Below are 62,638 nucleotides of genomic sequence, written 5' to 3' on the forward strand. Positions count from 1 at the left end.
AGCCTGATCTGCCCATGCATGACTGGATTATGGTCCTTGAAATTGTTAAAATTGCTATATTGCCGCTTGGGAACATAAGTCTCCATTTATTCATCTTCCTTTTGTTGCTCATACATACATGCTTTGATTTGAAAATGATCAAACTAACTAAGCCAGTAGAGCACAGGCCCTCATGGGCCTCTTGTTTTTAGTTTAGTTTAATTTCTGGTTTTGGAGTCGGTCAAACATTGGAAAAAATAAAAATAAAATGTGTTTTTTTTGGGGTCGACTTGTATTTTTTTTTCTGGTTTTGGGTGAAACATTTTTATTTTATTTATTTTTCTTGGACTTTTGTCATATTTTTTCTTTATTTTAATTTGTTCGATTTTGTAATTTCAAACATTTTGAAAATTTGCATTGATTGGCAAAGCATATGACAACGAGACATTTAATTACTTGGATACTAAGCAGACAAGCGCCAGGCACCCGCAGGCGGTGCTCTTGTTTTGACTCGGAATGTTATAAATTAGTTCCTACTGTGACAATAACTTCAATTTAATTTCTCCTAACATCGTAATTTCACCATGAGTCTGAAACACTGGAATTGTGAAGCAGAAATTAAGTAGTTCTTTTATAAAGCATTTCCATTTTGTGTAGGACTGAAGCTCCATGGCATTCTGGAACTCCTACAACAACATACTAAAGAGGCCAACAGTTACTTGAGTGAAGATTGCAACCCCACAGCACATGACGTTGGGTCTTTTTTATACCAGAATTCTCCACAGATGCTGACCAAAAAGCTACAGAAGAGATGATAATATACAATTGTAATAAATTTCTGAAGAAAATAGAAAGTAAGTATAAATGTATGTTGCATGATCATGAAAATTGGTCCTTTAACTTTTTATATGGCCGACACCATTGACCTGGTTCAAGCCAAGTCAGAAATCGATTTACAGCTAGCAGTCCAGCTTCCTCTGTCAAATCTTTGAATAGAAAATATTTATCATAGAAGGTATCAATTTAGGTAAAAAAAGTCGAAATTGTTCAAACTCAGTTCACATTAACTCGGGGCAATGATTCCATTCAAAATTCTATTTCCATATGACTGTGTCATGTCAAAAAGTACTGAAATTATCCAACTGAGACTTTTCCTGGAGATAAAAAACAACATATTGGCCAGACATACAAGAATAAGACGGAAGAAGTGAGATGGCCGTGTTATAAGCGGACCGCCTTACAAACAAGTAGATCCATTAATAATATTAAACAACATTTAAAATCACCTAAAAACGTTGACATGATTCTCCCTTAAATTCAAATTACAACTTTAAAATACTCTCTTGAAGCATATTGTATAAAATTTGATATATATTGCTACTTGTATCATATTGCAACACTAATAATTATTGCATTAGTCATTCACGTCGGTCATCAATTAAAGTATATCCCTAATTTATTTTCAGAGAGTAAAATAATAACGCCATGGTTAGATGTGAATGATGGAAACCAGCCCGACGTGACTCTCAACATGGGCCACGTGTTGCAGTCACTCCTCGGATGCACTAGACTACCTGTCAATTTGAGTTTTGGAACAATTCAATTTGACCACATTTCGAGACACCTACCAAAAGTAAACACCTGTGCTCCATCGATTTTGTTTACAAAGACAAAAGAACTGGAAAATTATGAAACATTTGAAGAAATTTTGCTGTATATCATTGTTGGATCTTACGGGTTTGGGACAGCATAACAATATTCACGTAAAGTTATATAGTGACACCTTTAGTTTTACTTATCCAAAACCATAAAAACTTTTTGCTGTGCAAATTTTGTTACTGGACAAGTTACTGTCAAGCAGAGACATTTCAAAATTACTTGGCACGTTTTGAACAATCAAAAACTAGAAATATAAAACATTGTGAATAACTTAAGTGTATTGTTGATTAATGTGTTGACACTCCTTCCACTAATGTTCTACACTTTATTGAGTTTAAAATTCATTGAATTTAAGAAAATAACAATAGATCAATCTGTTTATCAAAGATCGGATACAATTGGCAAATAGTGTAGGCCCAGATCATATGGCTCAGGTAAAATAATGTTTTTAAACAGTCGTACAGGTACATCCACTGACCATCAATATTTTGTAATGACATCCAATGTTTAATAAACATGAATGCAACTCTAGATACTATTTTGGTACATACAATTACATTGCCTTGCATATGGCTTCCTGAAAGAATTATCCACTGAGAGGACCCTTTGGTGAAATTAAAAATAATCGGTAGTTTTACTTTCACTATCGATTGTCTCTGATGTGGGCATTTGCGATCAACTATCGATTATAATCGATCATCGGGACGACACTAGATCAGACAACTTCAGTGCACAAGGAGGTAGCATAGGAGCTTCCTAAGCTTCATCAAAACATCACAAGGATGATAATTCAATGTCTTTAAAACATTTATAGACTGTAAACCTGTAATTGTCAAACCTCTGATTAGTGCATGTATACTAGATCCTAATAGGCTGAAAATTAATAGCTTAAGCAATTGTTGTACAATGTCAGTAAAGCAGGTTCTTCTGGAGACTGGCTCTTTTGTAGTTGTTTTATGAATCACCCTGTAAGTCTGTGATATGTGTACAAATGTCCATGAAAGTCTGAACTTCATATGGTGTGTCAACATGCTGTTCGGCCATTTCTCTTATTTCCTTGAATGCTTCTAGTTCTAGCTGAAGCAGAGTAGGTACCTCAATATCACTTTCTTCACATACTGGCTCTGGGCAATTAAAATCGACTCCATAAAACATCAAGTCCTGAAATGATATTACATAATGACTACATACTATTAAATTACTATACTCAACAAAAGGAGATTGACAAAGAGTGGTGTTGTAAGGGGTTTGAAAACTATAGACGATAAAAAGATTCCTTGCTGTAGCTTTGAAACATTTAATTGCTTCATAATAAATGTCTTCAAATGTAATATTTTAAGAAAAAAAACTTCAAACTTACAACCAAATGTGCCATGTGCTAAACTGACATGTGGTTATTTAGAGAAAGACAAAATTAAAGGAGAAGCACAAAGCATATAAGGTACAAGACAGAGTTGACAGTCCAATAAGGGATTTCAAACCTATCTGCAACAGGACAGCAGTTCGATATTTCTAGTCTCCTCTGAATCAGGTGCCAACCCCAAGGACATAATTTAATGGATCTTTGTACAAGAAAACCTTAAAGAACACCATATGAGGCTACAATCCAAATATCTAAGCTCAATGTATTTTCATGGATCGGGAGGATGTTGGTTCAAACCCCAGCCGCGACAAACTTATTGTGAAACACTACACATATGCCCCCAGTTCCACATTAACCAATATATATTTGACCTTTGACCTTTATAATGACCTTGACCTTCTCATATGACCATTCAAATTGTACAGCTGGTAAACATAAATATCAAGTTTGAAGTCTTTATCTGTACTAGTTCAAAAGATATTGCCAAATCAATATGTTTGACAGTTGACCTTAATGAATGACCTTGAACTTCTCATATGACAATTCAGAATTTGCAGCTCCTTCAGCTAAACATAAATATCAATATCTGTACTAGTTCAAAAGATGTTCCAACAGTTACTTTGACAAATATATTTGACCTTGAATAATGACATTGACCTTTATATGTAACCAATCAAAATGTGCAGCTTAATGAGATCCATATGCATGCTTATTATGAAGTCTCTATCTGTACTAGTTCAAAAGTAAAGGCCAATGCTAAAATTGGTAATTTTACCTTTATATATTTGAACAATGACCTTGAAATTGACATGTTTGCACTCAAAATGAAAAACATATGCATGACACATATTAAGTCTCTACCTGTATTATTTCAAATGTTATGGCCAATGTTAAAGTTGGACACAAACAAAACAACCAACACACAGACAGGGCAAAAGCAATATGCCCACAGATATCGATCTGGGGGCACAAAAATTAAAATCAGAAGCTAAAGCTCTGCAATGAAAGATTAGTACTGTGGCTGGTAGAACGAGTGTCGGCTTATATCTTGCCATGTGCCTTCTGCAGGAATGTTCCAGTGAGGCAGCACTTGTCTCATGCAGACACTGTCTGCAACTACATTTATGTTGGTTGGACATAAAATCCACTAAAACACTTTACCATTCCAGAAGATTTTTTATTGTTTTTTCTTATCAAAGGCTTATGAAAAACTATTGGCCCAAGGGCAATAATTAAAAGATTATATTAAAGGACCACTAGACAATTAGTCATCTAACCACTGTTCGATCCAGTTTTACTCATTTACTCCTCAATGCAACTAAAGGCTGTATTATGAAACATTTCTCGAGCCTTCCATGACTTTACTTTACCTCAAGATACAGTCCTTAACCGCAGTTCTGTCATGTAAACATAAACAATACCCAACACAAAACTTCTAGGTCTCGCATATTAATAGGCACACTTTTATCGGTAACTTACTGTATCTTGAGGTAAGGTTGAGTCGAGGAACATTTTAGAATATACCAATTAATGCATATCACTCATGGTGAGGTGTTAAGTGATTGACATCAGGCGCAATGGCTGTCTCAAATCGCCATGGAAAAATTTGATATCTATGTTGGAACTTTACTGACCTACTATTGCAGGGGCAATTCAAATTTTAACACCTAATATTAAGATACTTCCCAAAATTATGTATTTAAGGGTATATACTAACTTCTTGTGAAGGATGATCATCACTGTCTTCTATTTGTCCCATTATCCATAACTGCATAGGTGTCATGTTGCGTTCAGTTCGAAGGGGACGCCTGGAGACAGCATGAACAAAACGGTCAACAGAGGTCTATATCCTGTTCAGGTACACAATGTGAAGGGCAAGCAGGTGAACTTCATTGTCAACATTTAATATTCCCTCCTGCTCCATATAACGAAAGAGTTCGTAGTAAGTTTTTGTACATCCATCCCACAATTCTCTCCAAAAGCGTTCTATAAAAGATAGTTAAGAAGTAGTTCAACTAAATGCCTGTTGGCAATATGTTGAGCCTGTTGTCAGGGGAGTAAAATTGACATAATTTGTACGCAGTCATATCTAAACACATACAAAAGTTGTCAGAGAAGTGACACAAATCCACACAGCATTGGTCTTGAATGCAGCAGTCTCCACAGGGTGAACATCTGTACCAAGTTACATGTATTTAAAAATCCTATAATGAATGACAAAGTGTAACAGCCGGCGGCATTTTACCCACACTCGACCTTTGACCTCTTAAGTGTAATATTGACATCTTAGCTAGGGCACAGGTTTTGTATATGACAAGCTGTCTCCACATGGTTAACATCTGTACAGTTTTTAGCTCTACTGGCCTTTCCAGAGAGCTTATGTCGTCACGTGGTGTCTGTTGTGCGTCCGTAAACAATTGTTTTTTTATGCTCTGAAGTCTTTTATTATGATCTAATTTCAATCAAACTGATACAGCAGTTAGATATCCATAAGAGCTCGGTTTCTTTTGAAAACCAGCAGATCTGCCCATGCATGATTGGATTATGGCCCTTGAATTAGTCAAAAATACTACAAAACAGCTTGTTTATGCACTAAATTCTACATTTCTTTTCTGATCTTCACCAAACTTATACAGTAGATAAATATGCATATGAAATCAGTTCCTTTAGAAAACCATCCAGATTCGCTTATGAACAACTGGATTATCTCCCTTGAACTTGTCGAAATTGCTATAAAACAGCTTGTTTACGCCATTAAATTAAGCCTTCATTTCAAATATGATCTTCACCAAACTTATACAGAAGTTAGATTTGCAAATGAGTTCAGTTGCTTTCGAAAACCATCCAGATTGGCTTATGAATGACTGGATTATCTCCCTTAAAATTGTTGAAATTGCTTTAAAACAGCTTGTTTATGCAAAATCAGATCTTCACCAAACTTGTACAGTTATTAGATATCTATGAAAAGGACAAAACGAACAAAGACAGTAGAGCACAGGCCCTCATTGGCCTCTTGTTTTAATATCCCATCATCAATAGCTAACAGACGTGACCTTGACGTTCAACAGGTCAAGCCCAAACTCCCATTATGTACAATAAGACATTGATATTGATCATTCCTTACAGGTGAAGAGTACCTCAGCCATGATAAATGTCTATGTCACACACAAGAATGTCAAGGAGACAATATGTAAAAACTAAAGCTATATCAAGAAGAAAGAGTATTTTGCATCCATTTGCATACATTTGTAGCTTGTAACACGTTCCATCAATCACACAATAGCCAGATTACTTATTCATTTTTGAGTCTAAATTGTTGGATTCATAAAAAAGCCAAACTATCAAACTGGGCACTTTTACATGACATTATGAATAGAACATGTGAATGTTATGATCGAGAAACGGCAAGTTACCCTTTAATAAATAAATTAATCTTCAACAGCAGAAATAATTTGACCTCGAAGCCTTGAAAAGTTAACAAATAGAACTCAAGATAAGCCCGTGTATCTTAACCGTTTCTCAATTTGTTTTGGTACAGTTTCTCAACTGACCAGTCACTAGAATGGTATTTTCAAGACGATTTGAATAAATGATCACAATGCATGCATAGGGTTTGGTTAGGAAAAACTGATTTAGCTTGTTCAATACGCACCTTATCACGTGCCTTGAAAACAAAACAAAACATCATTTTCCAAACACGATAATAATGCCTTTGAAGTTTAATTCATTTATCTACGGATAACTAACCCTTCCGTGATCATAACACTAACATGTTTTAGGCATAATGTCACGTAAAAATGTTCAATTTGGTAATTTTGCATTTTTTATGAATACGACTACATGTATTTTGACTCAAAAATGAAAAAAGCGAGCTGGCTATTGTGACTCCTTAATGCTTTGAAATAAACATTTGTGTGTGTGGACATATAAATTTCTCACTGCTGAGGTACCCTGAACCTTAACTTTTAAGAAATTTGGTAGGGTTTTGAAGGAGGTACAACTTGCACAATAATTGATTACAGACATAATCTTGACCTTGAATAGAGCTAGTGCAATTGCCACTTATGCACAGCTACACATAGGTATAGATCATGATTCTATCAATCACCTTGATAGAGTAAAAATGCCTCATGTTATGACTGACCTTTGATTATGAACGCTTCGTCCAGTTATGTGACTCCCTCGGTTCAAGCCCCGGCGCGCCAGCATGAATTCGGCAATTCTAAGATTTTCTAGACCTTTGTCTGTCCTCACTCTCTCAGGTATGCCAAACCTGTCCACACCTGACATAAAGGCTGCAAATGCAGTGTCTGCAGTATTATCTGAAGCCACCTTTATGTACATTGGGAGTCTAGAATAGCCGTCGATCCCACCATGAAAAATGAATCTCCACCTGCAAGTTCAAGCAAATTTCATTGACAAACAAATGAAATGTAAGCTATTCAAGAAGAGGCGAGTCCGAGGAGATGATTAAGGGTAACTTGCAAAGCACAGGGCATGGATGTTAAAGCATACGAGGAAAAAAAAGGAAAATGAAAGATAAAAAATGTTTGGGCAATACTAGATGATAAAGTGTAGTTTTGAGTTACATCAAGGTCAGAGGTCAAGGTCGATGTCACACAGAGATGAAAGTTGTATGTATCATGTCACAATTCAAAGATGTATCTATACACCAGGTTTGGTAATCCTAGATGATAAAAGTGCAGGAGACATGCCCTGGACAAGCTTTTTCTAAGATCGATGTCAGATGTCCGGGTCACAGAGACCTAAAAGTGGCATGTGACACTCTCCAATCCGAAGATATATCTATGCACCAGGTTTTGTAATTTTAGATGATATGCTCTGGACAAGCTTTTTGTCTGAAATCAAGGTCTGAGGACAAGGTCAGAGACCTAAAAGTGGTATGTGACTCCCCAATCGTAAGATGTGTCTATACACCAGGTTTGGTATTCCTAGATGATAAAGTGTAGGAGATATGCTCCGGACAAGTTTTTTCTAATATCAAAGTCAGAGGTCAAGGTCACATATCTATATTTGGTACACGACACACCCTCTATTTTAGGTGTATGTACTTAACAAATTTGATTTACATAAGGGTTACAGCATTGGACATATGGCCCGGACAAATTTTGCTGGATGGAAGGACGGACTGACGGATAGGGTGAATTTCTAGAGTCGGTGGGGGACTAACTAGTTAAAATGTAGCTTGTTTGTTAAAAGGGTTAATGTTGTATTGATATGGATAATGGCAGGCAAATTAGGTGTACAGTCATTGAGTACTGCATTAGGAAACTGACTCAAAATAGATTGTAAAGCAAGTGACTTATAATCAATGCGCTACCAGGATTTATAGTTGGATCCTAGATGACCCATATTTTCAACAATTATGACAAATGGCAAAGACTGAACATGAATGTGCTGTGATAGTAAACTATCACTAAATCCCCCATCCCGCCACTTTGGCCCCAGAGGTCCGCAGAACCATACAAGAGGAGATAGCTAGCCGGAATGAAGGACAAACAGATAACAATATACCCACGTATTCTTTGAAAAGGGTGGGGGAAAATGAATAAGAAGTGTGTACATTAAAATTCTAAGCATAAGAATGTAAGATTTGATCCAAATTGAACAAAATGCAACTCAGACTTATGGGACATGATTCTTATGATGCTGACATTTATAGCACTTGAAGAAATAGATGGGTGCTCCAAGAAAATAGCTTCAACATAATAAAATTAAAGACACTAACTTTACCATACTTGTAACAGAAGTTTCAAGTTGAAACAGAGGTATACTTCTGTCAAATGCAAATCAGAGTAATGGGACACAGACAATATAAAACTTTTTTTTTAATTTCAAGTCAATAGTTATGATCATCTTTAAAGGGTGCATCACACAGAGTGGTCCCATATGACTTTGACAGTAAAAACTGGGCAAAATTATCATTCAAACTTGATCTTTACCTTATAAGCTTGTGATTTGAATCAACATGACACAAGGCTCTTGGGGCTCTCACAGAATAGGATCGTCTCCGAATTCTATATGTCCTACAGAGAACATTTCTCATCAAAACTCCTAGCGGATCAACAGTTCTCATGATCCTTCTCACCCGTGCTTCTGTGACCTTTATGCCTTCTGACATTAGATGACCTCTTATACTTCTATACCCGACTGATGGAAATTCTGTAACTTTCTGGTTCACAATTTTTGTAAGGTCCTCATCACTAATCTCACTGTATGATTGTCTTATTGAAAGTCCAAACTCTTTCATACGGTTAACAACTGTCTTTTCACTAACCATAAGCATAGATGCTATTTGCTTAATAGTAAAAGCGTTCTCTATAAAGAATACTAATGTCTCTTCTGTAATATTGTATTTAGGTCTTCCTCTGCCAGAGAAACTTGCATGTGTGGTGTCTGGGGGGGCATTTAACTTGGAAACCATGATCTTGCTGGGTGCTTGTTGACAGCTGCAGTGATGCATTCCTACACAAATTCATACAGTCAGTCAAATCTTCATGGTATGATAGTTCTGATAGGAATGTCAATATCAAGTTGATTTCATATTCTACATTGTCCAGCCTATAATTTTCAACATTATTAGCCACTTGAAGAATTCTGTCTCGAATAGCAGATTTGATTTCCGGCACAACAGACTGCATTTAGCACTTGTATGATCTGTAAACTACACAACAGATAAGGCCTGTAAATATGAAAATTTGTTCATGCTCAAGTCAATCGTATGATCAAACTTCAAAAGATTAAAACAGTAAAATGCTTAATGTTTTACTGATTTTCAATATTCCAACTCATTTTAGCTCAAGTTAGGCTCTTCCCATCTTTAATTTAGACAAGAGACATAGTGGTCCTACATCGCTCAACTTATTAAAGGGTTACAAAAGAACCATTGCAAATAATCTTTGTGAAATAGCCACCTCAGGACCGCTAAGACACACAAGGACATGCAAAGACACCTCAACTTTAAGGGAAAGCTACTTTAAAGCACTGTACTAGGTATTAAGCAGTTAAGAACTAAAAAAAAATATCACATAAAATCATTTTTACCGGTTAAAATCGTTTTTGTTTGTAATAATTACAAAAATGTAGAAAGGGCTCAAAGTCTCAACCAAATGTTCCCCTTTGTCTTTACTGGTTTAGAATGTCTATTTCTATGTTATTAACCTTGCCGGTAGAAAAGTAGAGTAGAAATTGATCTTATTAACCCTACCCTGGCCCTAAATCCTAGTGGTTATTTAGGTTTGTCGTCAACCAATTAACTGTTAGTGTTTCTTATGAAACAGTACCTCTCATGGCACTCATAATATGCATGGACTATTTAACACTATTAAAACACGTTATTTAGATTTTGACGGACTAAAACATTATAATTGATGTCTTTCAGTACATATTTTAAAGCTTTGAAATAGATTACCCACTACTGTTAGTGTCTTTGTGTCCTAGCTTGTGTGTCTTGGCGGTATTTACCAATAATAGTTGAGCTAAATTTTGCCCCCTCCATTTGTGATTTCTTGGTTAGATATTTAATCATTTTTCCAGTAATGCATATATACCTGGTGATGATTGAACCCGTGACACTAGAAATCCTGCTCTCTACCGCTAACTGAGCTAGCTGGGGACCTCAGAGTAAACAGTGGCTCAGTTAGTAACGGCATGAATTTACATAATTTCAAAGACTTCTCTGCCCCTAAACCAGCCCTTTTTACGATTTTTGATATTTCATGTTGCTGGTGTAGGGTCAGAGGAATTTCTATAGTGAAAATGTGGGACTCTCCTCCCCCTCGCAGGAGAGGAACTTTAAACGACTATATCTTTGTAAAACATCATTTAATAAACATTTTAACACTATGCATCTGTTATCTAGATATTATTGAACCTATCTGAACAGAAAAAAATGTTTTGTACACCTCAGATATGTTGTGGTAAAGGTTACAGCAAATATGTATGGCATAAGTACATTTATACATGAGGCAATTGATTTGTCAGATAACTCTGAATTGGATTGCCTCTAACTAAGACCTAATGGTTTAAAAAACAAAAGTTAAAGTTCAGATAGGTTAATAAATATATTGATAATATATTTGTAACATTGAAATATTAATCCAATGCATGGTTACAGAGATATATTGATTTAAGTTCCTCTCCTGCGAGGGGGAGCAAAGTCCCACATTTTCACTATAGAAATTCCTCTGACCCTACACCAGCCACATAAAATATCAAAAATCGTAAAAAGAGCTGGTTTAGGGGCAGAGTAGGCTCAGATTAGGTAAGGGGGGCCAGTCTTGCAAGTTAGACGTGGGTTCAAATCATTGTCCTACACTAGGTATATCTCCATAAAAGTACAATTTACGTCTAAACAGAACTTTATACCGATCGGTTAGTGCAAAACTAAAATTGATTATAAGATTTGCACTGACCAGACAATGTCGATTTCCCTTGAACATTGTAGAACGATTTTGCTTCTTCAGATTTTTAAATTTATATAGAAACTGTGAGATAAATAGTCATTGTTCCAGTTTGCGATGAGTCATTTAACGTGTACAACCCAATTTGTAAAACATTAAAACTTTCGCACAAGTTGCAAGTAAAACATTAAAACTTTCTCACAAGTTGCAAGTCCAATGTATCCGGATTGACGTATCCGAATTGCATGCTTGCGGTCGACAAATATAAACTTCTATTTGGATAAATATATACTCCTGATTAAGACGTAGGAATGTTGCGGCTTGTTTAATGTAATTTTTCAATGTACAATGTATGTTTATTGATATTTACCTCATACGACGTGTATATAATATGTGTTGTTTTGTTATCGTCGTTGTTCATCGTATTATCTGGGGCTGTAGGAATCGGGTAATGTTTATCCATGCACCGTCTCGTCACGGAAAATCCCGAAGTTATGAAGATGCTTGACAGAGTGACCTCCCGTTTATAGCAATTTGCGCTAGAATTTTGTTTTTTTATTACTGGTTCCCTTCCATATCTCGAATAACACAATGCACAATGCTTTGTGCGTTATGAGTGCTTGTATTGCAAAAATCAGAACATTGAATTTGTGTATTTCTAATTGATATAAGGTAGAAGTGCAATTTTAACATTAGAATCTACATGTTGAAGGAAAGTTTGATTATGCTGCATGCAGAAGTAATGAAGCAACACAATGAACTCGCTCAATTACATGTACGAATAAGACGGTTATTATTTACACGCAAAAGCATGCATAAACATCTTGGTAATAATAATAGAATATCGATTTACCATTTGAGACTATGCAGTTGTCACTAGTATGAATACACATGTCACTAGTATGAATACACATGTTAGCAGTCATGATAGAATATAAATTTACCATAATATTAATGTAATTTACATACAAGAATAATGCATGTACATGAATTGATTTTTTACTTAAATACCCTTCCATATAAATATATCGAAAACATTGTGATCAAGGTAAATTTATGCCGCGTTTTTCTGTTATTTTAATGTTTAAAAATTAAATGATTTTGTCGTGTACACAGAATGTATTTTAAAATGTATCTTGCCCCGTTTGTTTAAGTTTATGGTGTAAATTGCCTTTTTTCGGATTATTGTTGTGTGTACTGAAGTTAATTGCCTGGTATCCTTTGTATAATCACAGTAGCCGAACATGGTAAGTTGCTAACACAGGTACAATACGGGGACAATCCCAATAGCCGAACATGGTAAGTTGCTAACACAGGTACAATACGTGGACAATCCTAGTAGCCGAACATGGTAAGCTAACACAGGTACAATACGAGGACAATCCCAGTAGCCGAACATGGTAATTTGCTAACACAGGTACAATACCTGGACAATCCCGGTAGCCGAACATGGTAATTTGCTAACACAGGTACAATACTTGGACAATCCCAGTAGCCGAACATGGTAAGTTGCTAACACAGGTACAATACCTGGACAATCCCAGTAGCCGAACATGGTAAGTTGCTAACACAGGTACAATACGTGGACAATCCCAGTAGCCGAACATGGTAAGTTGCTAACACAGGTACAATACTTGGAAAATCACAGTAGCCGAACATGGTAATTTGCTAACACAGGTACAATACTTGGACAATCCCAGTAGCCGAACATTGTAATTTGCTAACACAGGTACAATACTTGGACAATCACAGTAGCCGAACATGGTAATTTGCTAACATAGGTACAATACGAGGACAATCCCAGTAGCCGAACATGGTAAGTTGTTAGCACAGGTACAATACGAGGACAATCCCAGTAGCAGAACATGGTATGTTGCTAACACAGGTACAATACGTGGACCATCCCAGTTGCCGAACATGGTAAGTTGCTAACATAGGTACAATACGTGGACAATTCCAGTAGCCGAACATGGTAAGTTGCTAACACAGGTACAATACGTGGACAATCCCAGTAGCCAAACATGATAAGTTGCTAACATAGGTACAATACGTGGACAATCCCAGTAGCCGAACATGGTAAGTTGCTAACACAGGTACAATACGTGGACAATCCCAGTAGCCGAACATGGTAAGTTGCTAACACAGGTACAATACGGGGACAATCACAGTAGCCGAACATGGTAATTTGCTAACATAGGTACAAAACTTGGACAATCACAGTAGCCGAACATGGTAATTTGCTAGCATAGATACAATACGAGGACAATCCCAGTAGCACAACATGGTAAGTTGCTAGCACAGGTACAATACGAGGACAATCCCAGTAGCAGAACATGGTATGTTGCTAACACAGGTACAATACGTGGACAATCCCAGTTGCCGAACATGGTAAGTTGCTAACACAGGTACAATACGTGGACAATTCCAGTAGCCGAACATGGTAAGTTGCTAACACAGGTACAATACGTGGACAATCCCAGTAGCCGAACATGATTAGTTGCTAACATAGGTACAATACGTGGACAATCCCAGTAGCATCACATGGTAAGTTGCTAACACAGGTACAATACTAGGACAATCCCAGTAGCCGAACATGGTAAGTTGCTAACACAGGTACAATACGGGTACAATCCCAGTAGCCGAACATGGTAAGTTGCTAACACAGGTACAATACGGGTACAATCCCAGTAGCCGAACATGGTAAGTTGCTAACACAGGTACAATACTTGGACAATCCCAGTAGCCGAACATGGTAAGTTGCTAACACAGGTACAATACGTGGACAATCCCAGTAGCCGAACATGGTAAGTTGCTAACACAGGTACAATACGGGGACAATCACAGTAGCCGAACATGGTAACTTGCTAACACAGGTACAATACGTGGACAATTCCAGTAGCCGAACATGGTAAGTTGCTAACACAGGTACAATACTTGGACAATCCCAGAAGCATCACATGGTAAGTTGCTAACACAGGTACAATACGTGGAAAATCACAGTAGCAGAACATGGTAGGTTGCTAACACAGGTACAATACGTGGACAAACACAGTAGCCGAACATGGTAAGTTGCTAACACAGGTACAATACTTGGACAATCACAGTAGCAGAACACGATAAGTTGCTAACACAGGTACAATACGTGGACAATCACAGTAGCTGAACACGGTAAGTTGCTAACACAGGTACAATACGTGGGCAATCACAGTAGCATCACATGGTAAGTTGCTAACACAGGTACAATACGAGGACAATCACAGCAGCCGAACATCGTTAGTTGCCAACACAGGTACAATACGTGGACAATCCCGGTAGTCGAACATGGTAAGTTGCTAACACAGGTACAATACTTGGACAATCACAGTAGCCGAACATGGTAAGCTTCTAACACAGGTACAATACGAAGACAATCACAATAGCTGAACATGGTAAGTTGCTAGCACAGGTACAATACGTGGACAATCACAGAAGCCGAACATGATAAGCTGTAGAAAACAGGGACAATTCTTTTAGCCGAACGTGGTAAGTCGATAACACAGGTACAACACCGGTCCAGTCGACCGTCACGTACAATACAGGGACAATCGAAATATCTGAACATGGTTAGTTGCTAACACAGGTACCATACGGGTACAATTTAAGGAGCCGAACATGTTTAAAGGCACACTTATTATGGTTAAAATTGCTGAAAGATAGTTTACAAGTAGTATTTTAGAAAAACGGATGAACACACTTGTGTATGCCAACGCTCTGGTAGTTTGTTTCGGCACACATTAATAATTGCATTAACCAATATCATTAATAGCTTGAACACATTGCACTGGACTTAATTAATTACTCGAAAGGATTGCGTTGGCGTATTTTTATACCATGGACCACGACCCTGAAGGCCAACATGTGATGTCCCTAAGATTGTCCAGAGTTCTGAGTGACATTGGCGTGACCAGACATCTGGTCGCCCGGAGGAGAAGGACATTTCTGATACAGGAAAAGATGAATAGTGTAGTCCACAATATAAAAGATAATTGTCGGTCTCAATGTTTTGTCTTCGGTAGCCAATCGGAAGCGACAACAACTCTAGGCATGAATTCAGACCTAGATGAACTTGTCTGTGAGGACACTTTTAGTGTGATAACTGACTGGGTAGACTGGCAGCCAGGGAAGATGTGTCTTCTGATGATAAAGAACGAACATTCTCCGCCACAGCACTGCTGTCTGCAGTTACTTAAGCGTGACAGTCCATTGCCTGAAACACTAAACATGGCACCAGCACAATTGGATGCAGAGGTGGACATGAACGGCAGGTTGCTAATGAAAAACACTTGGGCGGATGGTGTACTGAAACAAGTCTTTGGTCGATTTTTTAGAAAACAAGGGCCGTCACGAAGTTCTGTCAATGAGTTTGATCACATAGTCGCGTTTAGATGCAGTGGACGTCAGTTAGAATGCAATTTCCTATTTACAAGACCAAAGCCTGGTCACTGGCCGAAACCTGAAATACTCACAAAGGCCCATCGGTGTGAAATATTCCTTGTCCCCCAGGGACACGCTGAAAGTGATCAGTCAAAACTGGAATGGAGATTCACTACGTCACTAATTGAAAGGTTGCTCATCTTTGATCTCAATATTTTGCAAATACAGGTTTATACATTTCTTAAAATCTTACGAAAGTCTTTCTTCAAACCCATAGTTGGTGACAGACTGAGCACGTTTCATTTCAAAACGGCTTTACTGTTCACCATAGAGACATATCCTCCAGATATATGGCAGGAACGTAACCTGCTGCAGTGCGTTACATATTGCTTGAAAACTCTTCAACGGTGGTTCAAACTTCGTTTCTGTCCGCATTACACGATCTCGGGAGTTGACCTGTTTGTGGTACAGTTCTGTCTGACATGATGGACAATATTTTGGACTATGTTTACCAGATAGAAATGGACCAGATAGGGGAGAGGATCAGTGGCGGTTTCAGCGCTGTCAGGGCCAGGAACGAAAATATTCTAGGAACAGTTGACATTTGTTTCCAATCTAACATTCTCGCAATAATTGATATATATTGGGAAATGACGAAACATATGCAAGACGTTTCAAAATTTTGGAACTATATCATACGAGTTCGGGAGATTCTACCTGAAAGCGATGTAAGATCAGAAATACAGCATGCAGAAAGGTTTCTATACCAATATCTTGCAACCATGATGGCCTCCGCGTGTCTGCAAAGGAACCAGCTCATCCCACGAGACATTGGCCGTTTGTATGTGGCTTCACTGGACTCAGATCTCAACTCCATTGAAGTTTGCATCCATGTTGTACTACAGTAGTCAGTACGAAATGTCAGAATTTGTGTTGTCCTACACCGGGAGGCTACTGCATCCCGATGTGCTGCAGTGGTTTCCGTGTGGCGGACGTGCGCAACATGCGCCCACCGAGAGGTTTTTGAAAAAGGCTTATAAACTTTCTTTTTTAGAAGTGATAGAGGGAGATCTTGCATGCAGTGTTATTTTTAATTCACATGAAATACACTGTATACCTGAGCTCCTTGTATATGAGATGCATTGTACAATCAGTCCAGAAGATGCTCAACGACATCCATTAGGAGAAAATTGGATAGGCCTGACAATCATAGATTCAAGGCTCTTCCTGTACTACCTGCAATATCTCACATTTAGACAGATTGGAAAACAAGCAAAAAAACGTGAAGCAGTAGACAAGTTATACAACTATGTAAGTGTTGAGAGTAGAGGGTGTGGTCATATAGAGACAGCTCTCCATGTACTTGGTCACTGCTTTGAACTGGAGAAGTTGATTGATGTGGCCTTTGTATGCTACAGAAAGGCATGAGCTGGTTTGTTATTTCAACAGCTCTTTTAAAATCAATGAATACCAAATGACATATCACGAGACTCCTTCAGCCTGCATGAGTGACACCAGAAATAAGAAGCACTCAGCATATTTTACAAATGTGGAAGCATCGATACTTCTCAAAACAGATTGTAGCAATGATAATAATCTGATAATAGGCAGGCATTTAAAAATATACCTTTTGATATTTTTAGAAAACTCTTCATATTTAGAGAAATGTCTGAAGTATTACATATTTATCTTTTAGAAGTGTTTGAGTTAACGCATTTTACATTTTAGAAGTGTTTAAGACATCCATATTAAATTTAGCGAAGGGTTTGTCTTTTTGAACTTCATTGCATTTTAGTAGTTCAATAAACAACAATAACCAATAATTATTTATGGTTCGTACTGGATATTAAAAGATGAAGAATACTAATTCAGAGTCAAATTTTAAACTGATCTGTTTTCCTTCGTAAGGCATTGTCTTGTCTCTAGTATTTAAATTACAGGTGGGCGTTATTTGTTACCTTGTTCCTTAGAATTTATACACAACATAGAGTCAGACACAAACATTTTTATTTTGAAAAAAAGTCTTAGGAATTGTTTACATCGCTTTCTTTAGAGAATTCCTATGTTATGAACAAAAAAACATTTGAAACAAAAGTATCAATAAAATTGCAGCATCAACACTATACTTCGTCTCTGAAGTCTTATTAATATTCCTGCAGAATAATTTGGGTTAGATTATTATATGTATTTTAAGAAATATCGAACGTCAGATTGCAACATTATATGTTTTACTATGATATAAATGATATAATGAAACGGATAAAAAGACATTAAAGGCTTAAAATGAAACGAAATGCGTACGAAAGGGGAAAGTATACAGAATAATATGTTAAAACATTAAAATAAATAAAGCATTCGTGCCTGATAGGAACGCAATCAAGTCAATCTCAAGTACTATGTCGGTTCGAATAAAGATAAAAAAAAAAACTCTTACTTCAGCTACTTTTATCTATGATGATTTTGCGGTCATTAATGTATTAGTAGTCATCGAGCATTACCCTTGTAAACGATGCCAACATTATATGGGTCACAATATACCAACATTATATGGGTCAGATTATACCAACATTATATGGGTCACATTATACCAACATTATATGGGTCACATTATACCAACATTATGTGGGTCACATTATACCAACATTATATGGGTCACATTATATCAACATTATATGGGTCACATTATACCAACATTATATGGGTCACATAATACCAACATTATATGGGTCACATTATACCAACATTATATGGGTCACATTATACCAACATTATATGGGTCACATTATATCAAAATTATACTGTGCTTCTTTAAATTAAGTCTTATTATAAGTCCTTACTTTGCTCTATAAATAGAGTATTTATAAGATAAACTCTGTTATCAGTCAGTACGGCTTGTGATGCATAGAGGAGGAAAATAATAGTCAAGCATTATGTACTTTTTTCTTCATTATGTACTTTCGATCACAATCGGTATGCATTATTTACGCCATAGCACTTGATTATGTTCGAACTCACATTGCCTATAAGGTAAGGAAAACTATATCTTAACACATGCTTTAAAACCAAGACGGTTACCCCAATATTGACCATGGACGTTATTAAGATATTTGCGAGATGTTTGTTGTCTTATAGCTTAGTCTTTTTTCGTCTGGTTTGTGATTGTTTGAAATTCATGGTCGTCTTTTTTTAAAGGATCTTGGTTAATTTTAAGGCTTTATCCAAAAAATGCCTTAGTTGTGTCTTAAAACACAAAACTGCAAATCTTTGATTGTTGTTTAAGTGGTATTACTAAACAAAAGGAGACTTATATAGCTGTAATTCTAACATATACTAGATTGTGCACAATTTTGTTATTGGAACGATAATAAGTATGCCGAGCTATATCGTTCAGTAACTCGCATTCGGATAAATTGCAGCGTTATTCACTTATATCGCATGTTTGTTATTGAACGTTGTCAGCATGATACAAAACAGTGACGTCACCCCTACCTTCGTTATTAATATAATACACTCGCACTGAAACCCGCGTTTATGATTTCCTTTAGTCGGGTTGTGGGTGAAGTAACTATAACTTAACACTGTATTCATTGGCATTTATTAATCATTTAGATCTAGTTACCAAATCAATTTTAATCAATTTTCACGTATAGTGCCAATGATAACAACGAACAGTCTCAAGTATGATTTCCAATTCCGGACGCAACACTGCAAATTGTCATTTCCTGTAACATTTGCTAGCAGAGGAATACGTATGTATGTAATAGTTGAAAAACGTATGTTTTAACGAATTAAACGATGCAATAACATGCGAACCGGCGATTTGACAATAATGAAATAGGAACTATTTATTTAAACGCTATTATTCTTGACACAAATTTTCAAAAGCGTTAAATATAAGTGTAACGCATCATTCGGGCTGATAATAAAGGGAATGTTAGATACGCGATAAGTGGGACTGCAGGATTGTTTCCTCATACGCGTTCAGTTGATTTATACTATGTTTCGTTGTCAATAATGCATGAGTTTAATGGCGTGAATTTGTACATCAATTTTAACTGAAAGCATTCCTTACCTATTTTTCAACTTGATGATACATTGGAGATTTTGCTCCTTCTTCTACATTATTGCTTTGTCATTCACTCGTGAATATTTAATGTAACTTGTCACCCGCTCTTCCTGAGCATAATACAATTTGGGAAACGCATGAATATTACCGGGCTCGTCCCAAACTAGGTGTCAATTCACGCGGTAATTGTTTGCATTATATGACCCGTTAACCGACCGGTGTACCGATACAGTATAGTCAAGGGAATAATTATACAGCCTTGCCGGCGCTAGCAAATTGGTCTTGTACTAAATAACAGCTTTATAGAATATGAGATTGCTTCAATCGACAATAATTATCATGTTTTTGTTTTTTTTATATATATATATATATATATATATATATATATATATATATATATATATATATATATATATATATATATATATATATATATATATATATCGTTTGAAAAGCATCCTCTCTTTAAACTACGCAAATAAGTGTGTGATGGTCATATCTTGAGCTTGTCCTGACCCATCTTCTGTTTTATTGAAACAGTAAATACTTCACAAATAATGAGAACTCTTATATTTCTCTTTCATAGATAATGATATGAAACCCATATAAATCTTTTTGAAGAAAGATACACACCAAACAACACGAACGTATATAGACATTAATGTGATTGGGTCGTTTTTCTTCAAAGCCGTCTCAGTTTTAAGAGGCTTAATGCTATTTTAATATAGTCAGCCTCCTAAGATCAGAAAGTGTGTCAATTGTACAAAATGACATAGTTTAGTATATATTTTTGGTTTGCCTTGGGTGTTAAAACACACACACACAAAATAAAGAAGTTTAATCAAGAAAACAGCGTTAAAACAGACGAATGCAAATATTTGAACTCTGGCCTACATTGAATGGCTTTAGTAAGGAAGCCAGCTAAGCGTTCATCATGGATGTGTTTTTAGTATTGAAGACCATTACGAATGTGTATGATGCCTATTTCATTTTTTTCTGTTTTGCTAAATATAGTATAAAATTAGCATTTTCATTCATAATTTCAGCAAATGACAGTTTATTTTGTCCTTAATATTTGGATGCAACTTGGCATCCTCCATTTTCTGTTAGCTTTGACCTTGGATGTTATTAAAATATATCGAAGCATTTGTATTAAAAATGTGATTTGAACTAACAACATATGGCCTGTGGAGGTTAAATTTAGCATCATGGCCATTATACTTCGACCCACAATAGTGACAACTTTTGAGCAAAAGAGTATTGAGACTTAAACCTTTACGTCAATAGAGCATACAACTTATCTTTCTGTTAACTTTATTTTTGAAAGAACAAAAATGTATATAAAGTAGAATTTGTGTTAAACCATAATTCCGTAACGAATGTAAGTTTTATTATGTAGGGATATATGTACGAATTATGTAAATATATAACTAGTAAAGAAAATTCAAATTAATTTCACCAATTTCACAAAATCTCATATTATAGCATATAGAGTTCATCAAAAATACTTTTAATACAAACATACGAAATGTATGATAGTCAAGCGGTCCTAGAAGAGGACAGTTAAAGGCTTTGATAAGAATACGACACTGAACAAATGGACAATGCCGATAACACGAGCAATCACTATCCCAGACAGAGAATGATCCAATTCCAAGTTCAACCGGAAACAAATCCAATATAAAAACAATTCTGATGTTGCGTTATAACCCCGTTGCCATTACACATTAGTTTTTACATAAATAATAACGTTTTCGCATGTTACCATATTCACCAAAATCTGCTTTCCACGAGTGAAGAGCTTTTTTTATTGAAGAAAATTGCAAAGTTTTCGTGAGACATATATTGTCATCATTAGGTACACACGACATTGTACTTGATGTTTGATATCTCTTATACAGACTTCTTTCACTCAAAACACATTTATCATCATGAGCGTCCTTTTGTTGTTTGTGCAGTTTTATTTGTATAAACACAAAGGCTCTAAAGCCACTAAAGGCAACGGCATAACTACCATCAGCTCAGTACAAATGTTATGAACAGTTTACACGGCAACAATGGAAAACAGTCAGCCGTTTTCAATATTGTTAATCAATTTGTACTATGATATATACGTTAGTAGGAAACTTCCCGTGCTTAGTTTCATGCAAGTATGTTCACTTTAGTGAATGCATTCCAATAACGACTCATATGTCAGGTACCCGAAAACATTTAAAATATCTTAATTAATAAACCGTTTCACTTCATAATGACCATTACTCTGTGCGTGCGTGCGTGCGCGTGCGCGTGCGTATACATGTGCGTGTGTATGTAATTGGTGTAGTTGGGAGGGCGTGGGGCATCTTTGGATGTGCGCCACCCCCTCACTTATAAACGAAAAAAAAATATATAAAATGCGTTTAGGGGATTTGTGAGTTCTCCCTCAAGAAATGTTCAGCTACTTTAAATCTTAAATGGTGCATTTTGTTTCAATTTATTGTGATGTTTTCTCCGATATAACATTAAGGATTAAGTTGGACAATTTTAAGCGAGCACCACACCCTCTTATTATCACATAGTGATTGGTAATTATACAATACATATGCTTTTATACACTATGCAAGGCGCATACCTAATTGTTTATGGTAAAGTACGTAGATTCATATTTTGGTTTCTACAAGAATTGTAAACAAACTGTAACGATCAAGCTGTCTTGTTCTTTCGATGATCACACCATATCCTCGCCTGTTTCAAGAATACACACTTCATAAAGAATATTGTTGAAGTGGATGCTTGATAGGACAAGCAAACAGATTGGTCAGGATTTTTTTGTCAATTTGAATTACGGCCTTTTTTCAAAACAACTACATATTATGATTATCCGCTATTAAATGAAATTAGCAATGTTTCAGAGACAAAAATTAGAGTTTCATTATCATGGTGGATACGAATGAACAATTGAAACGAAATTAAGACAAATAGTTATTCTACATTCTACATAGAAAAACGCATGCCAAATCTTATTTTTTGTCCTTTTATTTATAATTTCGAAAATGTTTTTCAATGAGACAGTGAAATCGCTTGCTGGTATTTATGGGGTCAACAAAATCCAAAAAAAACATTGCCGTTAATAGTTTTACATATCAGCTAATGTTACAAGAGCGTTAATATACGATAAGTAAGACTTAAAGGCCTAGTTTAAGCCTTCTATAAGTACCCCCCCCCCCCTAAAAAACAATGTGTATAGTACACAACCTCTGTTTATTGATCTTAATCTACTTGCCTTGATCCCTCTTATCAGTTCTCCGATCTGAGTATCCGTCTGTGCATTTTTAAGTTTTATTATGGAAATGGACCCTAATGGGCCCTGAGCCAATAAACGAATACACAGATAATTGGCCCCTACTGCGACACCAGTGCAATTAGCAGGACATGCACAGCAGGGAATTATCATGCCAAAAATTCCTTAAACTAGGCATTTAAGAACAAAACTTGTTTCACATTTTAATAATACATTTGCAATGCACAAAGTAAGAAGATACGGACAAAAGGGGGGAATTTAAAGACAATATTCGTTGATGAAAAGTCTATGAAAATTTAGCTAACAAACAGGACAGCTCATTAAATGAAGAAAACAATCGTCTGTTCATATTAAGTTTAACATTTGAACCGACTATAAAATCTGTCTAGTAGCATCCAGACCAGAATAATCTCAGTTAGTGTTGCGTCGTATGCATTTTCCGGTAAAAGAGTGCAGATTGTTGCAATTTTCTTTCAATACTTTATGTTAGACAGGGGAAAGTGGTATGTTTATGTCTGTTTCAAAAGAATAGATGAATAAATGCATTAGCCTTCTGTCATTAAAGACAACATTAATGGAATACGATTTGATGTTTTTGTTTGTGCAGAAACCAGAACAAAGAGAGAACTTTATAAGAATTGTTGCAAGAATTATTTTATACAGATGTTGTTTGAGTAAAATATTGTGATTAAATGTTTACTTATCCATTATTTGGTCATGTAGGCGTCGGTATTGATACGTCATAACCGAAATTACGCCCAGTGGTATGACTATGTTTTTATTGTACTATTGTTGTGAAAGGACCGTAGCTTGATAATTGCATTAGTTACCCTCCCCTGCCAGATGTAAGACTAACTGAATAGAGGCGAACTGTGTATAATCTATCTTTGTACAGCATCTAGTAGATTTTATTATGATGTTTATTATTTGCACATGTAGTTAGCTGAACACCACGATGCAGGTTCAAATATTGTACTTTGTGTACGAGGGAAGATCCAAAATAACAATAACCATATAAATAATTATAATATTAGGCAAAAAACGTTATTCAGTATAATAATGAAATCAGTATGTTTGCACTTCATGCTGATCAAATTCTCGACATCGATTTTGCGAGATACTTAAACATTTGAGTGCGCCGGGGTATGCGTCAGCATGGTTATTTTAATCAAACATGTATCCTTAAACTCTTTTCAGTCGATACAATTATGATTGTGATTCACGGTTATGCCAATTAATATACGATAGTTATTAGCATGTGAGTTTTACTATAACCACGCTATCTTGGATCATTCCACGTGAGTGATGTTATCCCCTTTGCTGAAGTAATAAGTGTATAGCACCTTTAAGAAAAAATCTTACTCCCTAATAAGATTTACCAAAATTATCACAATTGTTTAAATATACCAAATAGGATAAATAAATGTCAAAAACAATGGTTATTATGAATAAAACCGAGATTAATTTGAAAGAAAGGTACAGAATACATGGTATTTCTACCTCATGAGACGATAGTAGATCACAGTTAACCTTATAGCCCCACCAATCATTTAATATTTTTGCGTTTTCAGCTTTCAAACAAACGATTCAGTCTTGTTATCATTTAGTAATATTTTCCATAAATGCATCATTTAGTAAGCAGTTAAAGGTTGATCAGTCAAAATTTATGTTTGTTATACATGTGTATGTATTTATTGTGAATAAGAGTGTCACTTTAATGCATCGTTGGATTCCACCTTAATCAATTTACGATAGATCTTTGGTTGAATGCTACTTTAGGGTAAATAGATAAATGCAAGATATGGCGAAGATGCCTTGAATTAAGAAAAAAGGACATTTGTCTAAACCAGTATTTAGTGGTTACTTTAATGATAACACAAAGGTCATACAATGACAAATGAATTCAATTTGATGAAAGTAAATATCAGAAATATTAAACTTATATTTACAAAATAGAGAAGTAAGCAAAATGCTTTTTTGTTGTCAATATTGTTGATGATGTTACTATAAAATGTTTGTTTAAACTTTAGATCACAATCTATTTCACTGAGTGAGCACCAAAGGCTGTGTTGCAATATTACAAACAATTTTCTCAAATGGATTGCAGAAAAGCACGCCAAATTTTATGTATGCGAACGTTAAGTTAGTTTAATGAAAATATCGTCAAAATTATTTCCCAGCTTATGCTCGCTGACGTTTAATTTGGACGGGAGAGTGGGTTACAACTTCAAACCGGTGAAAACTATTTCGGTACTTCATTGTTTGAAACAATGCAATATCATTTTTATTTTACTAATACACCTCTTAAATCCAACGCAAACCATATAAAAAAGCATATATGAACTTCAGACCTTCAAGTGCGTGGTAGGATAATAAAATTATCTTGCACTTGCTAAAACATAACACCTTTGGACGAACTAAGTGAACTTGTTTTTATTGTGGCTTGCAAACACAAAATGGCGTTCAGTCGACAAAATTTGGAAAACTACAGGTAAATATAATTTCATCCGAAGTTTATGTCCGTTCTTTTGCTCTAGTTCGGAAGTGTCATTGGTTCTTTTTGTATACACTTCTAAAAGAGTTGGAGCCACTGTTTCGCACCATGACTAAAGGTTAAAGCAAAAAGGTTGTTGTTGTTTTTAATTTTTATGCATTATATTCTTTGATTGAGTTGACATTATTTATCAGAACAAACACGCATATGATTATTTGTTTACGTATAAACAATATAAGCGATATTTTGGCGCGACTTTGAATTGCGATTTTGTGGCCACGTAGCTGTTGATTAAAAAAAACATATACAAAGCCTTTTATCTGTATACAAGTAGTTTGCTTTGTTTTCGATTTGATAAAAAAACAAATGAGTTAAACCTTTAAATGAATTAAAGAAGTCCGCATAAAACTATAGTGTGTGCCTTTTGGGCACTATGTTGGAAAGGTTTATTGATATACTCAGCCTCTCTACGTCAGAATGTGTGTAAATTTTTACCATAAAGCATTTTAGTTAAAAAGTTATAATGGTAGATTATGACATAGATCTTAAACATTTGGGGAACTGTACAAGTGTATAAAAGATTCACTCAAAATAAAGAAGTTTTTTTCTCCAAAAAATATACACCAGTGAATGCAAATATTTGGACTTTTGGCCTATATTTAAAGGGACTATACACCAGACTGGCACCAACAAATGTTTTTTTTCTGTAACAAATCTCAGGACAATTATTTAATAATATGTTTTATTCTTTGACATCATACTTGTACAAAAAAATGTAAAAAAAAAAATGTGTTGGAGATCGGGTTCGAACCGGTGTCGCCAAAATTGCTGTTCAGCGTTGTATTCACTGTGCAACGAAGGCTTGCCCTTTATTACTGGAATATTTAAGCTATAAGCCTGTCTTGGAAATATCACGTGATAACATAAACTAGCCAATCACGCCTAAGGAATGAATTCTATTAGGTAGACATACCTAGTAATCTTTTTTAATGGAAAAACTGCGGAAAATATATTAATTGTAAACTATGTGGTACTTCAGTTAGTAAGTTTCAATGCATTGTACACATCGATCATCCAAGTTTATGTCAGTTTTCGACAATTATCTTCTTTTTTTCGCTATTTCATCATACGGAGTGCAGCCCCTTTAAGGGCAATTGTTGAGAACGCAGCTTGTCATCCACCGTGGTTTTGTTCAGTATTCAAATCCTTACAACTATGTATGATGTCCATCTCATTGGTCTGTTTTGAAATAAAAGGTATAAAATAAGCACGTTTATTTTTCAACATTTCACCGAGTGTCTATCGATATTTGATCTTGACATTAAGAAACATATGCATATTTGGTATTCTCATATTTCTAAAAGCTAATGACCTAGGCTGTCATAACATAAAATCAGAATATTTGCACGTTAAATGTGATTTGAAGTCAAACTATCTGGACAGAGCCGGTTAAATATACCGCCATGGTCATTATATTTATGATGAAAAGTTCAGTTTTAATATGTGGGGAAATATGCTCAAACTATATATAAAACTTGTCAATAAAATTGATTTTGGTTATTTCGCTAAAAGTTTAAACTACAGCAAAAAGTATATGTTACAAAGGGTATGTTAACATTCAATGAATAAATACACTTATTGCAAACGTATGTATGATAGGTAGTCTAGCGTTCGTGTAACAGGACAATAAAAGGCTTGGAAAACAATACGTCCCTTATACTGGCCATCATCATCCCGGACAAAGCAATGGTTCATCGCCAGGATCAATCGGAAACACACTAAATATTAAAACAATTTTGGTGTTGCGCCATAACTCCGTCACCATTTCACGTCAATCTTTCAATAAAGTATATGGCTTTTGCTTGTTACAAAATTCACCAAAATCTGCTTTCTAGAAGTGCAGCACTGTTTTTATTGAAGAATATTTGGAGTTATTTGTGACATATATATTCTCGCAGAATGATATTACACGTCATGACACTTAGAGATATTAGGTTCGAAATCTTTAATAAAGACTTTCTTTGGTATAACTTATTTTTGATAGACTCGTTTATTTATATACGCCAACCTTTTGTTTCTTTATAGTGTATAAACCCACCAGTACAAATATCAAGATGAATTACTTACACTGAAACAAATGCAGATGATTATCACTTTCCTTTGTTTGAAATCAATATACTGACGTCAGTCAGAAACTGCTCGTTCTTTGTTACTTGTTTCTGGTTTGTACTCATTACTGCACGTAATCAAAAACGACTTGTCTTTGATGCAACTGAAAACAATAACAAACAAATAATTTAATATATCTCAAAACTTAACTGAAATTGCTACATTTTTTCGTTGAGTGGGAACATTCTAGGGATAATATTTGTAATTTACTCAAAACTTCTTTTACGTTCTCATGGTATTACTTTCTTGCCTCTTTGTTGGACCAATTAAAAGCCTATTTAACTGTATTATACCTTACATAAATGTTTCCCCTCTTTGTATATATAAAGTCAACCGTTCCGCATTATCAGTGCTTTAAAAAAAACTGTTTTATTACGTCAGTGGTCCTATTCCTATATAACGTTCTTGTCCAATCTCCAACTAAAGACGTTGCTAATGTAATCATTAACTCTGTAGCCTGGTATTTAAATACAGTAACCGTCATATCTGTTACTTAATGGATTCGAGTAATCAGGACAATGGCAATATAACATAGTATCAAATAACGTTTAAACGTATTAGTATTAAGATTGACATCCATATATACCGTATATAACACACCTTAGAATGGAGAGTAAGCTGTTACTCGTGAACATGCTGTGATATAACTTGCATCTGCACCGACGGTGCGGACAATATCATTATGTTTTACTTTAAATTAGAGTTATATGTATCTAAGCTAAAGAAGGCAGGTCATTAAAATAAAGTATTGATATTTTTTATTAATTAAATTCCACTGAATATTAATGCTATTTGATGTCAAAACTAACGCTAAACATATGTGTATGCACACACATGTCATATATATTATGTCGCTTTCTACAACACACTTGACTTTTCGTGATCATGAAAAAGCTCTAGATTTGTGCAACGCAAACACGTCAACGGTTATGTTCATGCAATTGTGGCTGTGGAATAGGCCAAGGTTGACAACAGGTCGCTTTTCATCGTCGTTCGCAGGAAGATTTTTATTCGTTTCATTCCACTAAACGACCTTTCACAAGAGGCTCATTCAGGTGGCATGTTAAATAGAACCTGGAATATTGTAAATATGCAGAGATATGCAGTCCTTGTTGGGTGGTAAAAGGCTCCGATAATAATACAACACTGTACAAATGGAACAGTGAAGACATCGTGAACCATCAATATCCCAGACAGAGGAATGATCCAATTTTAAGATCATCCGGAAACAAATCCAATATACAAACAGTTTTAGTGTTGCGTGTTAACTCTGTTGCCCTAACGCATCAATTGTATCATAGATAATAACGTGTTTGCATGTTACGATATTCACCAAAATCAGCTTTCGAGGAGTGTCGCGCTTTTATATTGAAGAAAATTGGAAAGTTTTCGTGGGAAATATATTCTGATCATTTGATAAACACGACATTGTACTTCAGGTTCGGTGTCTTTTATACAGACTTCTTTCACTCAAGACGCATTAATCATTACACGTGTCCTTTTGTTTTTAGTCTTTAGTTTTATTTGTATAAACTCAAAGGCACTAAAGGCAACGGCATAACAAACGATAAACACAATACAAATGTTATGAAGAAGAATTGACTAGGAAACAATTGAAAACGATTATCCATAAAACAAGTAAAATTTCGTAATTAATAAGATACTCTGTATGTGTGCGTGCGTGCGTGCGTGCGTGCGTGCGTGCGTGCGTGCGCGTGCGCGTACGTGCGTGCGTGTTTTTTTTTGTGTGTGTGTGTGTGTGTGTGTGTGCGTGTGTGTGTGTGTGTGTGTGTGATACAACTAAACGTGCTATATTTTGGTTTTTAAGGAATTATTATATGTTGGTTAATATCAACTAGATAAGTGAGATATGAAGAAAGGAAAAATCGTTGTGTATACTTATTACTTTGTTTCCATTGCGGAATTATTATATGTGGGTTAATCATCGACTGGATAAGTGAGATACGAAGGAAAGAAAATTGATTGTGTATACTTATTTCTTTGTTTCCATTGCTGTTTTTATGCTGGGGTGCAACTTTTGATATGCGCCCCTTCCCCTTTCTTCCCCTAACCTAGAACAAAGCAATGCTATATAAATGTGGTAAGGGGGTTCGTGAGTTCTCCCTCAAGAAATCTTTGGCTATTTTAAATCTGTTAGAGAGCATTCTGCTATTTTTTTATGTTTTCTCCGATATTGACATAAAAATCACTTGAACATTTTAAGGGGTTCGCCACTCCCACCCCTTGTAATCCGCTAGTGATGCATATACTTCTTTTACATAAAAAACAAGTCTTTTTTAAGATCAAATAGTTTGATTTACCTCAATTTTTGGGGGGAAATACGCAGGATTCATAAGTTGGTTTCTACAAGAATTGTAAACAAACTGTAACGATCTTTTTTTTAGCGTTCTTGTTCTGTCGGTGATCACCCCATATCCTCGCTTTTTTCAGAAGACACTATTCTTACAGAATATTGTTGTCATGCAAAGAGACTGGCCACGTGTTATTTTTCAACTTGAGTTATGGCCTTTTCGAAACCAACAAAAAATCTCTATGACAGTAAAATCGCATGCAGTAATTCATGGCTTCATTCAAATCAAAACAAGTTGTCATCAATAGTTTAACATGCAAAATCATTATGCCTACAAGAGCACAAATATAGGATAGGAAAGAACCAAACAACGCTAGATTCACATTTCTGAAAGTAAACCTTTGAATCGAAAAGTAGTAAGGTACTTACAAAAAGAATCAGTGATAACCTTTAAGGATTGATCGCATTTTCTTCTTGCGTTTATGCTGTAATTTGAACGCAGTAGGGCACGCGAGCAAATTCCATGTCGCGCATTAGCGCTTCTTGGTAATTTCCTCGCTTGAACTACTGCGTTCATACAGCATAAATACAAGAAAAATGCGATAAATACTTATTTTTACATTTTAAATAATTATTCATAACGATTTAAAAAATAGCAGTATCTTCTGCGATTTAGCATTTGCTCTTCAAAAACTGTAACTGATAACATACGTTGGTATAAGAGAATAGCAGATATTTGTAACGTCCTTCACCATTTGTTAAATAACGTCGCGCTTATCCAATCGGAGCGCAATATTTGAAATATAAAATTACGTCAAAACACCTTGCTTCTTATTCAGTATGAACGTCAAGTGTTATATGTTTAAAGGACTAGGAGAATGTAATTATTTGTAAATGCAAATTAGACAAAATGCACGTTGGCAAACTGGACAGCTCATTAATTGAAGACGAAAAACTCGTCTGTTCATATTTTCTTCAAGCACAACCTTTGCACCGCCGTTAATAACCCATCTAGTAACATCCATACCAGAATAAGTTCTCCTTATATCTTTGAAACGTAGATAGTCCTGCATCTTATGCATTTTCCGGATAAAAGAGTGCAGATTGATGCAATTTCCTTTCAATACTTTATGCTAGACAGGAGGAAAGAGGTTTATTTATGTATATTCGAAATAATAGATGAATACATGCATAAGCCTTCTGTCATTATAAAACACTCTCATGGAATACGGCTTGATGTTGTTCTTTTTAACGGAATCCAACACAATTTAGAACTAGAAAGAAGGTAGAACGTGATAAGAATGATTCAAGTGTGTGAGTTAGTAATATTGAATGAATATTTATTTACTATCATGTGGTCATAAGAGCGTCGATACCAATAAATCCGTGCCGTGGTTACGCCCAGTGAGATTGCATTGTTTAATGTCCCGAATGTTGTTAGAGAACTAGCAGTTTTATAATTGCTAACCTTCCCTGCAAGATGTAACTGAACAAAATGTGTGTATAATCAGTCTTTGTACACAATCTTTAGTATGATGCAACTCTAATTCCAAACTGATCAACACCATGCTGTGCAGGTTTAAATATGCTACATGATGTACGAATGAAGATCTAAAAAAAGGACAACCATACACATATGCTTCTATTAATAAAACAATGTATCAACCATATAAAAAAATATGTTTTCAATTTATGCTGATCAAATTGTCGACTTCGACCCGTGTGAAACACCCTAAAATTGGACCGCGTCGAGGTTGCGTCAGCACGGTTCTTTAAAATGCTTCGTTTATCCTTTCATCCCCATTTCTACAGTCCATTCAATTATGATTCCGATTTACAGGCATGTATATTACTAAACAATAGTTATTAACATGTGAGTGTTATTAATGCAAACTATTTTTTATATATTATCTGATTTAAGATCATTCCTCTTAATTGGCGCTAGTTCCTTTGCTGCATTCCTTATAGAATGTATACTCTTTATAACAATAGGCGATTACCGCATGAAATGTATCGTTGGGTTCCATCAAAACCTTTCAAACATTGTGTGAACAGAATTCCGAGGAATATGCTTGCGATGCCTTCTATTAAGTAAAGGAGCCTTTTGATTTAACCGTCTTTTAGTTAACTCTTTGGACAAGTAAAGAAATCATATAATTGCAAACAAATTCAATATTATAAGGTATGTAAGTAAACATTATTAATTGTCATTCTTGCGAATTAATTGTTGTTGTTGTTGTTGTTGTTTATTTGCAAATTTACACTATAAAAGGACAGCATAATAAAGACGTTTAGGCTAACTGTTTTATGGGAAAATGATTTGATATTTTAAGCATTTTTTGCCAAGATTGCTGTTCTAGAATTCTAACTGTGTTTATGTATAGAAGGTATTTTAATAAAAATGGTTCTAATAGAATTTGAGAAAGTTCCTGAGGATTATTTTTCTTTTGGAACATTCTTATTTGGCATACTTCTCTGATTTGTTTGGGTCTTTGGTAAAATTATATTCAAACCTTTCATGGGAATTAATCAGAAAGTGTTATCTGATTTGAATAATGCTCACATAGTGCGTTAAATATATTTCATGTGGATTTAATTATGTGGTCATTCAGAAATGCCAGGATAAATTTAGGTACTTTGTTAACTTTTGCAGATCATCCTTTATTATTTGTATTTAATTTTTTATATTACTTGTTTGAAACTACTTCAGTTATACTGTACGTAAATTCATGTTGTTGTGGTTCAATGTGTGTTGCTTGTTTCCTTTCTGTGTTGCTTTGGTTGAAGTAACAGCAGAAACTGAAAATGAAAAATACACTCTTATAATCTATAACATTATTTCCAAAATTCCTTAAACACATTTATATGAACAACTACAGAAACAAGGTCAGTAGCAAAGAGTTTAAACACAAACCCTGTTCAATGGCACAAAGTAAACGCCAAAGACATAGAACAAAAATCACAAACAAGAAACATGGAACAACAGCACAAACAACACAGTGCATATATACTACATAAGAAACTGGGTGTGTTTATCAAGGAGAATTAGGTGCCGCCTTGGAACCGTCAGTAATATGTAAATTTACTTGGGGTTTAAACCAGTTTACGTGCACAAACCTCACTCTTATCCCAACAATCCTGAATTAAGTAAAAACCTAAAAGGTAAATCTTATCAAAGTATGCATTAACTTGAGGAAACCTCACAACAAAACAGATAATAATAAACTACTAGTTAAACCTCAAGTACTTCAATGGTTAGGGATCCTAACAACATCTTGAAAGCACTATCCGTGTGCCCTCCGAATTAGTTTACCTTAGACATAATATAACGGAATACCTTAAGACGCACCCAAACTTGCCACTACTGTATTTATCGTTTCTATATGTAAGCAGATGAACGTTCTAACGGTTTTGTTTACACGTGTACTCTTGTTGAAAAACGTTGCCTGGACAACATTCTTTGGAATATGCCGTTTATGTATGTGTAATCATTTTGTGATACACCGCATTAACCATTGAATTCGAATGAATATATCTCTCTTTGTATTTATAGCTATTTTAACAATGTAAGTACTTAAGATGATAAGTAAATTATGCATTTGTGTTGGATATTGTCAGCGTCATAACTTATACCACATTTCTATATCGCAAGTGTAGTTGAGTATGCTCTGCATCGGGTGGAAAAAAATTATAAAGTGTAACATTATTCTTTCACATGCGCAGCGTAATAACAATGCGATGTAATCGTAATATAGCACACACAAAAAAGATATTGCATTCATGCAAAGTTATTACTAAGTATCATGGGAGACAACTGTGAAATGACCGTGGAATATATGTACGAGGAGTTCTGGGAAGATGCCGAGCATAGAGTGGAAGATCTTACAGGTGTCCTTATTTTTCCTGTACCTCTTCTCGGTGTATCAACAGTTTATGTACTCTCATTTTACATATAAGTCATTACATTTCTATTGTAGGACAGTTTATTGAAACACGTGTTTAATAAATGGAAGTTGGACCTTTCAATTGCTCAAATACCACCGGAAGATCATAACTCTACCCTAATTAAAGCGATACTCCCATCAATTAACGGTAAGGCAATTTTGATGAGGGTATGATTTGTTTGTGATGTTTACATTTATGTATGCAGTGTAACTTTGTTTTGGTGTTTATATTTGTGTAAGTGATTTTTTAAATATAAATAATTCAAAGAATGCCCAAGAATTGTTGTGTAACAACAAGAATGACGTTTAAACGTTTAACCATCAAGAGAAGATAAAAAATAGGGGTCATTCTCAGTTATATGGGGTTCCAACCAGGCTGTGTGTATGTCGAATTGATATGTCTAAAATGTATCACCCCAAAGGGTGACCCAGAGCCTCCACTTAGACCTTCATCCTGCCCAGTCGAATGATAAAATGTTAGTATGCGCCTAATACTGAAAATAAGCGTTCTCCGGGACTTTTTTGGTGTCATTCTTTGGGCTGGTGTTTATATCATAGCTCATAAAGATACGCATGTATGTGACGTTTTGTATATTTACTGTACATGTTTTGATTGTTCATGTTAAGCACCTGTTGTCGAAATGAATATATCTATCAGAGAAATACGACAAACGTTAAAATAAGAGTTCATCCTTATACTGAACAATGCAAACTTTTAAGTTAAATACGTCTTCATCAATAGTAAAACAACACTAGCTGATAGGAAAATATAAGCCTAAAATAGATAGGATGCCCCCGTTTACCATAAAAAAGGATGTTGGCAGGTTATTTCCACTCTGACAAACAAAATATGAATGGCCTTTACACGAAACCTTAAATTAAGTGATTCGCAATATTTTAAACCGTAATACCCAATCCATTTGTGTAATTCTGCGCATTAATGTCTTTAACATGCTATCTCAAAAAGTAGATATTGCGATACCAGATTTCGATTAGCGATACTGAAGCTGAACCGGTGGCTTTGAAATCACTACGTATTTCTCATAATATTAAGAAATATTATAATTGGATACATACCACTGTCATGTAGTTATTTAGTCGCTGAAATATTTAGGAAACAGTGGAAAAGTCACTTCACTGTTTCTCACATTCGTATTGAGTCCAGGTACAGTCAGGAGGTTTATATGCACATAGAAACACGAACCCATTATGGCATATTAGGATGTCAATTTTACGTTGAAACTGAATATTTTTGCAATATTTAGATTGCTTTCCAGATATTATTTGTAGGAGTATACTTTCGTGATATTGCAACGTTAGTGTGAATTTGAAAGCAAGCCGAAGAATCTTAAGTTAATATTGATGAGGATCCGAGGGGAATAGATAATAGTATATAACAAATAGAAAGATAAAAGTACATACCCCTATGGCCATGAAGTTATTGGGCTACAAACAACCAATTTACAGACTTCTACAGGTAACGGTCTTTTCAAATATTTACACTAGAAACTAACAATTTTTGCAAAAGAGATGCAAAGTCAGCACGTGTTTCTCCCTTTTCATTCAACTTTTATTAAATATTGATACGTTATCACAAGCACTCCTTGCTCCGTATTAACATCCGGATCTTTTTAACTTGCCAGATGAAAGCAATGATCATATATTCTATTACATATAATGCTTATCGGTTACTGTTATGAAACTAGCTAAACGGCTTCAAAAATAGTCAATTAACATTATCTATTAATAGGTTATGGCAAGCATTATCAATAACAGTTTTAGGCCAGGCAAAATGTTTTTGGATTCGATTTTTTCTCCTGTGAATAGAATTATAAAAAAGATAAAATCACGCTTGTCAGGCATACAGCCTTTCAACGCATTCAGCGCATTCATTTAATAAAATACAGCCTGTAACATCCGATTTGGAGTCATTTGATTTTCCTTTCAACACTTTGCTCAGCATATAGATAGTTTTTTCTCCCACCTCAGATAAGTAGATCCAATAATTTAACCATGCTAGATATTCTTATCTTGCCCACGGGCGAAGATAAAATGCCCGTATGGAACTCCATTTTTATGGTCACCATATTGTGATTACCTCCCTTGTTGAAGACTGTCGTCTGAAGCATCATGGAAACCTTGTCTTGTGGCTATATTTGGAACGCTAGTTAATTTCTCGCTTCGAATGTCACCATAAAACAGTTTTCACGCACCATTCAAGAAATAATGCTTCACTCTTCTTAGGACTATTTAAAGGCATATTTGACTATTTATATAATCGGAATCACTGCGCGAATATCCATGACAACCACGCATTATCGCATATCCATACGCAAATATTTTCACTAAGCACAAAAGAGTTCCAGCAAAAAAAATACATTTTTACCTAATTTTGTTTAACTGAGGTGGGAGAAAAAGCATCTTCCATAGCCGCTCGTGTAAGATAGGTGCATCTCGAAACATCTAAACATGACTTAACTTAACTTGACATAATCGGCGCAGTGCGCAAAAAAAATCCATAATGAGACATCTTCCGGTTAAACGCGCCGGTAACACCAGAGTTTCACAACACGGCGTCAGCAGCAACGATACAAAATGGAGTCCGTCGGAGGAATTGATTTGTTAAACTAGTGAACATATATGTAGTCGAGCCGCATGAAATCAAATTTGCTTAAAACATGCAAGAAAGACACCCTTGACGTTGTTAATCATTTCTTGTTGCTGTTATATTGTTGCTGTTATTATAAACAATAAATACTAACGTATCTTGTACTGCTTTAATTTCATCAATAAACATATCACCAAAACAAGCGTTATCGAAAAGAATTATAGTTGTCCAAAAGATCTTCAATAAAAATCCACAGATTACAGAAAAAGAAATACTACAGACAAATAAATACATTAGCCTGCATGTGACCTACAATAACTTTTATTTTTATTTTATCTATGTTAATCAACCGACTTAATATAATTATAGTTTGTTTTTCACCATGTGTGCAGCGTACTGCATGATTTTTGCGAATATTCAGGCTGCATATATTTCCTTTGTCAACTAATTATTTCGTCGAATCATCATATCAATGTAAGTCATTGAAAACTGATCAAATGCTTGCGATGGACGGTCAGAATATAGATTCAATGGGGCACAGTGAGCATCTTCATCTGGAGGTAATTGTCCGCCAGGGTAGAAATGTGATCCGCAGTTTATAGAGTTGTTATATGTGTTGGTTGGTAATGAGCCGTGAGACGGGACACAACCATAGTACCACCATCCTCCTCCTAGATTCGCCGCGCAGCGGTCAGTAGTGTCCCGGTCGTACGTGGCAAATGTGGCGACATTTGGGGAAAAATACGCTGACTCTACCTGCCCATTTTCCACCGGGATTATGCTGCCTGTACCTGTAAAATGGTATGGGTATTTTATATGTCATAACTTTGATTAAAAATTGCTACCCTACCTTCTGACAGTCAACCTTACTTACCTGTGCCACAACACAAGAGCATGCTCATGTACTGACAACATTTATCGAAATATTAAATAAGTAATAGAAATTAAAATACAATTGAAAATTAAATAAAATACACTTTCATGTACTTTCAGAGAATGTCGATACGTTGTTTATACGTTGTAACTCGATATAAACATAGTAGGCGTTGCAACCATATTGCGTTAAGCACTCGACTTGTAAAATGACCTGCAAGTAGGTCGAATAATTTCATCGATACGCATATAAAGCTGATATTGTATGAAAGATTGCGAAGAGACACTTACATTGTACCATACGAACATCAGCCTAATTGATATAGAACTGACAATCACGTCATGATACAACTAAAATAACTTAAATGTCATCTTAAAGTGACATACGTGGGATATCAACGTGTACCTTGCAGTACAGAATGTAATTACTCATTACAATGATTTCACATCAGCTTACGATAATCTTCTTCATATAGTTCAATTGCCAACATTACAGTTGAGGAGGGTAAAATACATTGCCAGTTAAACTTACGTGTCTATTTTGTATCTCACCAGAATATGTTTAAAACCTTGTAGCTTTTATGACATGTAATTATAATCTCAGATATGAATACTGTGTAGATGTTCCATCCGAAGTGGTTAGCGCACTCGCTTCTTATCTAGGTAACCTGGATTTGTTTCCGGCTTAGACGCATGTGGTTTGTGGTCACCAAGTCGGACAAATGGGTTTCTTCCGGGTACTCCGGTTTCCCAGACAACACAAGACCACATTCTCGCGTAAAATCGTACCAACGTGAGTGATTAATATAATGTTGAAATAACTTGTTTCACAATCGTTGTAAAATATATGAATTTAAACTATAATCGCTATCTAGAGATCAATAGAAACGTTATAAAGAATATAAAAAAAACACAACAAAAAATTCTTACATGAAAAAGTCGCATTAGCCTCCGTCTCGATTGTAAATGATGGAGCACCACTTAGAGAGATGATTCGCAATGTAAAGGTACATTGTTCGTGCAAGGAGCTATCGTTAGCACCAACGACAACTCCGTTGAATTTTCCATAAGTAGGTCCTAAATCTACGATTTCCTTCAAGTTCTCCAAACCTGAAGAAAGCGGAATTGTCTACAAGAACATAGAAAAAATGAATATTTGTTTCAAACATTTAAATCTTATCTAAGCTGAGCAAGTATATGTTATAGTTTTCAATGAGATTTATTTAAACGTTGTTTACATTCAAGCACTGAAAAGCTGCAGAAATAAAAAACAAAATATAACAAAAAACACTACCCATCCAGAAATTGGAATTTATGTCCCCAAAGCCCTTTTTGTACTCTGCCAGGTTTCTGTTGAAATCTGGACTGTTCGTGACGCGGCGTTGAAATGCCTGAAATGATAAGTAGTTCTAAGGATGAGGCAAAACGACGAGCATCGCGTGTCAACGTCCTTTATGGCTTACGTGCATTGGCTTTTTGTATTAACGCATATAGTCGTTACATAATTTATTTTCTCGCAATACGGAAATGGCAACCAGACTCATCAAATGGAGATGTAAATGAATGCACGGATCTGGTATCGTCTTTGGTACATAGTAAAAATATTTCCGTAAAATCTGAGTCTACTAAAATATTATCAGCACTAAACTACATAATTTCCATTTTGGTAAAATGTATAAGACGGTCTTATCATAGTAAAAAATACGAAGCACTCTAACACTTACGGTCCAGCCTCCCGAATCGTGCGTCATGTTGCAGAAGACTCGCAGCACAGTGTGTGACCTTGGCAACATTATTGTGTACGCACCATCACCTCGATTTGTGAACAGATGTGGGTGATTGATTATGTCTTTACAATCCATAGGCAACGGTCCTGTAATTAAAACCCACAGATTTACTGGAATTTGGGCATTGATTTTAGCTCTACTGGCCAAAGGCCAGAAGAGCTTATGCGATGGATACGTGTACGTCGTATGTGCGTCCGTGCTTCAGTGCGTCTGTAAACAAATGCTTGTGAACACGGCACAGTCTTTAATTTTGATTGTATCTCGATGAAACTTGTACACTATTAAGATATCCATCAGAGCTCGGTTCCTTTCGAAAACCGCCCATGCATGCCTAGAGTATGGCCCATATGAAAGTAGTAACATGAAAGTATTAAAAAATGTTCTTTTTAGCAAAGTCAACATGTAAAGCAAAGTCTATGTTTAAAGGGAGACAACCTGTTCTTTGGTTGTGCAGTTGGTATTGTGTCATAGTCTCCATTGCCCTTGTTGAAAGAGATCAAAATTACAGTTTAAAGGGGTTGGTTGATTTTTAGCTTTATTGGCCAAAGGTCATTTTTAGCTCTATGGGCCAAAGACCAGAACTGTCAGTCGTTCGCGCATCCATTTTAACCCAATTGCTTGTAAATGTTTGTTTAAAATATGCCCCTGTGGTCATTACTGGCCACGCCCCTGGGTTCACAGGTTCTGTGTACTTAAATCAATCTATTAGTCTAAAACAGCTAGACAGACCCTAGCTATTTTGAATAAGGCATAATTAAGTGGTCCGCTACCATGGTTGTTCAAATCATACCCCTGGGGTCAAAACTGGCACTGCCCCAGGGCACAAGTTTATTATTTAAGAAATATTTTCAAAATCTTCTTGTTTCAAATCAAAAGGCTCATACCCTTGATATTTGTTGTGGAGCATCATATGATGACCGTTTAGCAAAACAGTTGAAATAATGCCCCTGGGACCAAAGCTGGCCCCACCCCTTTTGACCTACTATCTTTTAAAAGCTACAGCAAAGAAATTTGGACCATGAGTACAATTCTGAAAATGAGCATCAATGTTGTCGTCGTATGACAATGACTTTGAGCTTTTGACCTACTTTTTTTATTTTTTAAGCTACAACAATGAAATTTGGACCATGTGTACAGTTTTGCAAACCAGCATCAATGTTATCCTCGGTAGACCTTGACTGTGACCTTTTAACCTAATTTCTTATTTTTGAAGGTACAACAATGATATTTAGACCGTGAGAAGTTTTGCAAACGAGCATCAATGTTGTCCTCAGATGACATTGACTGTGACCTTTTGACCTACTTTCTTATTTTGAAAGCTACAGCAATGAAATTTTGACCATGTGTACTGTTTTGTAAACAACTATTTTATTGTACTTGGATGACCTTGTTTGTGACCTCTTGACCTACTTTTTTATTTTTGAAGCTTATGTAACAAAATTGTACCGTGTGTACAGTTTTTCAAACAACTATCAATGTTGTCCTCGGATGACCTTGAATGAGACTTTTTCACCTACTTTTTTAATTTTGAAGCTACAGCAGTTAAATTTTGACCATGAGTACAGTTTTGAAAGCAAATATTTTTTTGCTCAGATGACCTTTACTTGGCGTATATTAAAATAGGTCATGAAACTAATCGGCTTACAACGCTTTCTGTCCTCTGATGCTGAACGTGCAACGTTCTCAGCCAACCCAAACACAAGAAATGAACTATATATTTCTTGCCTTTTACCCTTATATATATGCTCTGGATTGAAAATGACCACAAAAGCCATGCCAGTAAAGCATAGGCCCTCATGGGCCTCTTGTTTTTTTATTCTTCAAAGTGCAACCGAGGCTATCCGTCCGGGTTTTTTTTATCCATTTTGCAGACAACTGCCATACTTGCCCAAAGGTTGCATTATCAGTCAGAGGTTTGGAAAAGTGTTTGTATACATATTTATGCGAAAAGCTACATAAACAAGCTCAGTAGCAAAAACATAAACCCGATTAAATGGCACTGGGTAAGATTATGTAAATTTAAGACAACCGTTCTCCTTCTCTGTAAAACTAGAAATTATGATAATTTAAATGTAAATGCGTGGCGACTTATTACAGCTTTCACACGGCACTCACAAAATTGCTGTAAATATCAATATTTATGCGAAAAGCTACAGAAACAAGCTCAGTAGCAAACAGTTAAAACATAAACCCGGTTTAATGGCACTGGGTAAGATTATGTAAACTAAAGACTCCCATATTTAGTACGTGTAACTGCTTATCAAACTCAGTAGGATTAGCTAAATGGGTAAAGGTGCATTCGAAACCATTTTTATTTTGGTATATAATTATATCACAAACTTGTCTGATACTAACACCTATGGACTAGCCAACTCTTGCATATTATAGATATCAGTTGTAGTTCATATAGTATACATATTAATGGATAAGATAGCTTGCTTATAATCTAACGATTAAAGTCAAGACATTTCAGCAAAATTTGAATTCTAAACACGTGTTACCCATATCACACGTCTTCCCAGAATACCCTGATGGACACTGGCATTCAAAGTCCCCATTCGAACTGGTGCATGTGCCTCTCTGACAGGGATTGGATGAGCAGGGATCAGCAACTGAAGTGAGCATAACATCTTATAATAAGGGGGAAATCTACCACCTCATTATACAGCTAGGTGAGGAAAAACACACATCGTTCCTAATGTCAACGTTTTAAGAGTTATTGAGCCTATAGAACAGTTTTCACTATTACTCGAAACGGACGAGCTAGCTTTATACAGTGACAGATGATAAAGGGAATCACTACGTTAAGATCAATTTTCTATATGAAGTAACACCAAATTAATAGTCTGTTCTACCGATTTTCAGGGGAAAGAATGGTGCGAGCAAGCGAACAAATATTTAAAAAAATTCTTTCGATTTCAAAGATAAAACGAAGAGGCATAATGCGATCTTTAAAAAACGTATTTTGACGACGAGTGAAAAGTTGTATAAATTAATTACCTTCACATGTTTACGTCAAACACATTTTGCAGGTTTTGTAAGCATTATATCATTCACCATACATGTACAGCATGGAGTCAAATTGCAATAGCAGTAATTTTACAGCGCGTTTGAAATTGAAAGAACACTTATTTTTTGTGTTGTTGTTTTCAGAATGTCACACCATTATAGTTTATACATTGTTACATACTCAGAGAAGTTGTCATAAGGTAAATATAAATGCTACTGCACCAGCCGACTATTGGAAAGAAACAGGGCACGAAGACGTGTAATCTGAACATTGTTAAAAGACCGAATAAACTACTTCTATAGCATGCCACTTATTAATTGAGAGGTCGAAAACTAATGTTGATTACACGCCATTTTTCCTCAGGAGTCAGAAGTAGTATATACAAACAGATTCAAGTTTCAAGATTCAACACATTTATCTAGTAATTTGAAGACAAACGTATTCCTTATTACATTATCAAAAAATGAATTCAATTAAACATATATAGAACGATAACGCCATAAGTTTGAATGTGAGACACGACAGATATAATATGATTACTAGTAATAATCAGTGTTTTACACATAAAATTTGTATTAAATATTGTTTAAGTTGACATTGAGGATGGACAAACAAGCGTTAAGCAAAATGTTTAAATTATATTTGTCACAAAGAGAAACATATCATATGACAAAAATGTTTTATTCTAGTATATTACGTACAAACATTTTTAAGAATGTTTTCTATTTTTCCAAGCTCATTGACAGCGGCTGATGTCGAACATGTCAGCTCGTACATTAAGCGACAGGACTCCTTGACAGACAGTGAAACACAAAGTGGCCAACTGAAACGGTAATTTAAGAGGGCTTGGCTCTCATAATTCCTAGGACTCGAACATAGAATTTCCGAAGATGCTGTCTACTGCGTACACTGTGTAGTGTTTCCGAGAGCAAACAAACGACGTGGTCAGTTAGCATCTGAACCATTTCGAAATGGGATACTGGCATTGGAAGTTTTCACCGGGCATTTCACAGACGCTAAAAGAAACCAGACAGATAGGAAAACTGTGCATCATGCACATATGTACAGTAAGGTTCGAGCTGAACTGTTTATAGCCTCTATGTCGAAGAAAATGACAGTCGTCAAGCATGTGGATACCACCCTGAAGGCGATAGAAGGGGGAAAAGTTGAAGTGCTACAGCCTACAGTCTGTAGCTAAGACAGTGTTATTTTGTGCCCTCCATAATAATGCATTACGTGGTATTCGTAATGATTCTAAGTACCTAAATGAGGCTGACAGCAACTTCGGAAATTTTAAGGCTCTATTGGAATTTAGAGTTGAACATAGAGATTCGGTGTTGAAAGAACATCGCCAGTGCTCATAAGAATCATACATGTACTACAAAAAAGACCCATGCAAATTACTCGATGGATATGAAAATAAAGTATGTGCACACCTAATGAAAGAGGTAAACAGGTATACTTTGCAAAGAAAAGCCATGTCATAAAGCTGCTGTTGAAGCAAAGCAATGGTTGCATATTACCATATCTGTTATAATCTAACTAGCACCACTTTTTGTATATTTTGAAATATATTTAATTAAATATGTGTAAATTTTACAGAAGCTTTGTCCCACACGTTGGGTAGAGAGACAAGATGCACTGGAGATTTTTTTCGATTTTCTCTCAGATATTGTTGAAGTGATTTCCCAGGATTATGTCTGGCGAGAAGAGGGCCACTACCTCCGCAGTGATAAACTGGGTTCCTATTTGCAATCACCTCGTTCCAGTTCATCCGGGTAGTGGTTGTGGTCACACGATGCCTCAGCTATATCAATCCTCTAAAGGTTTCCTTGCATGTTTATTATAATAATTGAATAGCAAAAATTACTAAAAAGGCTTTTGGAAAGAAGAAATCAGTCCCAGCGCATTTGGAATATATCGCTCATCAGTGGTACATATAATAAAGAACATAACAAAAGTGTTTTCAGTCAACGCTACTGGTACGCAAACACAGAAAATTGATTAAGACTAACAAAAGCAATAACTGTCGAGGACTGGTTGAAAACAATAAAATATTAATAGATATTAAACGATAGATCATAAAATAATAGAAAGATTGTAAAGTGTTAGATTCAACTATGAAAATGTTTCTGATGTTGATTGTGCCAATCCGGCAAATGCTGCTGACTTGAACTGGTTCCAGGAAGACATGCATTCACCACAGTCTCTGGGTTCAGAACTGCATAGCTGGCAACAGAAGTGGAAAAATGTGGAATTTCCTACTGAAACTCTACAAGAAAGTCTGAAAATGTACCCCAACATCCACACAGTGCAGACAGTTTGTAGTGTGTTTCCAGTAACCTCCTGTGAATGTGAAAGAAGTGTAAGTGCACTGACTTAAGTGAAGTCATAATTGAGGGCCACATGGGGCAAGATAAATTTCCTCAATGTGCCTCTTGAGTATTCACAGAGATGGTAAGATCGACATTGCCAAGGTAATGGCACTGTTTGCAAAGAAGAACCCTAGGGGAATTGCTCTACCAAGTGCTCTATTGGACAGTGTTCAAACCAAAACATGCAAAAAATATGCAGGGTCATCAGCCCTTTTATTATTAACTGCAAGTGTGGCAGAGTGTAGTGTCATGACAATGTCCTATTCCGAATTGGTGAAATTGCGCCTCAAGTAATTGACTTCCGTTTCCACAGGATGGTGAAATTTGCCGGTTCATTTGAAGATTTACCACTTCAAAACAGCGTATTTATTTTTTTACAAAAAGACATTAATAATTTTGATCAAAATAGTGAAATTATATTTTAACATCTATTTTGATGACTTTTCAAAAATATACTACGAACAAAATAGTCAGTTTCGACAAATTTCAAGGGGCGGGCGCAAAAAAGTTATTGTTTGCATTTCGGAAAAATGATAAGGTAAACCCGACGCACAACTTATCAGTTTGTTCTTGCGTTATATGTTTTTACCAGCTGTAATATAGAGATAGAGACCTTGTATTTCCAACGAAACAATATTCTTTAATTTTACAAGGGAAAATTACTCTCACATTTCAAAGGACATTACTGTGACTTCACTATCATTTAAAGGGGCTTTATGTTTATGGCCAACATTTTTTCCCGGCAATGCACTGGAAAGCACTTCTATTGTATTGATTTTACTCTTTGATACCGTTATTGCAGAAAATCAATAAAATAAAAGTACTGACTGTAATTGGAAGCTAATCCACGCCTATACCGTAAAGAACAAATAGAAAATGCCATTAAACCGCTCGCACAGAAGGACTCCTAAACGATGGTTAATTTACCCTTGTTGGTGTTTTGTTAAATCGCGTTACTAACGCTATTCAAAACCGTTCACTTTAAAGACAATATTTGAGCATATTTCAACATTTTTTAAGGGTTCCATCCGTCAGTGTCTTAGTTTTTACAAACTTTTTTTTTCATTAAAAGTGCATTTTACAAAATATGAGCGAGTGCCTATACCATCATGAATTTCATAATTATTTTATGTCAACTATCAAAACTAAATTTCAATTTCCAAAGCATTTAATTTTAAATGTACTTGTATAAGTATGTCAACTCGGGTACCAATACGTCTATAGTTAAATATCGACGTGATAAGTGAATGATAAAATGCTCATACCTGGTGTTGTCACTTGACCGCATGATAGCTGGTTACACAGGGTTGTGTTACAACATCGCATAGAACAAGGCATGTCTGGAATAAAGCGCGGGACACTAACAAATGTATATTTATCTACATTAACCTTTGTGATTCAATCGGGAGAAATGATAACAGATGTTGATTTATCTAGCAGCCATACAAGCAAATTTAGATAGTTCTGATTTTTAATTACCTCTTTTTCTGCCCAGTATTCCCTGCGTTAAGGCAGCAACTTTAGCTTCACAGTCCTGTATTAAAGTAGGTCAAGTAAGACTTGTAATTTGCTGTTGTTGGTAAACCAAATGCATCTAAGGGTAACAACCAAATTACAGATATTATTTAACAGGGGTAAAGCTAAAAGGAAATACAACCAAACTACATGTGTTTAATAACAACAAGGGGAAATGCATCAAGGAGTTCCAACAAAATTGCATATATATATATATATACAAGGGAATGCTTAAGAGAAAAACATCCACACAACGTGTGTTAAATAATAACAGGAAATGTGCCAGGGAGTTACAACTTAATTGCATGTGTTATATAACAGGAAGGGGGAGTTACAACATAATTGCATGTGTTATGGAACAGGGGAAAATGCGCCAGGAATTTACAAAATAATTACATGTGTTATGGAACAGGGGAAAATGCGCCAGGAATTTACAAAATAATTACACGTGTTATGGAACAGGGGAAAATGCGCCAGAAATTTACAAAATAATTACATGTGTTATGGAACAGGGGGAAATACGCCAGAAATTTACAAAATAATAACATGTGTTATGGAACAGGGGAAAATGCGCCAGGAATTTACAAAATAATTACATGTGTCAAGAACAGGGGAAAATGCGCCAGGAATTTCTAAAATAATTACATGTGTTATGGAACAGGGGAAAATGCGCTAGGAATTTACAAAATAAATACATGTGTTATGGAACAGGGGAAAATGCGGCAGGAATTTACAAAATAATTACATGTGTTATGGGACAGGGGAAAATGCGCCAGGAATTTACAAAATAATTTCATGTGTTATGGAACAGGGGAAAATGCGCCAGGAATTTACAAAATAATTACATGTGTTATGGAACAGGGGAAAATGCGCCAGAAATTTACAAAACAATTACATATGTTATGGAGCAGGGGGAAATGCGCCAGGAATTTACAAAATAATAACATGTCTTATGGAATAAGGGGGAAAATGCGCCAGGGAGTAAAACATTTTTTACATGATTGTAACATTGCAAGATGTCGCTCAGGCACAATAGGTATTTATGCTAATATATATTTAAATGTTCCCTCTAAGGGGATGTTTGTTTTTAGGGGGCAAGTGAAGGTTTAAGGTGCTAACTTTGTATTTTTCATTTGGTTCAGTCTCTATATGCCTATAGGGGTATTTAGAATCGCAGCTAAGTCAATTAATGTGTTCATGTAATTTATGATTGCATTTTGGTCACAATATCTATAATGATTGGTAGTAGCACATCATTACTACTGACGTTCACCAGTTAGGCATGGGTGTGAGGACTGCGAGGACACTCTGTTCCATACACATGTAAGAATGTTTATGTCATTTGGTGTGATGTTGGTGGTGGTGGTAGTGGTGGTGGTGGTGGTGGTGGTGGTGTGTAAGCTTCTTTATACTCGCACTTGGGCCTTGCCCATTCGGCGAGTGCTCCGTTAAGATTGTTAGTCATTTTAGGTTTTTGGAGCATAGTGCACAGACAAAATGTAGCCCTGGTTAGAGCTTCCCTGGTTCTTTTACGTGCACCAGTGTATAGCACTGTCACACGGGACCCCATTTAACGTCCCTCCCGAAAGACGATCAGGATTTATAGTGATGCGACGGGAATCGAACCTTCGACCCCTTGATTGATAGTCAAGTGTGTTACCACTAGACCACTGATCCGCCTCATTTGGTGCAAACTTTATTGCTTTTATGAGTTCCATGTACATGAATATATCCCAATGACCCCGTGTTTACGGTCCGTGTTAAAGATAAAATACATACATGGTTAAGGTTTGACGTATATTTAACAGTGAACCTAAGTGTGGGTATACTTCGTGATAAATTAAGTCACAAATGCTACATCGGAATGCGCCTGTTTGCTAAGAATAATGATTTAAAACAAAGTTAACTTTTCTTTTCCTTCACCATTTGAAATGAAACAAGATCTATACCGCTTAAAGAGCCGCGCCTTCGTTTAATGACCGGAACATTGATGGGGTGATCAGTTTTCTCAAACACTTCGTTAAACCTGTTTCCAAAATAATGTTTTGACAGTGCCGTTTATTCGAAATGGTTTGTCAAAGTGTTTTTTAGAAATTAAATCCTGAATCAAACTGTAGTAAAAGACCGAAGGATGGGCTATGTAAGCGGCGTATACTGTGTCATGTTCAATTAACATGGTGATAAAAAGTGAAGTTATTTATGTTTTAAGCATTTATGACGTAATCCATCACTTGGTATACACACACTGCTAAGACGACTTCTGGTGTGTTTTTTCGTTGTCTTATTGGGGACATTTCGAGGAGTTACAAAATATACGAAGACTGCAATAAGTAAGCTGACTTACCGCATGCACGGCACAGGACGACTCGAAGTGATATGTATGGGTTGCAATGGAGATTTTGGGGACAAGTTGGCAAACCTAAAAATCGTAATATACGCCTTTGATTTAAATCGTGTAACCTCAATTGTCGAGCAACGGAACATTTCGTGTGTTTTAAGATGTTTAAGCACTTGTGTTTCTTTAATGTTAGGTACCGGATTTAAGCAGACTATAATCTACACGAGCAATAATGCAGTTGAGGATAGCTCCAATTGTAACGGATTTATATTGCTCTGCATGCCATGTGAATACAACCAGGATTACTTATGTTTTTGCATTCTTCCTTCTATGAGATAAACCTATTGCCGGCAGCTAGTTTTGATACTATGCTATGAAGCTCATGGAGGTTGCTTCTCATAAACAATTAAAACGTCCGAGTACCTGTCCAGCCGGGCAGTGTTGTATGTCCGTGCAGGAATCCTTTGTGGTATGATTTGAGCAGGAGTAACAGGTGGGACCACCGCTAACCGAAATGTCTAAAAGATGAAAAAGTAATTAAATCTCATTAAACATGTTCATTAACTTTATTGGCATTGTTTAATGGATTTACTGCCATATACAAACATTGTATTGCCCACGTGAAATCGATGCATCGTCATAAATGCAATGGCAAATGGATAGCAAATCAGTCCGGATGTAGACCCACATCCTTCGCGGGATCGAACAGCTTTAAAAACTTCTGTAATACAGTATTCATGTATATGCCAGATTTAAAAGAGTTTGATTCTGACAAAAAAAGACGTTTTCAAAACTTTTATGGTATTCCGTCTAAATGGATAACATTTATTTGAGCAGTTTTAAAAAATAATTTTCGTACTTTTAAGTAAACATTCTTTTTGCGTTTGGCCTACCTTGGTCAAAGATAGATTTACGATAAGCAGCTTAAAGAAGTTTTTGCTTAGACCAATGAACTATGAACGTGGACAACAGGCTTTGACAAGAGTGCAGCTTGTGCAATGAAGAACTCAAACAACAACCGTACTTGGAGCTTGGCCACACATGTTTATGTTGCATATTGTCCCAAAGCAGCATCGTTCGCACAGTGGGAAACCAGTCTGTGTCTGGCGGGATGTCATGGACGTTGGTGTCTCTCTCCTACCATTCACCGAACTTGCACCACATAGCTGTAACCAGTGGAAATAACAATTATGTAACCTTTTACCATTTATTGATTGTATTCTAGTTTCCTTGTTTCCCGCATGCCCTCAAAGCCATTTACAAAGCATGTCAACTATTTAAGTATCAACAAAACGGCCGGCCATTTGGAAACGTCTCCTGAATTTGTCACCACTGGATCAATGTCAGGGGCGGATCCAGGAAACGAAGTTAGAGAGACCGTAACTAAGGGTTGTAAACCTTTGACACGCGCCCCAACCTCAGACCCCCACCACCCCACTCCTGGACCCGCGAGTGAATATAGGTTGCTTTCGATGACCTACTCTAGTTCTGACTTAAAATTGCCATACAGAAATGGAACATAAGTCGTGTTAACCATTTTAAGTTACGCATTGGCTTATACTCAAGAGCACATATACAAGAGTATTACAGTATAACGGTATGTGTTTCTCTACCTGCGAGTCTTTACAGCCGTACTCGTGAAGCAGGTCACCTGAAGACGTTGCCAGGATACGCGCGAAACATTGCTGCACATAACAGGAAACATTGGGGTTGTAAAATATATGTTACATAAAAATGCAATATTGAAGTAATGTTCAACGAAGTTTTATTGTAAGCATGACAATAGAAGTATTTAGTATGTGTTTTCATATCAACGAATCAGTTTCGTTACTGTATGTAAGGGATGTTCGAAAGTTACCTGGCCCGATGAGCACTTCTGTACGTGGGTACACGGCACGTCCGTAAGTCTGGCAGGGCACGACAGACACGTCTCAATGCCGCCTGAAACATTCACGTGCATGTTTGAAGCCTAAAGTATTATTGTCGCTGGGTTATTTTTCGTTTTATGTTCGGTTTTATATGAGTACCATAAAGATATAGAGGATATTTGTTGTATTCAGTGTAAGATCGTATTTTATTTCACGAGTGGTGAAAAAATATTTTCACAAGTGGCGTAGACAAGAGTGAAAATATTTTTTTCTGTGGCCACAAGTAAAATAAATGTGTGTCATAAATATAGAGTATATAAATGTTTGTATTCGTAAAAGCAACAGAAATCTGTCTATCTATTCACAGTTGCTCTCAGACTCTGGATCGTACGGTATTTTTTCGTGGTGAATTCAGGCTCAGTGCAGCCGAATGATGTTTTGTTGTTGAGACAGCGAATTAGTTTCATATCTTTTAAAATTGAATGTCACGTTTCCGTTAAATTTTGTGTTTACAAAAATCCCAGAGAAATGTCGAGGATGTGCCCGAAGATCCTTTTGGGAAGGATGGAGCGCAGGCTTTGAAAAGTTGACAAGATGTCGGAAAACACCATGGCCTAGTAAGGCTAGTTGGGTTTCAATCTGAGCATTATTTTAAAAAAGAAAAATGAATTGTTGAACTGATGAAGGTAAATAATTGAAAGAAATTGGTCAAATTCAAAATGCTTATGCATACATTTACGCGGTTAAAGTTTGTAGGATGAAAATGATCTAACAACTCTATGACTAGCGCATGTGACCAAGTAAATATTCAACCGATACCTACCAAGCGGGTTAATTGTATATTTTTACAGTATGTTCCATGAAATAGTTCATACATAAATTGGTCAGTTTATTCTTTTTTAATAGTTATAATTAATCGCAAAACTGTTTGTTTTATAAAACTATTGCATAATTTGATTTTGACATTTCTATACGATTTGGCCAATGTGTCTATTACTGCACGACATACGACAACAAACATGTACTCAACATGTTAAATTCATGTACTTTTCCAAGTCAAGGGAAGCAAAACTTATAAGAGATGGAAAAATAGTCCCGAGCTGTCGGTACAGAGTGGAATGATCAAATGTTATCATTTCACTCGAGCCAGAGTGAAATGATCAAGTTATCATTCACCAACATTTTTCATTCTTTCACCGATATGCATGAAATAAAACATTTCATTCTAATAGTCGTCATTTACTTTCACTTTCATTTCCATTTTGGTTTACCTGCGCAGTTGACTCTATATGTTCATTCTTTATATTATTTTCTTAATCATAGCGTAACCTTTTCATCGTTATTGTGAGTGATGGTATGGGAAAAAAACATGAAAATGAAAGATGTCATTAAAAATACACATTTTTCCACAACGTGAATAAGTGCTCGACAACATTAACAATAAAAACTATGACACTGACGATATTAATTATGACACTGACGATATAAACTTTGACACTGACAATATAAACTATGCAACTGGCATTTTATGACACTGACAACAGTCACACTGAGGATATAAAATATGGCACTGACGATATAAACTATAACACTGACGATAATAACTATGACACTGACGATATACACTATGACACTGACGATATAAACTATGATACTGAGGAAATAAACTATGACACTGACAATATTAACTATGACACTGACGATATAAACTAAAAAACTGGGAATTTAAGCTATGGCTCTGACGATATAAACTTTAACACTGACCATATTCACAATGACACTGGCAATATAAACAGTGACACTGACCATATTAACTATGACTCTGGCAATATAAACAGTGACACTGACTATATTAACTAGGACACTGACAATATAAACTATGATTCTGACCATATTTACTATGACACTGACCATATTAGCTATGACACTGGCAATATAAACCATATTAACTAAGACACTGACAATATAAACTATGATACTGACCATATTAACTATGACACTGACAATATAAACTATGACTCTGACCATATTAATTATGACACTGACCATACTAACTATGACGCTGACAATATAAATAGTGACACTGACCATATTAACCATGACACTGACCATATTAACTATGACACTGACCATATAAACCATGATACTGACCATATTAACTATGACACTGACCACATTAACTATGATACTGACCATATTAATTATGACACTGACCATATTAACTATGACGCTGACAATATAAATAGTGACACTGACCATATTAGCCATGACACTGACCATATTAACAATGACATTGACCATATTAACTATGACACTAACAATTTAAACAATCAAACTGACAATATAAACAATGACACTGACCAAATAAACAGTGACACTGAGCATAATTACTATGACACTGACTATATTAACTATGACACTGACTAAATAAACTATGATACTGACAATAGAAAGATTGGCATTGACCATATTAACTATGACACTGACTATATTAACTATGACTCTGACTATATTAACTGTAACACTGACAATTTAAACAGTGGCACTGACCATATTAACCATGACACTGACAACACTGACTATATTAACTATGATTCTGACCATATTTACTATGACACTGACCATATTAGCTATGACACTGGCAATATAAACCATATTAACTAGGACACTGACAATATAAACTATGATACTGACCATATTAACTATGACACTGACCATATTAACTATGACACTGACCATATTAACTATGACGCTGACAATATAAATAGTGACACTGACCATATTAACCATGACACTGAACATATTAACAATGACATTGACCATATTAACTATGACACTTACAATATAAACATTGACATTGACCATATAATCTATGACACTGACAATATAAACAATTACACTGAACATATTACCTATGACACTGATCATATTAACTATGACACTGACAATATAAACAGTGACACTGACCATATTAACTATGACACTGACAATATAAACAGTGGCACTGACCATATTAACTATGACACTAACAATTTAAACAATGAAACTGACAATATAAACAATGACACTGACCATATAAACAATGACACTGAGCATAAAAACTATGACACTGACTATATTAACTATGACACTGACTAAATAAACTATGATACTGACAATAGAAAGATTGGCATTGACCATATTAACTATGACACTGACTATATTAACTATGACTCTGACTATATTAACTGTAACACTGACAATTTAAACAGTGGCACTGACCATATTATCCATGACACTGACAACACTGACTATATTAACTATGACACTGACAATATATACTATAACACTGACTATAATAACTATGACACTGGCCATATAAACTATGTTAATGACCGTATAAACTATTTTACTGAGTATATTCACTATGACACTGGCCATTTAAACTATGACACTAACAATATAATGATTCTAAGAATATAAACTATGACTCTGATAATATAAAGAGTAACAATGACCATAATAACTATGACACTTGCAATATAAACAGTGACACTGACCATTTTAACTACGACACTGACAATATAAATAGTGGCACTGACAATATTCACTAGGACACTGATAATAAACAATGACACTGGCCATTTTAACTATGACACTGATAATATTAGCTATGACACTGACAATATAAACAGTAACACTGACTATATTAACTAGGACACTGACTATATTAACTATGACACTAGCCATATAAACTATGACACTGGTTATATAATCTATGACTCTGACCATATAAACTCTAATACTGAGAATATAAACTATGACACTGAGGATATAAACTATGATTCTGACCATATAAACTATGACACTGACCATATAAACTATGACACTGGCCATATAACTTTTGACACTGGCCATATAAACTATGACACTGAATATATAAACTATGACACTGAGGATACAAACTATGACACTGACATAATAAACAGTGACACTGACCATATAAACTTTGACACTGACAAATTTAATACTAAAACATTTAGGCATGCTTTTCAGAACTTTACAGAGAAAGAGAAAATGTTGAAAAATAACTGTTACTTTGCTTTACAAGCTTCTTGATTAAAATGAAGCATTGAAACATGTTAGGGTTAATCAGTTAACTGGTTAAAATTTGATTTGTCTATTTATTAAATTGTAAAAGTTATCATTTTAACAACAATGTGTACATTTGTATGTCTAAAACATCGGAGGGCATCTGTCGTGTATTATCATGATAAACTAGACTGCCCTGTTATTCCTGGCTTGCAGATAAGCAGTAGCACACTTTCAGAAACTAGAGTAAAAGATAGTGTGTAAATGCGGTGATTATTTTTAGGAACGTGTTATCGTAATGGTGAAAGTAGGTAACTGGTTTGTCAAGATATATTCACCTTTGATAGCAACTGTGCCATTTTAGAATTTTAAAGGCACCGTGGTCATGGTGGCATTTCAACTTTTAGGTGTTCCAAGATGAACTTCTTTATAAGGAATGCTTCTTAGCTCTAACAAACAGTATGGTCAGTTAATATGTAACGTCTATCTGTATGAAAACGTGCCCTGTAATGAATATAGCACCTGGTTCAATCTAAGGTTCCTACGCTTGTCCCCGTTGTTGGTACATGTATTTAAAGCGACAATCTTAAATCATACACGTGTATAACAAACATTAATTTTGACTGTTTGACCTTTGACTACTTGCTGAATAATGCATTTATGCAAAATACTTATTACAAGATTGTAACCGTGTATTTAAAAGCAGAAGGCGCAAAACTATTAAATGATTGGTCAATGCTAAAAGATTAACTGTGGTCTTCTTTAGTCCCATCAGGTAGAAATATAATGTTTTATGCTCATTTCTTTCCAATTAAACTCGGTATCCTTCATAAGCACCATTGTTTTCTACATTTAGTCATCATATTTGGAATATTAAAACAATATTATTAATTATGGTAAATTTATCTGGGAGTAAAAGTGCATCTGATACTGGGGCGGTATTCAAAAATCTTCATTTCATAACTTCAGTCATTTTCTTACATTAAGTATCTCCATTATGCTTTCATATTATTACTTTATACGATCTGAAATAATTAATCATCATTGATCTGATGCAAAATACATATTCTACGTTAAAAACACTTATACTTCTCATTTCATTTGACTATGAAAATTTTAAGAAATTTATTTAAGTTAAGAAAAGACTTAAGATGTTTTATAAATACCGGCCCAGGAAGTGTATGTTCAAAGATATACATAAGTATAAGCCTGTTTATAACATACTACTGCTGTGTTTAAACACTGATTGCTCTTCTTTTTTAATAAATATTTTAAATTTGCTATTTAGATTATTGTTGTTTTTCAGTCTTATTATGTTTTTTCAAGTGCTTATGCGCATTAACACATAATGTTTCAAAGTTTTTTTTCGATTTACCTATGCTCGAATCACAGTGAATGCCAGTGTAGCCGTGATCACAGACGCACAGGTAACCAGCCGGTCCGCTAAAACAGGAGCCATGCACACACGGGCTAGACTGACAGGCATTTGCGTCTGTTTATGAAAAAATAAACGCATCGGTAAATATAATGCCCGCACTACAAGGATACATTATACTTTCTGCAATAACCTTAAACCTTAACTATATCGATAGTATTATAAGAAAATATACTAAATCACCACGACATAGGTAGATAGATATTTATAATTAATCCTTTAAAAGAAGACTTATAACAAAGATGTTTTTTTACAATCGGTACACACAATACATGAAAAGGTACATGCAATAAATATGTATATATATATTATTGGAGTACGGCATGGACCACGATATTGAATTATGGAGTTATATTATGTACATTTATCAAGAACAGTTTAAATATGGGTTTTTTTTATGTTCCAATCTATAGCTAAGTAAGAATAAATGAAAACCTTGCCGAAATGAAACTTAATATTATTTATTGCCTCTATTAGAAACCGTCTGTTCATAGTAATATACTCAACATAGTTATCAATGTTATTGCGGCACCACAAGCCTGTTGCAGTACCCAAGTAGCCAATAAAAGATAATTAAGTTGACCATTTGTGTTCCTACTTAATTGTGCGCCAATGACAGTCGAGAAACTCTCCAATTGTCTGTAGCTCAATTTCGTTTATACCGATTCTTATGGTGGAGACGGTCACTTATTTTTAATCGTCTATTTTCTGTTGATACTTCTTTTAATTGATCTATCATCATGTGGATATATTCTGAATTGAATCAAAACTAAAAGATTCCGGTCGCTTTACACATTCATTTTTAAGTTGAGTTACATGACGTAAACACCAACCGCACCCATTTAAGACAACCTGATTCCGGTCGCTTTACACATTCATTTTTAAGTTGAGTTACATGACGTAAACACCAACCGCACCCATTTAAGAAAACCTGATTCCGGTCGCTTTACACATTCATTTTTAAGTTGAGTTACATGACGTAAACACCAACCGCACCCATTTAACAAAACCTGATTCCGGTCGCTTTACACATTTATTTTTAAGTTGAGTTACATGACGTAAACACCAACCGCACCCATTTAAGACAACCTATTAAATTTTCAGTTAAATTGAGTCGAACACCAAATAATTTAGCATCCAATTCTGGATGGAGCGTATGGCCTCGTGGCGTGGATCGCCCAAAAATAAAACACATGCACTATTACTTATTGTTTAGGTATTTCAAACAAATATTAATTAACATTACCGATTGACTCTCCCCACTGCACCAGCGAAATGGTCAACAAGGCTGTACAGGAAATAGTAAATAAATATAATGTTTTGAATAACATATGCTCAGTTCCTTGTTTCAAGAAAGCAAGTGTTTAGCAACAAACATTACAGTAAGCAATTTTAAAGATTTAACAATTTACATGCAGAACATTCTAAGATTTTGTCAAACATAAGAACCAATCAATAGATAATTACATTCAAGTAAAGGAAATTTATGTTCGTTGAGTAAAAAAGTTAATATATCATACCGAGGAATAGTTTCTTCATTCTCTCCTGAGCTCCAACTCACAGTGCTAATTATTCGACCCTTAAATTAGGTTATCAACCTTTCTTATCTGTCTGTATGTCCATTTATGGACGAGTGAATGATACTATTGATATAAAATAATATGTAATATCGATTTACATATAGTCAAGAAACTCTAATATAATATAATGGTTAATCAATATAAATTTAATATCAAAATAATCTCGATGTTACTATCTAAAGTTCACTTATACATCTTTGGGTCATAATTATCGAGAGCTTACTTAATATGAAAGAATGATCATTTTGATAAACGGTTTAATAGATCGAAAATACAGGGTAAAGAACATTAACGACGACATGACCGTGTTTTGAGGCACAATGCCCAATGCCAACGACAAACAACGCCAATGAACAATAAACATCGATCGCATAGGCTGTCCTAAATGTTGCGGTGACCGCCTGGAAAAGTATGTCAGCGGCTGCTGCGTCGGGGCTGCCAGTGACATGATAAAACCTTAATGTTAGACAGAGCTTAAAAATCGATGCAATATCTCGTAACTTTTTCTTAAAATTCGCACAAAGGTCAACAAAACGGATATCATGAAAATGATAATGCCTCAAAAACTTGTAATATACGTTTGCGTGGCTTTAAATGTCTAGACATACGGATTAAGAATAAAAGGTTGCTTGCTTATTAAAGACAAAGGCAATACTTTTCAATTAATTATTTTTCTTTTATAGGTGAGCCTTATCGTCGATATTAAAGTGTGGTAGTTCATCATACTTAACAAAGGATGCAATTTCGAGACCTACTATAATTTAGATGTTTGCCAAGAGCATGTGGCTACGCCTATGCCATGAAGCTGCCGAGCCCTATGATCTTGGTGTTAAACCGGTCGGCTGTAAGGTTTCTGTGACTTTAATTGCAGAAGTTCACACTATGTTATATATACACAAGACCAGAAAGGTTTACTGTCTTGTGGTTTGATTACCACGAAGCTCATTCACAGCAATCCCTGATCGACTGCAACAGATCTCAAGCCACTGCTACAGTCATTAGCGTGCGTTCCAACTGCAACCCCATTATCGTTTTGTCGATGCCAATGCTCTAAGAGTTTCGGAGCCTCTACGGCTCAGCTCCATTAGAGCTTCTCTAAACCTCGTTGACGAGTGTATTAGCTGTGCGTGTTTAATGGCCGTACGTAACGCGATGCTCCATGGACCAACACTTGCTACGACGTTGCTATGAGTTTAATTTTCAATCAGAATGCATTACTTCTAGGGTTGAAACTACCCAGATAGTAGTGTTTATTCGATCTAGCATAATGTTGTTTCTCTGCTTAGAAAGCAGACAAGGCCGTAAATATTGAACCCTCTGTCCAATCATTACTTCTCGCGTGATTAAACCTGTGTCCTTTAAATACTGCTCGCGTAGTAAATTTTCTAGTCTATGAACTTATGCAAAATATCTACAACTGGTGTTGTGCCGATGATCGATTATAATGGACATTTGATCGCAAAGGCCTACGTCGGCGACAATCGATAGTGAAATTTGAACAATCGATTATAGAAACAAGGGACGTAACCGTTTCTGACTAATTTTCTTTTTCTTGTTAATGTTAGTCAATGTTGAAATGTTAAGGTGTTACTCTGTTAAGTTATCTAGTCATATTCTTATCAAGTCAGTAAGTTACTACAGTACCTTATTACAAATTTTCTTTGTAATTTAACTGCTCAACTTGTCATGTTTTTGGTTTAAAAGTGTTTTAAAACATGTTACCGTTCACTTTAACCATGTAAGGATTTAGTTTTTTCTCAGTTTTCTGAATAATTATGTTCTTGAAAAAAAAAAAAACTTATAGAATATTCAACTGCTTCTTGTACTTGTTACTGACTGATTATTAAAAAGAAATTGATATCTTTCTTTGTGTTTATTTTACACATATATATATACAATCCTAAATGTAAGACAAAAAATAGATCCTGTTGTCTCAGGTTCTGTAATAGTAACTTGTAAACGGAATAGTTGCATTCTGAATAAATACTGTAATTTATACAAAGAAATATTCAAACAATATTGTAAGGGAACATTGGTGCTTAAAACTGGTGAATATACTGTGTTTGTCACATGCCTTTAATATGATGACCAAGGATTATTAAATAATGATTAAATCGATCAATAATCGATCATTGATCGGTTTCATAAACTTAAAAATCGATAGTATTTTTCTATCCGATTCTCAACACTATCTACAACAATCGTGGTTTTTACATCAAAACACGTAAATACAAATGAAAAACTGTCTATTTTATATTATCATAGTGCAGAAGAAACATTAATACCCTAATAAAAGTTATAAAACAACAACAACAACATTCAATTGTCACCTTAAATAATACACAAACAAACACCGCTAAATGGTTAAACCACCCAATATAGGCTACACGTGAATATTTAAAATACAGTAAACATTAATAAGTAGAACATTGCTATTCTAAAATACACCACTACAGGCAGTATGTTTCATATACCGTTGAATCGCCAATTTTCGTATTTAGTGAACGTTTCCTCCATCGCCTGCTATGGAGGTCGACACAAACTTTTGCCGAACCCATCATGGCTATAATCCTGAAGGTTACACACCACCATTGTTATTCCCTATATAATTCAATGTAAAATTATAATTTTTAGACAACATTTAAAGGCATTTCGAGCGAATGCAGGCTATGATAACCACATATATTCTTAAAGTACAAGCTTTAAATTACCTTTTAAGCCAATAAAAAAGGGGGGTCAAGTTATTCCTAAGAACAATCACTCCACTTGAAAAACAAACTCTAAAAATTGCACCGTCCGCCATGACAGATCTTCCAAAATGACCTTTCAACTATAGGGCAGCGGTTTATGCTTTAATCTCTACTCTAAATGATAACTTAAGCAAGAATAGATACTTAAGGTATAAAAGTTTCAGGAATAATGATAGTTTTGATTTACAGTGTATTGAGCATGTGAAAACATGTCTATCAATCAAAAGAACATTGTTTTTATTGAGAATTTTCCACACAACGGAAGTACATATGACGTAATGGTGACGTCATTCCTGAAAGTATAGTTCTGCAAGGATAATGCCAAACGTATTTTCCACTTCCTTTTTCTGTGAGCTAACGGAGATTTTTCGATCATCTTTATTTCAAGCGCCATTCCAAAACATTCTATCGCTATTTAGGAGCAATTCTGTTCCCGTTCCAAAAGCTTTTAATCGGCAAGTCTCATTATATTGCTGTTACAAAACTGCTTCAACGCCGCTGCCCGAGGCATCGGCAGATCAAACGGCGAGATCCCTGTGCTTGCCTTACAGTATGCAAAAGATGTATTTCCATGTCAAGCGAGTGTTTTTAAGGAAGCGTTTGTTGCCTAGAGGAGATTAAAACCTTTCACAAGCACGTCCCTAATGGCTGGCTAGGTACGAACGTGCAAATGTCGTCTTAAGGTGGCACGTTTGGAAGCTAAATTAAGGAAGTTCATCACACGTGAGTTGTTTAAACCTAATCACAAGTCTTTTTTGCAATGGCCTTAAATCGAGAAACATTACGTCTAGTCATTATCATTTTTCGTAAAGATGGTCCATGATATAGATGATAAAAGGTACGTTTAAAATTAAATATTGCAATATATAGGTAGATGCAAAAACTGCTTTAGTGTGTTTAACTCATTTGACTTAAATACATATATATTAGCTTTTATATATGTGTTTTCCAATTAATAGCTACGTGGTCACAATTTTCCCAGTTAAAACGGCGTCAAAATGTCGCTAATATTATTTTATAAGTACAACAATCAGATGTTGGGTTTTTTTGTTTGTTTTTTTCTCATATTATTAAATTCGTATGAGTAAACATAACAATGCAATACAATAGAAAACAAAATTGGCATCAATCTATATTGTGCGCGTTCCAAAGTACCTCGATTTCGTTTCGAATTATAGAATAACAATTAAAATAACTGGAGTCTTTCGTGTTCCAGTTCATAAAATACCAATTTTGTCATATAATAACGTCTTCAAAATTTTAGGAACTAATATCAAGACGTTAAAATAGCTTGAAATATTGTGTCGCCAAATTAAATTGCCAACTAATGTTGCTCTGCCATTCGAATCAACAGTGCTAGCTTCACAAAGATACAACACATGCATGCAAATAGCTCGCCTCAATAGATTTAGTTTTAGACCTATTGATTCATACAGTGTCCAGGGGCGGACCCAGGATTCGACATTAGAGGAGGCGTAACTTAGGGACGTACCCTATTTACGGTTTGTTGTTTGTTGCCGGGCTGCGGGCGCAGTCCTGGGTCCCGACAGGGACAACACAGACGAGTGCCGGTATCTGGTTAAATTCAGGTTTAAGATCGCCTAGTGATTTAATTAAGCAGTTAAACTTAATGACTTAACTCTTGGGAACCTTGATTATGTTTGCAATAATACACTTCACTAACAATCTATTTAAACTTAGATCAATAAATACAACTTAAACACTACATTCAATTAATGATTTAATTAAAAATTACGAACTACTTCAACTGATGTACCGGCATACATCCGAGGTTGTTTTCGATAAAAATGGCCGAAGAGTTCCGAATGATTTGGAAAGAGTCACTAATATTAGCCTGCTTAAAGTCTGCTGAATGCAGTAAGCAGAACATATGGAAATAAACAAGGTTAGAATGGGTCATGAAGAATGGACCGTAGAGGTCAAATATAGTTCACAATAGCAGACTGTGTTGATGTCACCAAACAAAAATATGTCATTACTGTCGCCGTGATAAAAATGTGCATGTGCATGTAGGGGTCTTAAATTTTGTGTGTGTTTTTTAGAAAAAAACGTTGAAAATGTACTTACCGAAACAAAGCTTTAAAATACAATGAAAATACGATGACAGGCCTGATACAATACACATTATATTTTATCTTCGTTTACCAATATCTCCTTTATAATAATGTATGTTACCCGCGTTTCCTAATTCCTTTATACGCTAATGTAATCCGCACTACTATATCTTTACGTCTTCTGTTTGTTCAGTAATTGATTATCATTAGAATATTAAAAATAATCAATATTACGAACACTAAAGAATTATC

The 62,638-nt window shown here is 35.4% G+C and overlaps 2 protein-coding genes across 2 annotated transcripts in view; one reads left to right on the forward strand and one right to left on the reverse strand.

The window, feature by feature from the left end:
- LOC128237602 (uncharacterized) overlaps positions 1 to 1,732 on the forward strand; it is a 6,427-nt gene extending 4,695 nt beyond the window's left edge. Inside the window, 3 exon segments of the mRNA XM_052953191.1 lie at positions 637 to 732; positions 735 to 833; positions 1,446 to 1,732. Of these exon segments, the coding sequence (XP_052809151.1) occupies positions 637 to 732; positions 735 to 833; positions 1,446 to 1,732 (482 nt within the window).
- Positions 1,733 to 50,417: 48,685 nt separating this feature from the next.
- Positions 50,418 to 57,532, reverse strand: LOC128237603 (delta and Notch-like epidermal growth factor-related receptor). Its single transcript, XM_052953192.1, has 4 exons — positions 57,502 to 57,532; positions 57,228 to 57,269; positions 55,922 to 56,038; positions 50,418 to 50,548 (listed from the first exon to the last, which is right to left on the reverse strand). The coding sequence occupies exons 1-4, from the start codon at positions 57,518 to 57,520 to the stop codon at positions 50,418 to 50,420; spliced, it is 309 nt and encodes a 102-aa protein (XP_052809152.1). The 5' UTR covers positions 57,521 to 57,532.
- Positions 57,533 to 62,638: the final 5,106 nt, after the last annotated feature.

This window comes from Mya arenaria, chromosome 6, assembly GCF_026914265.1.
Source record: "Mya arenaria isolate MELC-2E11 chromosome 6, ASM2691426v1".
Lineage (NCBI taxonomy): Eukaryota > Metazoa > Mollusca > Bivalvia > Myida > Myidae > Mya > Mya arenaria.

Bases quoted from the DNA above. Each gene is read 5' to 3' on its own strand.
- LOC128237603 (XM_052953192.1), bottom strand. The intron at 56,039-57,227 runs GTAATGTTAATT...TTTCATAAACAG, and splicing joins GCAGTGGGGAGAGTCAATCG to ACGCAAATGCCTGTCAGTCT. The intron at 50,549-55,921 runs GTAAATCGAAAA...TGAATGTTTCAG, and splicing joins TCACTGTGATTCGAGCATAG to GCGGCATTGAGACGTGTCTG.